The sequence below is a fragment of the Leucoraja erinacea genome, chromosome 6 (genome assembly GCF_028641065.1).
Source record: "Leucoraja erinacea ecotype New England chromosome 6, Leri_hhj_1, whole genome shotgun sequence".
Lineage (NCBI taxonomy): Eukaryota > Metazoa > Chordata > Chondrichthyes > Rajiformes > Rajidae > Leucoraja > Leucoraja erinaceus.
In genome coordinates, this window is record NC_073382.1 from 40,245,980 (window position 1) to 40,318,068 (window position 72,089).

The window sequence follows — 72,089 nt, forward strand, 5'->3', positions numbered from 1 at the left end:
TTGTTCCATAGAATAGTCACACCACCTGGTATCCTACCTCTGACTATTCCCATGCCAAGGTCAGTAGTAGACTCCCCAGCCCCATGAAAGTTGTCATTGAGAGAATTGAGTTTGTCCAAGTCTTGCTTCGCTAAGAATGTCTCTTGCATACATAGTATGTCACAGTTCTCCAGGAGGTTGTCAACAACTGAGCTGCGGGCATTATCCCCATGCGTCCTGGCCCAAACGCAGGCCACGACAGTTGTACGAAACAGCCGGGCTAGAACTTAAAATAAGGGCATTTTTTTATCTCGCCACCCACCCACATCATCAGGGGTGGGGTCAGAGGAAGGGGCTCTAAACAGCTGGAGAGATGATGCAAGCTGGGGGTGGGTCGTAGGTCTGTCCGCTCTATCCAAAATAAATGGTTGGTTAAAATGAGTGTCTACTATATTGCCATGGGCACTTGCATGGGTCCTGGATATACCTGTTTTTTTCTTGGTTACGTCAAACAATCCCTGTTCCAAATGTAGAACGATAGAGACTAGCACCGTCTCCCAACTCTTTCCCAGCTACATCGACAACTGTATCCTGCATCCGAACTTGATGATTTCATTAACTTCACCACTAACTTCCACCCTGCCCTCCAATTAACTTGAACTATCTCAAACACCTCTTCCCTTTCTTGAAATCTTTGTCTCCCTCCCAAACTATTGACTGATATCTACAACAAACCCACCAACTCTCACAGTTATCTGAACTACACTTCCTTCCATCCTACCTCGTGAAAAGACACAATACTCTACTTTCAATTTCACCAACTCCACTGCATTTGTTCCCAAGATGTGGCTTTCCATTCTAGGACATCTAGGACATCCTCTTTCTTTAGTAAATATGGTTTCCCCCTGCTGTCATAATTGGATTCCTCACCCACTTCTACTTCATGTTTAGTAGTTCTGCTTTCGCTCCTCCCAACCCCAGATGGAAGAAGGATGGAGTTCCCCTGGTCCTTACCTCTCAGCAGATTCAGCTTCTGCATCCAACCCATGATTCTCCAACATTTCTGCCATCTTCAGTATGATCCTATCACCAGTCACATTATCCCATTCCCATCATATTCCACCGTTCACAAAGAACACTCCCTCCACAACTCCTTGGTTCACGTATCCCATTCTACTCAAAATACCCACTCCCCAGGTACATTGCCCTGCAACCACAGAAAAGTTACCCTCTCTCTTCTTCTGCCCTCCTCTCTTCCAGCTCTCACCCCTCCACCCACCACAATCAGTCTGAATACGGGTCTCAACCTAAAACGTCACCTATCCATGTACTCCAGACATGCTGCCTGACCTGCACTACTCCAGCACTTTGGTTTAATGGTTCAATGGTGCTTTGTTGTCCCAAATATCTTATCAGAGAAAGGATTTCAGGCCTGAAACGTTAACTTTGTATCGCTTTCCCGGGATGGTGTTTGATCACCAGAGATTTTCCAGCATTCCTGTTTTATTTCAGATTTCCAGCATCTGCAGCTCCTCTTTCACTGAGTCTTGTTTTGTTATTGATGCCTTGAATATGATGATTCTGGCCGACTTCAGGCTAGCTTCTCTATCCTCACTGCTTATGAGTTAATGCTGAGTTAGTTCTGAACATATTCCGTGTGTCCCTCTCCTATTGATCATCCCTTAGGTCAATGTTTTCCCATCCTCACTTTTCCAATATCTGTTTTCCTATTCTGTCTTCCTTTGTTCGTTGACCATTCATCCTCTCGCTCAGCGTTTCTCAACCTTTTTACCCTTGTGGAACCCTTGAAATAATTTTCATGTCTCAGGGAACCCCTGAGTTGGGAGTTGCCGGGCCCACCACCATTTTGACACGCGTCACAACGGTGATCTCTGGCGTCACAACGCGGACCCGTCAGCCACACCTGCGTAGTTGGGGGAGGACTGCCGGACCGGGGTCGCCATTTTAACATCCAGCGTTGTGTATAGGTGAGTGCTACTGGGGAAATATTGCATTGGGGGAGGGGGACCCAACTTGGTCTAGTTCAGCGGTGTCAAACTCATTTTAGGTCAAGGGCCGGATTAGGCAAAATGCGACTTTATGCGGTCAGTTGTGCACGCGCGAACGCTCGCGCACGTGCTCCCACAGCTTTTGTTGCCTTTGTTTTTTCAACCTGCTCTCATGTGTCTCAGTCTCTGCTGCAACTACAAAGCGTTTCTGCTGCAACTACAAATGGGGAGTGCGGGGGAGAGGTAAGTTTTTTTTGCCTTCCATCGCAGCGAGGAGGAGATGCGCTGTGATGGATGTCTGTGTAAATTGTGTTGTGTCTTGGGTCTTTTTTTCTTGTGTGTATGACTGTAGAAACAACATTTCATTTGAGCCTCTATGAGGTTCAAGTGACAAGTAAATTGTATTGTGTATTGTGTATTGTGTGTTTCACTTTACGAATTTTGTTTCTTATGAAGAAGATTGCCTTGCAAGCATTACTAGGGCTGTGAACAGAGATGCTTTGCAGTCAGCTGAGCTCTCTCCTCTGCCATGCTGCTCCACAGTGTAAAGAGAACGGTATCCACTGCGCAGCCCGCACCGCTGCAATGTTTTTTTTTTCCTCACAGCATTTGAACTTAAAAATTACTCTATGGCATACTGTCATAAAAAAATTAAATTAATATTTTATGAAGATATTTATTGTAAGGAAAAGTTAATGCATACATGCAAAATTCAAGTGCCATCCATTTTAATTCTGCTGCTTTTCCTGAGTTCTCACCTGCCATGCAAGAATGGAAACAAATTGGTAAAACTGAAGTTTTGTTTTTGAATAACTGCTCTTTAAAGCAAGCAGTGTCATTTTCAAATAGTTAAATAAAGCAAGTTATAGCTTCCCTGCTTGCTTTGAGTTAATATCCGGTGATAGTTTGAAATCCAGCAGAGATGTGATGGGCCAAATGGCCTTCATTTGAGCTGTATATTTCAGGTGAATCATAGAAGACTATGTCTTTTACTCGATGTACACATTGCCAAAGATGAAATCTTGATATCCAATTACTAAAAACAATGAATTATTAGTAATTATCAGACATATTATTCTAGGCACATATTTATAATTTTTTATGTCAGTTTATAATGAAATGAATGAATTTGAAAAACTGTGATTTGTACCTATCAAAAGTTTCCCAATAATTTCACTGAATTCAAGTTTGCCAATCACTTGCCTTTAACCATAATGTTTTACAAACCTTTTCTTCAGCTGCAGACTTCCACTGGGAAAGAAGTTCTCAATTTATCAGTGTGACACATCACTGTGTGACAGGGCAGAGTGTACCAATTAAAGATGGCCAGCTGCCAGAAATGTAACTGATGAGCTCTTGTCTTCAGGCTCACCAGCTGTCAAGGTTATTTGAATGGAATCTTTATAATAAAAAAAAAACGAGATTATGAAAATATAAATATCAAATATAAAAATCAAAAAAACTTCAACACGCACTCCAAAGCAATTAATTACATTTAAAAACAACTGAATTAAATCAAATAAAATTATTCTTTACATTTCTCTCCGTGACCACTTCTACCCATTGATTTATGGTGCCTAAGAAACACAAGGTGATTTAATTCAGTTGATTTCAATGAAAATGAGGACAGCAATTCCAGAAAACAACAAATAAAAGTTAGAGAAGAGTAATGACTGCCGGTGTACAAAAAAGCTGGAGAAACTCAGCGGGTGCAGCAGCATCTATGGAGCGAAGTAATGACTGTCGACCGGCTGCTCACATCAATGGTGATCAAGTGCTTTGAGAGGTTGGTTATGATACATTTCAACTGCTGCCTTAGTAAGAACCTGGACCCACTACAATTTGCCTACTGCCACAACAGATGAACGTGCGATCTCCCTGGCTCCCCACTCTTCACTGGTCCATTTTGATAATAAGAACATTTACATCAGGTTGTTGTTCATCGACTGCAGCTCAGTGTTCAACAACATTACCCCCTCTAAATCTATCTATATTATTATAAAACTCTGATCTTGGATGTTTATGTATTTGTTTGTTTGGTTGTGTGTTTCTTTCTGTGATTCGCTTCTCGAAAACCCGACGTGCTAACGGTGACATTTTTAGATATTCTGGTAGAGATTTACCTCATGATCTTGAAGATTGGCACATATGAAAATTTGATTCATTATTTCTTGAGATTTCTTCAAATTGTTCACAAATCTGAGATCATTTTTAAATCTAACGAGTTGATGATATAACAATGGCTCTGCTCCTGTTTTTGCATGCACTGTGAGTTACGTTAGCCCCCCTCCCCAGTTCTTTGAAAGACGCAGAAAGAACGAGCAAGTGGGCTCTGTTCTGCAGATCACGAGGGCTTCCGAAGGTCCATGCGCGCTAGCGCCTTGGCTCGGCTTTCCCGAGAACTCCCGAGAGCTGCCGAGACCTTTGGTCGACGCACGACGCATATTAGCGCCTCGGCTCCCGAGAGCATCCGAGCACTTCCGGGGATGACGCATGACGCACGCAAGGGCCTCCGCTCGGCTTTCCCAATAACTCCCGAGAGCTGCTGAGAACTTTGTACTAGTGGGGCCCTGTACTAGAGCTCTCTCTCTCTCTCTCCCGGGCCTCTCGCCGATTTTCGCAGCCCGCTCGCTTGCCTGGCTCCCCTCCTCCTCTTCTCCTTCCACTGCTGCCCCCTCCTTCTCTCCCGCCCTCATCCTCTTCCCCCCTTCCCCCTCCCATCTCCCCCCTCTCCTCTTCTCTCTTCCCCCCCTCTCCCCTCCTCTCTCCTCTCTCCCCTCCTCTCTACCCCCACCTCTCTCCCCTCTACTCTCTCCCCCCCCTCTCTCTACCCCCCCTCTCTACCTCTCCCCTCTACCACCCCTCCCCCTCCCCCCCTCTCCTCTCCCCCCCTCCCCCCCTACCCCCCCCTCCACCCCCCCCTACCCCCCCCAACCCCCCACTTCCCCCAACCCCTCACACCCCCCTCCTCTCTTCCAGTCCTGTTTTGAGAGTTCTGTATTGGCAGATGGGACCATTGCAGTAATCAAAAAAATTTCATAGATTGGACAGGCAGGTGCATTGCAGGGTAGGTGAATGAATAGTTTGGAAGGTTGTGCATTTCTTCCACCATTAATGCTGGGGCTTTAGGTGTTTTTGCCATATCAAAGCATACGTGTGTGCAGTATTTTAGGTATACATGTTATTTAGTTCTCCCTAGGCAAAGTTATTGTGGGGATCACATGTTAATGATGCAGTTAGAAGGTGATATGGAATGTAGGGTCATGGGATGATGGCAGAGTTGCTGTAGTGATTGGCAATTGACGAATCCTTCATTTAGCTCATTAACCCTCTCCACGCAATAACAAGGCCTCAATATAGTAGAATGCATCAATTCATCTGGCAAAAACATACACCTTTTTCAAGCCATTTGAATGATGATTTGTTTTTAATGTGCATGCTGGAAATCTGAAAGAAAAACAGAAAATTTGCAAATACTTGGCAGGTCAGAAAGCATCCGTGGAAAGAGACTGCTAAAAGGTGACAAAGAAGGTAGGATGAGGACAGTGTTCCTGTGATAATAGGCTGTTGATGAATCCACATAATTTCACATTAACCTTTACCCTCCCTACCAACAATTGCAACAAACCAGTAATTGAAGTTCCAGTGGTTATGCTGGGGTCTAAAGTAGATGGGTCCCAACCCAAAATGTTGTCTGCCTATTTTTCTCGACAAATATTGCCTGACCCACTGAGTTCCTCAAGCACATTGTTTTTTGCTCAAACTATCTTTACCATACTGCCCCACCCAGCCCTGAATGCACATAAATGCAGATAGAGTGAGTCTCTGCTAAGTTGACGTTATTTTAGCATTCTTCCACACAACTTGAAATATTTGGTCAATAAGAGATAAAAGCATATTTCAGTATACCTTTAAAATTATTTAATAAAAATCAATGCATTTTATTTAATAATTAATTTGAGTTGGTTGTAAAGCTACCTACAGAATAAACTAAGATCAACCACCAAAATTAAAGCCAAAATTAAAACAATTATAAATGGATAGCTGGTTGATAATTAAAACAGTATTGTTCTATGGTTTCGACAAGCATGTTTAATTTTTAAACTAAAACAAACCAGAACTGTTTAACATAAGACATGAATTGTCAACAACAAACATAAAGCAGATTACTGCAAGAAACCCAGCACGTAATGTTTGATTGTTGGTTGTTCCTGTAATCAGCTTTGTTTTGCCAGTTGCCAACCCGTGTTCTATGAGCTGAGTAATGAGTAAAAGTAATGAAGCTGCTAAAACAATTATCAAGTGGAAACCAATAACAGGGAAGAATTTCCAAGGGAACCTTTGAAAGGCATCTTTGGTTCAAACAATATTGAAATCCCAGGAACATAAAAACCAAGATAAATAGGAACACTATTATGGTCGATGGGATGATGAAAATAAAAGATCAAGCCAGAAATATTGGGCGTATAACGAGACAAACAAAATCATTTGAAGTGTTAATATGCAGTAGTACAGCTTCTGCATTCGCATCCACTCATAAATATATGTAGAATCTTCTGGAGGCGGGAGTCTCTTATTGATTCAGCCTCCTATAATAAATGTAGGTACTTCAGGAGAACAGTAAATTCTGCTGGTTTGCAAACCCATCTCTTTCTCGTGCTCACATCATGATAATCTGTACAGTTTTGCCAAATGACTCTAAAGAGCAATTATTGCATATGACTAAGAATTTAATAAATCACAAAGTATATTGTCTATTCTGCATAATCAGCTTCCATGAGAAAATTATCATCCACATTTTCATTACAATTAACTTAGTTTTAATTGCAGCTGTTACTAAACAGCAGCTTACTTGAAAAATCTCTATTAAAAATAAAGATGAAGGGGGATAAGAGACTTAAACAACCACTGTCACTGTCCAGAATCACTTGCAAAATTGTTCATCATGTATGTAATTAAGATGTATTAAAGATAGATTAATGCTGGAGGAGGAATAAACAAACTACTGGAAGAACTCAGCACGTTAAACAGCATCTGCGGAAACAAAGGGATAGTAGGTGTTTCAAATTGAGACCTTGTATTGGTACACATCAAGTCTGTCCACAATTTTCTACATGCTTGCATATGAAAGGTCTTTGACCTCAAAATTTCTCTTTCTCATAAATGTTGCCTGATCTGCTGAAAGTTTGCAGAATTTTCTGTTTATTATTGTACTTTTCAAGCCTGTCGAGTTTCTTCTGATCCTTTGGGGTGCTTTCTCCCACCCTGTTTACATCACTGCTGTTTCTTTCTCTGTTTTAGCGGTCCAATGGGATCAAGAATGACCTGCATCCTATTGTAGATTCTCAAGCAATGAGACAAGTGTAGAACTGCAGACTCTTCCACAGATAGGGCAGTAGATGATGACAGGCTAGGTGCAAGGGTGTTTTGTAAAATTGTGCACTCCTTTCACTGAACTCTGTGTGCCACCATTACATGTACTTGAGGTTTTCAAACCCAAAGTTCCTTCTCCACTTTGAGCAGTGCCAAATTTCCAGGAATGTGTGCAGATGTTATCCTTCAAAGAAGCCTTGAACGTGTCCTTGAATATTTTTTCTCAGTCCATCAGCGACTTCCACAACAAAGTTCAAAATAACGAGTCTGGTATTGAGCATGTGAATGATATGGCCAACCAGTGAGAGTAAATTGGGCTTCAGTGCAAAGGATGTTAACATGACAGAGGATGTTGATGTTGGTTCACTTATTCTTTTAGTGATTTGAGGATTTAGCATAGACAACATAGGTGAATATTTTCTATGCCTTGAGATGTCTACTAGAGGTAGTTCATAAGTATATAAGAAGACATTGAACATAATTTACATCTTTAAATTGCATACGGAGGCTTTGCTAGGCCCAACTGTATTAGATGCCAGACCACCTGTGTTTTAGAAAATTTGAGCATAAGATGGTCTGAGATATGCATCCATATTTGACGATATTTGATAATCAGGTTTATGAGTCTGTGTGCATCATAACACAACAAAGACTTGAAGTATTGACAGATTATGTAGGAAGCACATTTCAGTAAGTCATCTCACTTTGGTCTTAAGCCATTATTCTTATAAATTGTGTGAAACAAATAATTATTTTTTTATATTCAGCAGTGATTTAATGTGAGTAATGACAGTTATTACACTAAGCAATTTATTCATCATCTTGCAATAATGGGTTCACAGCCACCATTAACACTTATCATCCTTCGATATCCATACAATTAATTCCCATAACTGACAAATGCTTCTCCATAGCAATTGGTAATGCATGAGGGAGGAACATGCAAACTCAAGATATAGCTTTTCCAAGTGAGGTGATTTTGCTGATATTATGAAGGGCAAATTTGCAGCCCTTAACGCTGAAAGCATGTGACATATCTGTCACATAACCACATTGCCCCGCCCACTACTGCTATCATCACCAAAATCTACTGTCGGCATTTATGGAATGGAATGGAATGCTATTTATTGTCATTCAAACCTAGGTTTGAACAAAATTACATTTACTACAGTTTTTAGATTTCAAAAAAACCCAAGACCCACACTTAACACAGTTTACACAAACATCCATCACAGTGAGTATCGAACACCTCCTCACTATGATGGAAGGCAGTCTTATCTCTTCCCTTTGTTCTTCACCCGCGGTCCAGCAGTCCAACTGCATATCTAGGCAAACTGGGGCTCCGATGTTAAAGCCCCCGGCAGACAATGGTAAGTCCTGTGGCCATTTAGCCATGCGGGGCGGTGTTAGGCCCTGGCTCCGTGTTCTCTAAACCCCGTGGTTCAAGCAGTCCAACCCGCGGTCCAGCAGACCAACTGCAGCGTCTAGGCGAACTGGGGCCCCGATGTTAGAGCCCCCGGCGGACGATGGTGAGTCCCGTGGCAGCTAACCCGCACCGGGCGATGTTAGGCCTTGCTCCGTGTCCTTTAAACCCCGCAATTCCAGCGGGAGAATTTGCCGTTGCGAGAGCTCCGAAAAGCGGTCTCCCACCAGGGACCTGGAGCTCCTGATGTTACAGTCCACCGGGTCTGCAGCCGGAGCTTCCGAAGCTCCAGAGTCAGGTCACAGCCGCGCGCCACCACAGCTCTTCCCACTCCAAAGTCGGCCAGCTCCGCAATGTCAGGTCCGCAGGCTCCGCGACTGGAGCCCTCAGGTTGGTCCCGGCCAGAGGCCGCCGCCAGCTCCACGATGTTAAGCCCAGCGACACTGGAGACCCGACAGGGAAAAAGTCGGGTTCCCTTACAGGGAAGAGACTAACGGTTTCCCCCACATCCCCCCCCCCCCCCCCCCACATATACACAGCTTAAAAAATAATAAAAACAAAGCTCAAGACATGCATTTAACAAGACAAAAATGAAAAGAAAAGACGGACGACTGTAGTCGAGCCGCTGCCGTTAGGCGCCGTCACACCATCTCCTTAATGAAGATAATTTGAAAAGTGCTCATTGATTCACTAGAAAATAATGATGTCATTCATTGTACCAATGCTTTCAAGAAATTTTAAAAATGCACCAATAAAAGTTCCAACTACTGCAAGCAGTACCAATCTGATTAATCCTCTTGCCAACTATCACATTAGTTTCCCTATACCTAAGCATTTCTGATTGCAGCCTATTGTTAACAGATGCCCATCTAGGAAAATCACACCCCTCTGCTCTGGCTTGAATAGCCAGTACTTTTCCCAGCATGGGGAATTTGAAAACAGTGGGCATAGATTTAACGTAAAGGGGGAACATTTCAAAGTGGTCTCAAAGGCAACCTTTCCACACAGAGGATGATGCTTGCTTGCAACAAGCTACTTGAAGAAGTGGTAGATGCAGGTATCATTACAATTAAAAGACACTTGGACAAAAATGTAGGATGGTAAGTTTTGGAGAGATATGGGCCAGTCACAGGCATTGGGATCAACTTAGTTAGGCAATTTGGTTGGCATGGATGAGTTTGGGCAAAGGGCAGTTGCTGTGCTGCATGTTTCAATGACGCTGAAAATGAGATGTACAGAATGTGGGATCATAGAGTCATAGAGTCACACAGAACGGAAACAAGCCTTTCGACTCAATCAATGCCAGGCAAGATGTCATATCGAGGCTAATCCCATTTGCCTGTATTTGGCTCATATTGTTCTAAACTTTTCCTATTCATGCATCTGTCCAAGTTTCTTTTATATGCTGTTATAATACCCTGTCTCAACTACCTCCTTTGGCAGCCCAGTCCATCCTCTGAGTGAAAAAGCTGCCCCTCAGGTTTGTATTAAATCTTTTTGCTCTCATCTTAAACATATTTCCTCTTGATTTTGATTACCTTACCGTGTGTAAAGGACTCCATGCATTCACTATATCTATTCGCCTCATGACCTTAAGCAGCTCTATAAGATCACCATTCATTCTCCTGCGCTTCCAGGAAATAACATCCTTGTCTGCCCAACCTTTCCTGTAGTTCAGTCCCTCAAGTCCTGATCGAAGGGATCTATCGAAGCAGCTGCCTCAAAAAGGCAGCTAACATCATCAAAGATCCACACCATCCTGGCCACACACTCGTTTCACCATTGCCATTGGGAAGAAGGTACAGGAGCCTGAAAACTGTAACGTCCAGATTCAGGAACAGCTTCTTCCCTACGTCCATCGGGCTATTAAGCACAACAACAAATATGCTCTGAACTACAACAATTATTATTATTGCACCATATTTGTTTATTTATTGAGTATGTGTGCATATGTATATACACACACTGAACTTTGTTTTTCTCCCGTTATTTACTATGTTTACATATTCTGTTGTGCTGCAGCAAGTAAGAATTTCATTGTCCTTTCTGGGACATATGACATTAAAACACTCTTGGCTCGTGACTTGACTATGGACATCTGAAATGCAGTGGCCAGAGATCATCATTTTCAGATATGAAGGTAGTTTCAATTCATTAAATTTCAAATTTTGACACGTCATTCTTTTTAATCAATCCTGCCTTTTTCACATTCTATACTTGAATTCTTCTAAAAATATTACTGGTGTGGAAAGTTTCAAAATAAGAACAGGGGGGTGGAAAAGCTTGGGAAAATTGAATGGAGAACATTCCGGAAATACAAGTTTGGAGAGCCCATAGACCTCAAGAATATTCCATTGTTGAAAACTCTGGAAATGTGAAACAAAAACAGAAAATAATGGAAACATTCAGCAGGTCCAGTACCACCTGTGGAAAGAGAAGCAGAGTCAATGTTTCAGCTCAATGACCATCATTTCTGATGAGTGGTCTGATGAAGTTCTGATGCTCTTGCGAAAGCCATTAATCCAAAATGTTGACTTCAATTCTCTCTCCATAGATGCTACCTGGCTCACTTAAGATTGTTTTTGTCCATTGCACTACATTACATTTTTGCACAAGTATTGTTTTTAAACTGCATGAGATTAGGTTTTCAGTCTCTTGCACGCAGCACAAACTATATATGGTGGAAACAGCTAGAGCATTCTGTATGTATCAGGCAGCTCATTACTGAACAGCCTGTGGCAGTAACAATCCACATCTTAATGTGCTGGTTCTCAATCAATGTCTTCACTTACAGGTCTGTCTGCTTACCAGAACTGCGGCTTTTGGGCATAGATAGTGTACAGACCCATTTCCTCATTGTTTTAATGAACTTCCAAAGTATGAAGTTTTTTCAATTGTCCTTTTGAATTGCTCCTGCAATGGTATTTATAGCTTGTCTTGGTTTTGGTCATCCAGCCAGTCAACTAAATATATAGCTGCACTAAATGAATATGATTAAGGTGAATGATAACTATTGCAATGATAGCAACTAACTGAAATAGTCTCATCAATACACTGTGGACTGTTTCATTGCCTTAGGTATGGCTTTTTGACTGAACTACAAGTGTACAGTCACATGTGGTAGCTAGAATTATCCAGTATTCTTGGATGGCATTCTACTGTCAGGTATTACATACTCAACAGCCTTGATTGAATTTGTTAATTCAATAAATCACACACAAACCAATTGTAAAAGGCATGATCCAATTGCTTCACTATGCTCCTGTTTCTGTCCAAAATTTGCAGCTTTCATTTGTTTCTAATGGCTTCAGATTAAAGTAATCTTTCAGTTTCTAGGCAAGACATATTTCATTCTCCATGGCATACAAGTATTTGTCAGTGTGTTATATGATTTTAAATCAATCTAAGCAAGGAGTATTGATTTTTATGTTCACGTATTACATTCCTTTGAGCTTATATGATATCAGCATTTCCTGCAACCTCCAGGATACTGTTCCCATTAAAGAATGTGTCCATTTGCTCAATTTACCAGCTGAATGATTCTTAAGCTTGGTCATGCCTGCCTAGGCTCCTGATAAAAGTGGTCGGTCTGGCATCTTGCCTGAATTCTATTCAACAAAAACACATCTCAACCTGCTGTACTTGAAATGAGCCATTGTTGTTGTCCCTTGCTACTGTAGTTTGCTTTGAATTGCACTCTTGTCAGAACAAGTGGAGGACAAATGAGGTTTTATGCAAGTAGTCCAGGAAAATGCTGCACAAACACGATTTTGGTGCTGCAAATTCAGCTAACACTTGCCACATGACCACCAGGTGGCACCGACGATGGCTGCCTCACCAACGGTCTGTCTTGTCTTTTTCCTTCTTTGTTGTTTCTAGTTTGTTATAAAATGCATGTTTTAGTGTACTTTTGATTTTGTATTATGGGGGGGGGGGGGGGGGGGGGGGGTGGTGGGGAAAACTTTTTTTAATCTCTTTCCTCGACGGAGATGCAACTTTTTCCGTGTCGTATCTCCGTCCGCACTGCGGCCTAGCATAGCAGAGCTGCCTGCCTCTTGCTGGGGACTGATTTTGGGATCTCCAACCGCGGGAGCCTGTGGACTTAACATCATGGAGGTTGCGATCCCTTGGTTAGGAACCGACTTCGGGAGCTCCATGCCGCAGGAGTTCGACCACCCCGATCACAGGAGCTTCGTTCACCCCGACGCGAGAGCTTCGATCACTGGCTGCGGGAGCTTCGATCGCCCCGACTGTGGATGGTTCGACTATCCCGACCGCAGGAGGTAAAGTAAGAAAGAAGATAACACTTTATTGCCTTCCATCACAGTGAGGAATGTGGAAGAGCTGCTGTGGTGGATGTTTATGTCAAATGTTATGTAGTTGTGTGTTTTATTATTTTTTTGGTATGACTGTATGGCAAATCAAATTTCTCAAATCAATATGCAAAACATATTTGGCTAATAAATTACAATTATGATTATTATGATTATGATTATGATGAGTATCATCACAACAATCACAATAAAAAACTACAGTGTAGAAACAGGACTTTCAGTCACCATGTCATTAAGTTCCAATTTATGTGATCCCATTTTATTTTCCCCACATTCCCCTTAACTCTTTCCAAATTCTATCACTCACCTGCACACTTGGGGGAATTTCAAGGATCCAATCAACCTACAAAAATATGCATCTTTGGGAAGTGAAAGGAAACCAGACTACCCAAAGCAAACCTATTTGGACACAGGGTGAATAATGACAAATCCATTCAGGCTGGCGGCACTGTAAGTAAGGATTGAACGGTGGTCACTGGGCCTGTCAGGTAGCAGCTCCATTGCGCCACAATACCACCTAATTTTTGCCACAATTTGCAACATAATCATAAATAATTTGATACCCAATATTTCAAATGAGAAGAGGTAGCGCGCATTCTATATACATTTTGAGACTCTTAAATGTTGCTGTAGACTAAATTCAACAAATTGTATATGAAATGATTATATGTTGAGATGTAGTGATCAGCATGACCCTCCATCCAATATGACAGTACTCGAGGACAAATAGTACAGCATGCTTTATGTTTAATAATCCATTATATAAATAGCCATAGTCATAGAGTTATACTGCATAGAAATGGGACCTCACTTTGTATACCACACTTTTTACTCATCACATTGGACCTCTCAAGATCAGCTGGGCAAGTGGGCTGAGGAATTGCTATTGGAGTTTAATGCAGTTAAATGCAAGTTATATTTTGGGAAGTCAAACTAGGACTCAACCTTTACAGTGAATGGTAGAGTGAATGAGGAGTTTTGTGGAGCAGAGGGAACTTGGATTACAAGTACATAGTTCCCTGAAGGTAGCAACACAGGTGGAGTGGTCAAGAAGGCATTTGGTACATAAGTCTTCATCGGTCAGGGTATTGAATATTGAAGGTAGACAACAATGGTGGAGAAACTCAGTGGGTGCAGCAGTATCTATGGAGCGAAGGAAATTGGCAATGTTTCGGGCCAAAACCCTTCTTCAGACTGATGGAGTGGGGGGTGGGGAGAAGAAAGGTAAAAGGAAGAGGAGGTGCCCGAGGGCTGAGGTAAAGCTGAGAAGGGGAGGAGACAGCAAGGGCTACCGGAATTGGGAGAATTCAATGTTTATACCACTAGGGTGCAGACTGCCCAAGCGGAATATGAGATGCTGTTCCTCCAATTTCCGGTGGAGCTCACTCTGGTCATGGAGAAGGCCCAGGACAGAGAGGTTGGATTCGGAATGGGAGGGGGAGTTGAAGTGCTGAGCCACCGGGAGGCCAGGTTGGTTAATGCGGACCGAGCGGAGGTTTTCGGCGAAACGATCGCCAAGCCTACGCTTGGTCTCACCGATGTAGATCAGCTGACATCTAGAGCAGCGGATACAATAGACGAGGTTGGAGGAGATGCAGATGAACCTCTGTCGCACCTGGAACAACTGCTTGGGTCTTTGAATGGAGTTGAGGGGGGAGGTCCAGTAAACAAAGCTGACAACTGATAGGAGGGCATCCTGTCAGAAACTGCAATCACAGCATCAGGCACCTGAGGCCAGGCAGAGCACTGCAAGGCTCAGCCCGCAGCCTCGTAATTCTTCTCTGTACCTTTTCCAGTTTAATTACATTCTTCCTATAGCAAAGTTACCAAAGCTGAACACAACACTCCAAGTGTGGCTTCACCAACATCTTGTACTGCTATAACATGACGCCCCAACTGTAAGCAACAAAAAACATTCAGGTATCTGACACTGTATTGGATAAAATGTAGAAATGTGGAAATCGCCAATGGCAATAAAAGATTTACTGAATAATCTCAAAATAGATCAAATCCTTGGATCTCTGACTTTATTGAAATAATTTGTCATTTAGTGCAAAAGGAGGTTGCATTCATCTATAAAGAAGAAACTATTCTATCACCAATTACAGAGTCCCAGCAAAGAAAACTCAGTTGGGAGAAAATGTTGGATTAATAGTTCAGCAAACTATGATTTATCAACACTTATTTCCAGGATAGATTTTTTCTAATCTCAAAAAAATTCAGAACCAACAGACAAAATAACTTCTAACTATTAAATGGGAATCTCCCTGTTTACTCAAGCTTCTAATAAGTATATGTTCAGAAGATTAAATAGATTATTTTTGGTTTTGCTTAAATAACAAGGCAAATTGTGCACTTTTAAACTAGTAAACATTTTTAATAAAATTCATTCTGAGACTTCATTCTAAGTTAATAACTTAGACTGACATTTCAATGTAAAAATCAGAGAATCTTATGAATCTGATATAATTTTTGAAGTAACCAAAAAGGTTGACGAGGACAAAGCCATTGACATTGTCTATATGGACTTCAGCAATGTATTGATAAAGTTATGTATGGTAGACTGCCCTGGAAGGTTACATCACATGAGATTCAGGGAGACTGGTTGTCTGGGCAGAGCATTGGGTTTGGCGTTATAGCAAGAGATCTTGCTTTTCTTTGGCACTAGGATGATGGTGGTCTTCTAGAAGCAAGTGGGTACTTCAGAATGGAGCATGGAGAGATTAAAGATATATATGAACATTCCACTAGTTGGTCCACACAGTTCCTAAGGATGCAGCCAGGCCAGTTGCTTTCCATGTGTTCACCCTCACGAAGGCCTATCTAATTTCTGCAACAGTGACCCTAGTAAAACGACAGACTCAAGTCTGACAGGATGGATGTCGTTGTCCTGTTATCCTTCTGTTTAAAGTGAACTTAGAATGCATTAGAGTTCATTAGGGAGGGCCTAACTATCACCAGTATTGCTGCATGACTGCTTTGCAGCCAGTTATACTATTCAGGCCTTGCCATTTTCTGCAGGTGGCTGAATGGTTATTCTGGGAGTCAACTTTGTCCCAGTATTGTCCCTTGGCTTTCCTGGTGGCATTCTACAGATGGCAGCGTGCTTTCTTTTTTTTTTTCCTTTTTTATTTTTATTAGCAGTACAGTAAATCACGTTAATACATCGCATATATCTTATTACATTATGTTGTACCACTTCATTTTTTGAGCTTTAAAAAAGATAGAAATAAAAGAAGTAAGGAAAGTAAGCAAAAATCGTGAAAGTGCAGGAAAGTGTTGGGAGAAAAGAACCCCTTAGGGAAGGAATTAGAGAAGAAGCAAAGAAAAGAAATAAGACCCTAGAAAGAAAAGAAAAAAAAGAAGAAAGGAAAATCAATCGCTCTATTGTAACACAAAACTCCGCAAAAAAGGATATACCAACCGTGTTTTTATTAAAAATTTTATTTTATACCCCCCATGGCAGCGTGCTTTCTTGTACCACTCTGGATTGTTTGCCTTATATGCAGCAGTCTTGACCTTTACCTGTGAATGTACCTTATGGTTCATCCATGGTTTCCAGTTGGGAACACTCGGATTGTTTTTTTGGGTGGAACCTCTCTACGTACTGGCTGGTGATGTCAGTCATGTCAGTGGCGTATTCATTCAGGTAATTTCCTGAATATTGACCAATCCACTGACTCAATGCAGTCATATAAATGTCATCAATTTCCACAGATCAATATTGAACAACTTTTTGTACCGGATTTTCCTGCTTCAGCTTCTTGTAGGCAGGGTGTAGAAGCACAGCTGGATGTTCAGATTTTCCGAAATATGGCCGAGGAACGGTGCAGTAGGCATTTATGGATGTGTTACAGTGATCGAGGGTGTTCTGATACCTAGTGGGACAAGAGACATGCTGATAGTATTTTGGTAGTATGCTCTTGAGGTTGGCTTGACTGAAGTCCTAGGCTACAATGACCAATGTGGCAAATGTTGTGCCTCTATTCAAGAAGTGCTGCAGGGAAAATGTTGAGAACTATAGGCCGGTGAGCTTAACATCTGTAGTTGGAAAGTTATGAGAGAGTATTCTGAGGGTCAGGTAATACAGGCATTTGGATGGGAAAGGGCTAATTAGGGATAGTCAGCATGGTTTTGTATGTGGGAGGTCGTGTCTCACATATCTGATTGAGTTTTTTGAAGACGTGCCTTAAAAAGGTCAATGAGGGCAGAGCTGTAGATGTATACATGGATTTCAGTAAGGCATTCAACAAGGTTCTGCATGGTAGGCTGCTCTGGAAGGTTAGATCACATGGGATCCAAGGAGAGATAGCTGAATGGATTGCAAATTGGCTTTATGGTAGGAAGTAGAGGGTGAAGGTGGAAGGTTGCTTCTCAGACTGGAGGCCTGTGGCTAGTGGTGTGCCCCAGGGTTCGGTGCTGGGCCCGTTACCGTTTGTCATCTACATCAATGATTTGGATGAGAACATGCAATGCATGATTAGCAAGTTAGCTGATAATACAAAAGTGGGTGGTTTTGCAGATAGTGTACATGGTTGAGAAAGATTGCAGCAGGATCTTGATTGATTGGCCAGGTGGGCTGAGGAATGGCTTCTTCTTCTTCCATGTGGCGTGCACAACCAAAAGTTGTTGGACAACTTGTTCTATTTGATCTTCCGTTTGTGCACGTCAAGATGATTGCATTGGTCGAAACAGGGCGGACCACGTGAAGGTTGCAATCTTCCACCCCGAGGAATGGATGATTGAATTTAATACAGAGAAATGTGAGGTGTTGCATTTTGGGACTCTAACAAGGGCAGGACCTACACAGTGAATGGTAGGCCTCTGGGGAGTGTTGTAGAGCAGAGTTAATCGAGGAGTGCAGGTGCATGGTTCCTTAAAGGTCAAGTTGCAGGTAGATAAGGTGGTCAAAAACACTTTTGGCACATTGGCCTTCATCACTCAGAGTATTGAGTATAGAAGTTGGGAGATCAAGTTGCAGTTGTATAAGACATCAGTGAGACCGCATTTAGAGCATTGTGTTCAGTTCTGGGCACCATGTTTTAGGAAAGATAGTGTCAAGCTTACCAGGACCTCCACGTCTGAGTACAAGGTATTGATTATAAAGAAGACCCCACTGCCTCTAACCTTGCCTGAAGGCACTGTATGGTCCATCCGATGAAGGGAGAAGCCCTCTGGCTGGATGGCACAGTCAGGTAAATCAGGGATGAGCTATGTCTCCATGAAACTGAGCACACAGCAGTCTCTCCGTTCTCTAAGGGTGGTCAGTCTGGTTTTAAGTTCAGCCAGCTTGTTCTCTCTAAAACTAAGCCTTCAATATATTTTTAACATTCTCAATAAAGGTTCATGAAAAATTGACTTGATCCAAAGTTTCAGGAGGTTTCATTAGAGGAAATAATCAGCCATGTAATGAAAATATAATTTATGTGTTCATGTGTTTTCAAATATAATTTTTGTGTTCATGGTTTATGTTTTGACTTCTGTGTTTCCTTTCATAGAAGAAACTATTCTAATTCAAATCACCTTTGATGTGCTGTGTACATTTAAAATTATGAATGCTATTTCATAATGTACAGGCGTCACACACCTCATCAACATATTGCAATGTTGTAATCAGTCATGAAATGTGAAGCAGACTTTAATTAACTTTCATGCTACAACTGCTGATTGCTAACTTTAGTGCAATACGCCATTTTAACCATTCCATTGAAATTATTGGCATAATATAGAAGATGACAGCAAAGTCATAACTTTAACACTTAGGATATAACAGTAAAGTATTTTCATGAAAATAAAAATGCTAATGTCCAAATTGATTTTATTTCCCGAAACATGTCTAAAGTACTAAGTATTTTTTGATAGCCATGAAGATATTTTCTGAATTTATAATTCAATTTAAGTGGATTCTAATCGAACATCCAAATCAAAACAGTAAAGATTTCTAACTGGTTCTGTCAGTTGATATATATTATATGGGCAAGACTGATCAAAAAAAGTGTAAGAACATCTTGCTTAGCTTCCACACTTTTTTTTTACTGGCACCAAAATCACATTCAGGATCTCTGCTGTGTGCTATTGATGGATGTTTATCCAAGGCATTACTTTCTATCAACATTTGAAGCTATTTCCAAATTCCAGTGCTATATACAATGCTGGAACAATGTTTATCCATATAAATTCTGACAATATCACTGTAAATCCCAATACAACTAGAGCTTTGAAGATTGGGCATCACCTATTTTTTCTGTTCTTTTCCTCAATGCATTTTCCAGCAAAGTGACATGAAATATTGATAAATCCTTACTGCTTTGAATGGGCAATCTAAGATAAGATAAGATAAGATACATTTATTGTCATTTGGACCCCTTGAGGTCCAAACGAAATGCCGTTTCTGCAGCCATACATACAAACACATAGACCCAAGACACAACATAATTTACATAAACATCCATCACATCGCTGTGATGGAAGGCCAAATAAACTTATTTCTCCACTGCACTCTCCCCCCCCCCCCCCCCATGTCAGAGTCAAAGTCAAAGCCCCCGGCTGGCGATGGCAATTGTCCCGCGGCCATTTAAGCCACGCCGGGTGGTGCGAGGTCGCACACCGGGTCTTGGTGTTAGAGCCCCCGGTGTGCGCTCGCATAGTCCCGCGGCCATTCCCAGCCGCGCGGGGCGGTGATGTTAGGCCCCGCTCCAGGAGCTCTTCAACCCCGCAACTCGGGCGGGGGAAGTCGCCGTTGCGAGAGCCCTGAAAAGCGGTCTCCCTCCAGGGACCCGCGGGCTCCCGGTGCCGCCGTCCACAGACCTGTCGTTGGGGCCTCCGACTCTCCGGTCGGGCCGCAGCAGCAGCAGCAGCAGCAGCAGCAGCAGCGCTCCTCCACCGCTCCAACCGTTCCGGACTCGGCCAGCCCCGCGACGGCGACGGTGAGTTGTAGCACCAGAGTCCCCGGCTTCTTCCTGTTGGAGGCCGCTCCTCGTTGCGGCCCCAACGACAACGGAAACCCGACGAGAAAAGGTCGGGTCTCCAGTGCAGGGAGAGAATTAAAAGGTTTCCCCCCCCCCCCCCCCTCCCACCCCACCCCCCCCCCCCCCCCACACACACCCCAACAAAAAATAATAAAAAAACTACATTAAAACACAGACAGAAAATAATAAAACGCGGACAGACTGCAGAGGCCGCTGCTGGCCAGAGCCGCGCCGCCCACCGGAAAAAAACTGTATGAGCAAATGGAATTGGCGCAAGGACTGCTGGTTGAGAGGAATTAAAATGACAATGATTAATTTTTAAACATATTTTAGCTTATGTTCTTAAGTATAATGTTCTTAAGTATATTCATTTTTTCATTGACAAATGTTTCAATTTTAAAAGGCTTAGAAAATATTCTTGATATTTTTCAGCAGTTCCTGAATATCTCTGAATATCAGAAAACAGAATAACAGGAACCGTACAAATCCCTCAAAATTATTCATGTAGTGCTGAATTATTCAATGCTAGATACTCAAGACTCAATGTTGCCTGAGTGGAATTTAATTACCTCAGATTATTCCATTTCATGATGTAATTTCTGCCGTGCTGAAAATAATTCCAAGATAAACTAATCTCATCTACCTACACATAATCTATTTCCTCCCAATCCCTATATATCCATGTGCCTATCCAAAAGTCTTAAACTCCACTTTCATATATGCCTCCACCACCATCCTTGGCAGCACGTTCCAAGCACCCATAAGTTGCTGTGTAACAAACTTACCCCACACACCTGCTTTAAACTATGCCCCTCTCACAAAGCTATGCCTTCTAGTCCTTAAAGTTTCCATGCTGGGAGGAAGGCTCTGATAGATCACACCTTAACTTCTGGCATTCCAGAGACACCAATCCAAGTCTGTCCAAAATCTCCCTAAACCAGGCAGCATTCTGGTAAACCTCTTCTGCCTCCATATCCTACCTGTAATGGGGCAACCAGAACTGCATGCAGTACTCCATATGTGACCTAACCAAAGTCTTATAGAGTTGTGTCATGACTTCCTGACTCTTATACTCAATGTTCTGATCAATGAAGGGAAGCATACCATATGCCCTCTTTATCACTCTATCTTCTTGTGTTGTCACTTTCAGGGAGTTATGAATTGGACCCCAAGATCACTCGGCACATCAATTCTATTATAGATTTAGCAAGCAACCTTAAACCTTCCCCATACATTCAACCTCATAGAGTACAACATTGTGCACTTGCTTGGATTAAACTCCATCTGCCATTCCTCACCATTTCTGTATCTTGTATCTATATCCCGCTGTATATTTTCACAGCTTTCCTCACTACCTGCAACTTCAGCAATTTTGGAATTGGCTGCAAACATGCCAACTAACACATGTACGTAAGTCATTTACACACATTACTAATAACAGAGGCCCCAGCACAGATCCATGTGGTCACAGACTGGTCACAGACCTCAAGTTAGAATAATGCCTTTCCACTGTAACTCTCTGAGTAAGTCATACTTGAATCCTTGCAAACAAGTCACTGTGAATCTCATGCATCTTAATCTTCTTGATTGGCTTTCCATGGGGAACTTTACCAAATGCTTTATTGCACGGTCAGGTTAATAATATCCTTCTTCACAGGCATGATCACAGATCCCTAAGTCATCCCTAACCATGAAAGGCAGATCCCCAATACTCCACCTACCCGCAATTGCCAACCACAATGCTCTCATTTATTTCACTTCTAATCACAGGGCTCCAAGTCAGCACACTCTAGCAACTACCTTCATCCGGCCCTATTTCCATTTGAGAACCCTCACCCTGACCCAAGCATCTCATCCTCATAAATCATCCTGCTCTGCACCTAGATTTTCCCTTTCCCTTTCCAGTGACTTTAGATAATATTGGGCATTTTAGATTCCTGACAAAATGCAGGATTTCTGCTTTTGCAAAGCCTGCTTGACATCCTTTGCAAGGCTGCAAAGACCATGAGGATCATGGCTCCACAGTGTCTGGGGCCTGGGAAGACGTTGAATACAGGCTGATGTCCAGATGTCCTTTAATTGATAATATCTATGAGGGTTTTGCAGAGGGAGCTAGGTCCTGCTGCAAATACATGCTCAGGATTGGTTGAGAGATGATGGGGTTATAATAATGTTGATTGGTCTCCGCGCTGTTACTCATGATTGGTCAAGGAGAGGGGCCTTGCCCAAATTATTTACTTTACCTGGTAGAATATTTATTTGCTTAATGGCACTGTTTCCCACTAAGTACTTTAGATCATAGAAACATAGAAACATAGAAATTAGGTGCAGGAGTAGGCCATTCGGCCCTTCGAGCCTGCACCGCCATTCAATATGTTCATGGCTGATCATCCAACTCAGTATCCCGTACCTGCCTTCTCTCCATAACCTCTGATCCCCTTAGCCACAAGGGCCACATCTAACTCCCTCTTAAATATAGCCAATGAACTGTGGCCTCAACTACCTTCTGTGGCAGAGAATTCCACAGATTCACCACTCTCTGTGTGAAAAATGTTTTCCTCCAGCTTTTTGTGTCCTGACGGTTCCTTTCAGTGTCGGCGAACTCCATCCCTGGTCAAGAGTGCTAAAGCTTGATTCCGTCGACCACATCTGGATTCTGGGAGTGGTGTACATAACGTCTGCCACCCCAGGGTCGAGCACCTTTTTAGTTTAAGAAAGAACTGCAGATGTTGGAAAAATCGAAGGTAGACAAAAATGCTGGAGGAACTCAGCAGGTGAGGCAGCCAAGCTGAGATCACTATCCTACCTACGTACACTAGGGACGATTTACAATTATACAGAGCTTCAATCCATCCCTATGTCCCACTGCGCACTCTATTTCTCTCCCATTGATATCTTCACAAGCCTGGAATCGCCTTAATCCAAGAAAGTTGATGGTATGAAATTTGTTAAGTGTGCCCTCCCCTAATTCCTCATTTACAGGTGCACTCTCCTAACTCCCCATGTATAGACAATAGGTGCAGTGTAGGCCATTCGGCCCTTCGAGCCAGCACCGCCATTCAATGTGATCATGGCTGATCATCCCCAATCAGTACCCCGTTCCTGCCTTCTCCCCATATCCCCTGACTCCACTATCTTTAAGAGCCCTATCTAGCTCTCTCTTGAAAGCATTCAGAGAACTGGCCTCCACGCGAATGCCGCAGACTCACAACTCTCTGTGAAAAAGTGTTTCCTCGTCTCCATTCTAAATGGCCTACCCTTTATTCTTAAACTGTGGCCCCTGGTTCTGGACTCCCCCAACATCGGGAACATGTTTCCTGCCTCTGGCGTGTCCAAACCCTTAATAATCTTACATGTTTCAATGAGAAGCCCTCTCATCCTAAATTCCCATGTACACAAGCCCAGCTGCTCCATTCTCTCAGCTGGTGCTCACCCCTAATTCCCCATTTACTGGTGCTCACCCCTAATTCCCCATTTACTGGTGCCCACCCCTAATTCCCCATTTACTGGTACCCTCCCCTAATTCCCCTTCTGATCTCAGGTGCTGTCTTTGTATGATCATGGCTGATCATCCAACTCAGTATCCCGTACCTGCCTTCTCTCCATACCCCTGATCCCCTTAGCCACAAGGGCCACATCTAACTCCCTCTTAAATATAGCCAATGAACTGGCCTCAACTACCCTCTGTGGCAGAGAGTTCCAGAGATTCACCACTGACCTGTGTGTCCTGGACCTCCTCCACTGTCAGAGTGAGATGAAACACAAATTGGGGGAACAGCATCTCATATTTCACTTGGACAGCTTACAACCCAGCAGTATGAATATTGATTTCATGAATTGTTTCCATGTCCCAGCTACAATTGTCCCACCTGCCTGTGTTTGGCCCACATCCTTCCAACCCTGTCCTATCCATGTACCTGTCCAACTGTTTCTTAAATATTCAGATAGTCCCAGCCTCAACTACCTCCTCCGGCAGCTCACTCCATACATGGAATGTATGGAAAAGTTACCTCAGATTCCAATTCAATCTTTTCCCCTTCACCTTGAACCTATGTCCTCTGGTCCTCGATTCCCCTACTCTGGGCAAAAGACTCTGTGCATCTACACCGGCCAACAATGTCCCATCTACCCTAGATCGAAACAATGTTATGTGATATTTTATGATTGGGTTAGGGAACTGTCAATTAATGTATCTTGCAACCCTTATTGGTGATTGGCTTTTAGGGATTGCCTTCCCCCATATATTTTGTGCCAAGTGTCCGTGAAGGTATAAAAGAGGGGAGAGCACATGAGAGTGTGCCAATCTTCTGGGGTAGCACTCGGGACCATGATGATCTTCTGGAGTTGTTTTATTTGCACGAGGCTGAAGGGCTTGAACGAATAGAGGCAAAGATCAGACCCGTGGTATTGGATTAGGTATCGTATAGGTAGTATGTTTGTGTTGCTTAATAAAGAGAGTTGATTACCAGTGCTTGTATTCAGTGTTTAACTGAACCAGACTCTGGGGGTAAAATTAGGACTGGAATTACATTGGTGGCTCGTCCAGAATCTCAACGGAGTGCCAAACATAAATTTGCGGTCAGGGAATTGAGTCGTTTCAGATTGCGAGAGGAAAAATTGGCACCACGGTGTGACTTTCGCATTGGTTTCCCCCGCTCCGCTGATCTCGGACAAATCAATAATTTGCGTGCTTATGTTTCGATTCCCGACGAGATTGATAAGAATAGTAGTCTGGTGAGCACTGAGGGCGTGGGTTGAAGTCACTGCCGAAGGGAAGTGGATGGTGGGAGTTAGGCTTCTTATTTCTTCTGCAGTTGTATAGGCTCTGGTGAGACTACATCTGGAGTATTGTGTACAGTTTTGGTCTCCTAATTTAAGGAATTACATCCTTGTGATTGAGGCAGTGCAGCATAGGTTCATGAGATTGATCCCTGGGATGGTGGGACTGTCATATGTCAAGAGAGAGTCAAGAGAGTCAAGAGTCAATTTAATTGTCATTTGGACCCCTGGAGGTCCAAACGAAATGCCGTTTCTGCAGCCATACATTACACACAAATAGACCCCAGACACAACATAATTACATTTAACATAAACATCCATCACATAGCTGTGATGGAAGGCCAAATAAACGTATCTCTCCACTGCACTCTCCCCCCCCTGATGTCACAGTCAAAGTCATAGCCCCCGGCTGGCGATGGCGATTGTCCCGCGGCCATTGAAGCCACGCCGGGTGGTGCGAGGTCGCACACCGGGTCTTGGTGTTAGAGCCCCCGGCGTGCGCTCGCAAAGTCCCGCGGCCATTCCAGCCGCGCGGGGCAGTGGTGTAGGCCCCGCTCCAGGAGCTCTTCAACCCCGCAACTCGGGCGGGAGAAGTCGCCGCCGCAGGAGCCCCGAAAAGCGGTCTCCCTCCAGGGATCCGCGGGCTCCCGGTGCCGTCGTCCACAGACCTGTTGTTGGAGCCTCCGACTCTCCGGTAGCAGCAGCAGCAGCAGCAGCAGCAACAGCAGCGCTCCTCCACCGCTCCACCCGCTCCGGTTTCGGCCAGCTCCGCGACGGCAACGGTGAGTCGGCACCAGGGTCCCCGGCTTTTTCCCGTTGGAGGCCGCTCCTCGTTGCGGCCTCAACGACACCTGAGACCCGACGAGAATTCGTCGGGTCTCCAGTGCAGGGAGAGATTCAAAAGTTTCCCCCCCCCCCCCCCTCCCCCCCCACTCCCACCCCACCCCCCCCCCCCCACACACACACCCCAACATAAAATAACAAAAACGACATAAAAACACAGACAAAAAATAATAAAAATGCGGACAGATGGGGAAAGATTGAAAAGACTAGGCTTGTATTCACTGGAGTTTAGAAGGATGAGGGGGATCTTAGAGAAACATATAAAATTATAAAAGGACTGGACCAGCTAGATGCAGGAACAATGTTCCCAATGTTGGGCAGGTCCAGAACCAGGGCCCCAGTCTTAGAATAAAGGGGAGGTAATTTAACACTGAGGTGAGAAAAAACTTTTTCACCCAGAGAGTTGTGAATTTATGGAATTCCCTGCCACAGAGGGCAGTGGAGGCCAAATCACTGGATGGATTTAAGAGAGAGATTTTGTTTGCGTGTTATGAGCTCATTTGCCTGTGTTTAGATTGAAGTGTTTTGAGTGTAGGAGATTTGCTGCTGAAGTGTGTTTGATTGTTCTGTTGCACCTTAGACTGAGATTGTTTGCCGACTTGAAATTGTTTACAGATTTGAAAGCTTGTGTGAATTCTGTGTGTGAGATTGGTGTGGAAGAATTTTGGGGTACCCGAGTTGAAAGGAGAGATTGATTGTGTGAGAGATTTACAGGCGCATTGAAGAACTTTTGCCCATTGTTTGTAACTAACTTGTTAAGTCTTGTGAGTGGAGTGTGAATCGTTGGATACTTTGTCCATTGTTAGTAATAATGGGAAACCAGATTGAAAGAGGTACAATGGAAGATCCCAAAAGTTCATTACAAATAGTTTGTAGTGAGTTCCCACAAAAAGCAGAAAGATTGAAATATTTTTTGGGAGCGTTGAATAAGAAATTAGGAGTTGATTTGTCGCCCGAAGGAGGGGTCGGAACACTGAAGGGAGTGAAATACATTGTGAAGATTTTTGGCAATACAGCAATAGTGATGTAGAAGAACTTATTGGGCTATGGAGACAATATTACGAAGGAGTAGAAGAACACAGAGAGGCTGCGATAATGGTGAACTGGCAGGAGGCAGCTTTGAAGCTTGGAAAAGAGTTAAAAGACGATGAAGGAAACAAACCTCTAGGTACCTTAAAGAAGGAATGCGGATGTGCTTATAAAGAACAAAGGGAATTGGAGAAAAAGAGAACTTCTGAAGGGAAACTGGCATTTAGAGACTTAGAGTTAAGGGATCGGCTGGTTGGCTTTGGCTTGGAATGGGGAGATGAAGAATATTTAGGAATTAAAATAAGTTTGCAGACTCCACCTTATTCCCCATGCACTCCCTGTACTCCACCTTCACATCCAGCACATTGTACACCTTGTGTGCATCACAGGCCTCCTCCTGTGCTTACAGCACCACCCACACCACCCACACCCTCTGCTGATCCCATAGTAGTACCTGCTCATCAGACTGCAGCACCAGCACAGGGTTCTTTGACCCCAACCACTCCACTATTGGCAGATAGTCCAGTGGCGCATGGAACAAGGAGAAAAACAAAGAAAATAGTAAGATTAAACGAGAACTTACCAGTTTGAAGTTTGATCTTTATTTTATGAGGAGTTACGATGAGGGATTATGTGAAGACTCCACCAGCACGCATGCGCGACATACTTCAAAGCACCGGTGTGGAATCACAGAAACAACACAATAATTGAAATAAACATGGTAAAGGTAAGGAGAACTAAGTTACCAGTTGATCTCTATAATTGAGGGTGGGAGCGGGGGGCATGTAATCCCTCATCGTAACTCCTCATAAAATAAAGATCAAACTTCAAACTGGTAAGTTCTTGTTTAATATTACTATTTTACTTCGAAGTCACGTGAGTGACTACGTGAAGATTTTAAAGCTCTGTGATTTCAAACCGTGTAACAGTTCATACTTCACTCGCTGCCAAAGTCATCCAAGGGAGGAAGTATGTTATCGTAATCAAACATGAATCTGTTTATAAAACAATAATGATATTTATTTGAAAACAATAACTAAGAAAATAATTCTCCCCCGGGCTTAAATTATATATTTGCAGAGTCTAAAATTCTCTCTGCAAATAAAACAGGTTCTGCTAATGGCTTGTTGTAGAACATTTGAAAAGTTCTTTCCATGGACCACCCCGCTGTTGCCAGGATGTGGTCTAATGGCACATCCATTATTTTAGCCGCCGACGTGGATGCTGCCCTGGTGGAGTGAGATGTGTAAATATCAGTATCCACTCCAGCAGCTCCCAGTACCTGTTTGAGCCATCTAGAGATGGTTTGACTCGACACCCGACCATGTGGCTTTTTGTGGCTGACACATAGTGCTTTTTCTCTCCCTCGGGAATCTTTGGTTGTATTGATGTACAGTAGAAGGTGAGTCATGACACATAAACGGGGGTCAGGTGGGTACGCCCGGAATTCCATAATAAGATCTGAAGTTCCTGGTCTGCTCTGTTTTACCAGCTCCTGAGTGGTGAATATTATTTAGTCTGGTGTTACGACCATATTGGCCAGTCTGAGTAATTAAAGGGACTGGACCCTTTGTGCTGAGAATAACGCCATCAGTATGGCCGTTTTCAGGGTTAGCTGTTCCGGAGTGAGGGATCTGGCTGGTGACCATCCCCTTAGGTATGTCAGGACAACACTGACATCCCAGATCTTGGTGTACCTAGGGGGGTTTGAATTGAAGATTCCTCTCATTAATTTGGTCACCAGCGGATGAGACCCTATGGCCTGTTGTCCTGGTGCCTGTCTTAGGTAGGCTGACAGTGCACTTCTAGCACAATTGATAGCGCTATAAATCAGACCTTCATCATGGTGAAGGCTGTCCAGGAACTCCAGTACATTTGTTATGGTGGTTGATGTGTAGGTTGTTCTCGAGCAGTATGTTTCCCATTTTCTTATACTCAAGAGGTATTGTTTCTTGGTGGAAAGTCGGTGAGATGCTGTCATCGTATCCATGGTCCTGTTTGACAATCCCAGGTCCAGCAAAGGTCTTTTTAGAATTTGTAACCCAGTAGGTTTATTCTGTCATGGCATGGGTGACTGTCGCCTGATACAAGGAGAATCAGTAGATCTGGTCCACTGGGAATGGTCATTTGTGTTACAACGACCCTGTCAAGGACCATTGGGAACCATGGCTGTGTAGGCCAGTCGGGTACTACTAAAATGCCTGAAGCAGAGTCCATCTGTATTTTGCGTAGTACCTGACTGATGAGGCAGAAGGGGGGGAAAGCATAGAAAAAATAGTTCCCCCAGTTCAGCGCGAATGCATCCATCGCCGCTGCCTCAGGGTCTGGTTCCCAAGCAACATACATCGGTATCTGGTGATTCAGTCGGGATGCAAAGAGATCGATATCTGGTGTTCCATATTGCTTTGTAATTTCAGCAAATACGTTGAGGTTATCGGTGTTATCATTGAACTCGCGTGACCTGGTGTCTGCCACTGTATTTAGCTTACCTGGTAGGTAAGTTGCCAATAGCCAAATATGTTTGTCGACACACCATTGCCAGATTGCGTTGAGCAAATTATCACATGATATCGATTGTATCCCGCCCATATGGTTAATATAGGCCACCACTGTGGTATTGTCAGTGATGATTCTCGATTAGTCCATCTACCACCTGTAGTGGATATGGTATTAGTTGCTCCCCAGCCTTGAGCACTGGCATCTGTTTGTATTGTTAACGTTGGGTTATTGATAATGATGGGACTGAAACTTTGCCAAATGTTCTCTATCCACCATTGTAACTCTGATATTGCTTCAATGGGCAATTTCATGTTTCGGTCAAAGTGACCTGCATGTTGTTTTAACGCTTGCACCTTTGCTCTTTGTAAGTTTTGATAATGCAAAGGTCCAAACTGGGTAGCTGGAAATGCTGCTACCAATTTCTCAATTACTCTTGCCACTTGTCGGATGGTTGGTCGATTGTTAACCATTAATTTGTTACAAGTTTGTGCCAATTTTGCACATTTTTCTTTTGGCAACGTTACAGACTTGTGGACTGAGTTAATTGTGAATACCAGATAGTCCATAGTTGTGGATGACGTCAACTTAAATTTATCTGGATGTATGACAAAACCCAAGGCTTCAAATAAATGTCTAGTAGCTAATACTGCTGAATTAGCTAATTCCATGGTTTAGCCTATTATCAAAATATCATCAATATATGCCATGACAATATGTTTTTGTTTTCTTAATATTGCCAAGGCTGGTTTTAATATCTTGGTAAACAGTCTTGGGGCTGATAGGTCAAATGGCAACGATTTGTACTGCCATTGTTGCCCCATCCAGGTAAAGTTTATGTATCTACGATGATCCTTATGAATAGGTACTGAATAGTATGCATCTTTTAAATCGATACTTACCATAAAGTATGCTTTGGAAATCAATTGTTTGGCTGTCAGAAATGTTTCCATTTTAAAGTGTATATACTTAACAAAAGTATTCAATGTAGTTAAGTCAATGATGATGCGACATCCACCATCTTTTAGGGTTTTGGTAAATATATTTGATACAAATTCCAAAGGTTCATGTTCAGATTTCTCTATGATACCCTTTGTATGTAACCTCACCAGTTCTGCTTGTCCCTCCCTTTTTCTTTTAGTGAGAAGGTAAACCTCCTTTGGGGTGCATGCTGAACTGGTGGCATGTTTTCTTGAATGAATTCAATTTTATATCCTCGAATACTGTTAAGTATATAACTATCAAGTGTGATAGTCCTCCATGCTTCCATAAACAGGCGTAGTCTCCCCCCTGTTAGCACAATCCCCCACCTTTTATGTACTGGTAGGAGCCAGACCCACCTACCTCCATTGTTATTGGTGGTGTATTCATTTCTTCGGTTTCTGGTTCCTTGTCTGTCGGGGTGGTGCTGTTGGGGGGTGGCGCATTTTCCATGGGCCCGCTCGGGGCACTGTCCTAAAAAAGACTTCCGGGGATGGTATGCGGGCCCCGGGCTTTCACCAGTACCATGGAGTTGACACCTACTGGTGGATGCGATGGGGTACTGCCGTCTGGGTTGCATGTTTCTGCTCGTTCCGGGTCCTGCCCTCATGAGGCCAAATGCTTTGGATTCTTCGTCCAAGTCTTTGACTTGCTTGGGCAAGTCCTTGCCAAATTGCAGGATCTGTGGTTCTGAGGTCGGTTTTCTACACAGTCCTGCAAATTTTGCATTGAGGGCAGGTCTTATTACTTCCTTACGGAGGTTGTTAATCTCGTACTGTGTGTTGCACAGTAGAGCCAGGGTGTCTTGTTGGTTAGTTGTCATGTCTACCCCGTCCATGGAACGAGCATACGAGATGATAGCCGACGCCAGGAGCTTCAATATTTTCTCCAGTTTTAATTCTTGGTTCTGATACCCTGCCCAATGTACCCACAGATTTGACTATTAACGGCAGGCACATTGAGCGAAATGCAGTTTTCAGGAGGCGTGTAGAGGTTCAACGCCTCATTGACTATCTGTTCTTGCAGTGGTTTAAAGGACAGGTAGTCAATGCTGGCCGCCAGTTTAGGCTGTAACGGCCGTCCCGCTCGCGGTGTTGCTGCGTAGTGGTTCACCACTCCCAGCAGCTCTTCCTGATCCTGTACCCCAAGCATACTCCCGGTATCTTCAGCCAGTGACCCCTGTTCTTGACCAGCCCAGTCCTGGTCGCCAACGCTCCCCTCTGCTGAGGGAGATGCGATGGCCAGTGCTTGATAGTGCACAGGAGCGGGAGTGCCTGTGCTCCCTTGGCGAGCTTGCCCCATCTCCTGGAGCAAGTCTCGCTGGAGCATTTGCTCCATGAGCCTTTCCATTCGGCTCAAATGGCCACCTTTGCCGCTCTCGGGCGGTGAGTCTTCCGCACCGGACTCGTCTGAGTATACCGGCCGGTCCGACTTCCATTTTGCCTCACCTCCAGCCTGCTGCTGTTGTTCAGGCTGTGCTAGTGGCACTGGGCTCGACTAGGAAATGCTGTCGGTGACTGTGCACCAGGTCCAGGTGCCGCCGGTCACCCCCCACTGATGGAGCCCTCCTGTTCCGTTGCAGTCAAACGGGGTACGACCTTCCTTGGTTGTTTTCCCTTGTTCATGATCCTGTGTGAATAAACCAGAACAAGGGTTCGAAAACACGATCTCAGAGTAAGTTTACTTACCTGGAAGTCCCTTTTTAAACTTGTTGCGGGAGAGCCCATACTCCCGTTCGTCGCTGTTGCACTGCGTGAGACGCTATGACATGCATGCGTGCTGGCGGGGTCTTCAAGTAGTCACTCACGTGACTCCGAAGTAAAATACCTCCCGTATTTAAAGATAAAGATAAAGTACGACCAGAGTCATTTTATGAGCCTAAACCTAGAAGGATAAGATGACCACCTAGAGAGGCAAGATATGCCTTTAGGAAAGTACGACCAGAGTCATTTATATGAGCCAGACAACCTAGAAGAAGACAAAGATGACCACCTAGAGAGGCAAGAAATATGAAATTTAGGAAAACCTGACAGAAAGCCTTCCTTTGTGGACCCCTATGTGTGTGTATCACGCTGAGGATGTAATACAACAGACATCAGAGAGGTTCTTAGCCAATTTAGGACAACAGTATCACCGGGACACTGATAGTGCAAGAGAATCAGTTTTAACATAGCAAAAGCCAAAGTTATTGCTATGAAAGGAAGAAGCAGAAGTTTTTAGAATCCTGGAACTATATATCAGTTCTAAATTTAGGGATGGGGATCCTCCACAGTACTGCGCATAAACTGTTTGCCAACTAATGTGGCTGAACCTAAAACAAATGAAATGACTGGTGGAAGTACTAGTCAAATGGCTCATGCAGTGAATATCACCTGAAGGATACCAAGAAACAGATTTCCCCATAAGGACCAAATGTGACAAAGAAGGAGGGAATAGTCTAATAGATTGGGACCAGACCAATGCTAGAATGGACTTGCGGTGGATATAGGTCACTGATGGAGTAGAACCAATTTCCCCATGACCAAACTGGAGAGTGCCCAACACGAGGACAAAATGAAGGAGGAGGTTAATGAAGATATTAGAGAGACCCAAGGGATCAGAGAGAGAAAAGAGGGAACTGGCAAAGAAATCAAGGGCAGAGAAGCCAAACACCCTTCTCTCAGACAAATCCATTCTCACAATCCTGATTAGCAAGTCTGTCTAGATCAGTGGTTCCCAACGTGGGGCGTACGCCCCACAGGGGGGCAATTTGATTTTTAAGGGGGGCAATTGAGCGCGACTGAGGAGGTCTGGGTCCAAATTCTCGATTTTTTTTTTTTTGGGGATTTTCCATCAGGTAAACATATGTAGTTTATGTTTCAGATGTTATTTTGAGTAAATACTTTTTTTTGGGTAAAAAAGGTCTTTATTGTGTAGTTATTACATAATCGCCACAATGTTCTTTTGAAGCTTGTTTAAACCAAGGTATTGGTGTTTTAAGCTTCTTCAGGTGAAACGGAGTTCATTTTTTAAATTATAAGAATTATATATCACCACATGGGGGGGGGGGGGGGGGGGGGCATCAGGATTTTAGAGGTGATTAGGTGGGGCATGGCCAAAAAAAGGTTGGGAACTACTGGTCTAGATTTAAGGGACAAGTTTGCCAGAAGCCTACTCCTGGGCCAATCAAAATAGTGTACCAAGACAAAACAGTAAAACATGCAGTCAGAATAATTATTGAAAATATCACAAGAAAAGAGTTGCTGGAAAATATCCCAGAACTATGGAGAAATAACAGCTAACACCATGTTTCCCTGAAAGCGCGTTTCAAAGTCAGCAAAATGGTAAAATCAGATGCTTGCTTTAACTGTGGTCAGCTAGGCCATTGGAGCAGGGAATATCCATCAGGAAGACAAAAGAGAAGGGACTATAACAAGAGCAAAGGTGGGGGTTACAAAGAAACTGAAAGGGGAGACAAATAACCACTCCTAAGATGACTCCTGAAGGAAAGTAAAGGAATGTAAATGTTTTGACACTGGTAACTGGACAAGAAGGAACTGCAGAGTATGTTAAAATATCCCTAGACATATGGAAACATGTTTCGGAAGTTGCTCCACACATCACAAACAAGGTGAGTTTTCCAGCAAGTGCGAAAGTCTTGGGAGCAATGGTAAAGAAAGCAATTGGTCTGGCAGATCCAAATGTATATGAAGAACAAAACTTGTCTAATCAATGTAGTATTTATAGTCCTGCCCCCCACCCCAGGAAGGGGCTTTACCTTCATTGTGGTGATTGACAGACGGGAGGACCAATCAGCTGATCTCAAGATAAACACTTTTTTTTCATCGATAGGAAAAATCCTCAGTGGAGGAGGACTGTGAGTAAGATGGCCCAAAATCATAGCAATATATGGTAGCGTTTTTTTCTAAAATCCATATACAGTGCAGACAGGAAGTGGTCAGATGAGACCTTTAGTTATATACATGTGCCTGGAGATGCAGATGTACCGTCCTTACTCCATCAATAAGAACGTGCAAGAGGGAATCTCCGACCTGACCCAATAAAGACTCAATAAAGTCATTGAATCATGGAGTACTATAGCATAGAAACAAGCTCTGCGGCCAACCTTCATGCCTATCTATACGTCCCACTTCCGTATCCCTCCATGCCTTGTTCACTCAAGTGCCTGCATCTTTTGTCAATGTCTCTTAAATGTTGTTACTGTTCCTACCTTCACCACTTCCTCTGGCAGTTTGGTCCAGATGCCACCTACTTTTTGTGTGGAAAATGTGCCCTTCAGGAGCTCTTTGAACTTAAACCTATGCCCCGAGTTTTAGACATCTTTACCATGAGAAACAGGTTCTGTCTATTTACACCTCTGCCTCTTATAGTTTTATAAATCTCAAGCATGTTGTCTCTCAGTCTCTTTCACCCCAGGGAAAACAAATCTAGCCTATGCAATCACCCATGATAATTCAAACCCGTGTGTATATGTATACATCTATGTATATATATATACACATTTGAGACAAAGACCATTAACAGTCAAGTGACCTTACATGAGTAATGCAAGTGTATCAAGAAGAAGATCTTTGTTCTCTACTCTAGTCACCACTATCCCTTCCCCATGCTTGAGACATCATAATTCCAATCCATCTCATCCCTCTTATCTCCCATTTCTCAAGGCAATAAAACTGCTAACATAACTGTGCTGAATATTGTTATCTATACATTCTCAGTCTGCCTAGTGCATCTTGAATAACCAGGACTGAACTGTTCATGTTCCCCTATTTTGATTCAGCTTTATTCAGGTTTTGTCAAATTACATTCATAGTGTACCAACAGCAGAAAGTATATTTTAAAACTAGCTTAAGCAATTAATAAGTCTATATAACTGTGACTTCCACAATTAGTAATTTTACACATTTAAATCATTCTACATAAACAGGATAGCATGGAATAACTAAAGACTGGTGTTTACGATCAATATGTTTCTAAAATCCTACTTTCTCACTAACCTACAAACCAGAATTATATCCAGCACTAATCCAGAAATGTCTTCAGGGGGACTTCTGTAAGAAATCAAGGTATACATTATTGAATTTAGAAATCATTTTAATGTAGTTTGATGTGTTTAATTGTTTTGCTTTTACATTCAATATTCTCAGTGTTTAACTTTTTGAAGATTGTAATGTTTTGATTTTTTTAAACACTCTGGACTGACAGAATTCTTCCAGCACATCCATTGTAATTTGACACCTTTAACAGTTGGCTAAAACAGGAAATATATATCATTACCTTTCACAGACTTTATCACATTTTCGTATGAACAGGGCCCCATAAAATAATATTATCTCACAGAGGGATTCTGCCAGTGCAGACCACATAAAATTGACATAAACTGTACAGGTGACACAGAGAGTAGAGCTGTGGCCTTACAGGAAACAGCTCCCTGGGTTCAATTTTGATCTCCATGTTGTTTCGGTGAAATTTGCACATTCTCCTCATGATCACATGGGATTTCCAGAAGTGTTTTGGTTTAATTGGCCACTATGTTTATGTAGGTTGAAGATTCTGGGAGAAATTGATGGGATTGCGGGGAGAATAAAATGAAAATTGTGTAGGATTAATACAAATGGATTAGAATTGACTCGATAATCCAAAGATCCTGTTTCCATGCTATATAACTACTGTGTATGATTTTCTCTGCAAGTTCCCTGAATGGAAAATCACATGGTTTCTAAACGGTCAATAGTAATTGCAAGAAGCATCAACACGGATCATAAATTATGAACCATTGAGAAACAGACATGGATATTAGATACATTATTGGCAGCAGGTAAAAAAGTATAAAGGGCCTGTCCCACCTAGGCGATTTTTTAGGCGACTGCCGGCGACTGTCACAGTCAAAACCGGCAACTGGACTCCTCTACAACAATGTCTACGACAATGTCTACGACAACCTACCACCTAGTTGGCATCAAGCTACGGCAGGCTACTGATGACCAGCGACCCATTAGGATGTCCACCTACGACCACACTTACGACAACCAAAGTCAACCTACGTCCACCTGCGACAATTCAGTTGCCGGTACCTGTCGCCGGTTGATGTAGGTTGACGTAGGTAGTCACCAGTAGAATTCACCAAAATCAGCACCGGTGACAACCTACGTCACCTGGTGACAACCTACGACAGCACCTACATCAGGAGAAGTCAAGCAACGCTCATTGGCGTCAACTCACTGTCGCTGACTGTCGCCAAAATTTTTTGAATATGTTGAAAATCCAGCGGCGACCAGATAGACAATACGACACTTTGGGCGACTGAGGAGACTACTCACGACCATACAGGTGACACCTCGGCGACCATGTGGCGACAGCCTAGTCGCCTGTCGTCACCTAAAAAATAGCCTTAGTGGGACAGGCTCTTTACTGCTGCTCCATGATAAAAACAGGAAGCAAATTGAAGCTACAAGAACTTTAGCAATATTCAAAAGCTTAATGGGATAAGAATTGCAAAAAGCTCATTTTAAATTATTAATATTTTATTCTTATTCATATCAAATATAAAAAAGCATTTTTTTAACCTTTTGACACATGAATAGTTATTAGTGGAGAGATGCAATCTTTTTTTTGCATTTTTCACCCATTCCTGGGTAAATTTAAAACTCATAGTCTGGAGTAAATGCCATTACAGCTGGAATTATGACCTGTCTTTGATTAACTTTACTTGATACCAAGAAAAGACTTAGTGGCGTCAAGCCTTGTCATGAGGCTCATAGAAGTAACTTTTCTCTGCAGATTAATTTTATGTTGTATGTATTTGTTCCTGATAAATATCCCTTTTAAAATTTGGGCACCTAAAATGAATACATTCCCATTATTTTTTTTTCTCCGTGTTTTTAAATAACTCGAGGCAAAAATCTTCTTTATAGGATTATCATAATAAAATAATTACATTTGATTCAGACCAAATTGAAAATAGCGTTGACTCTGGCTAACAGAATGATATAACAATAGCACACAAGGATGGTGTGTGTAAGGGCATATTCATATTTTAAAACGAGCTGTAAAGCTGTTCCATTGCGAGTTGCTATCAATGAAAGGAAAATTTAAAGTTATTTGAAATGCATCAAAATGTTAACGTCTCCGTGTTAACTTGCATGAGGAAACAACACTTATTCTCACAAATAATGAAACCTAATAAATTATAATATTTTCAGTAATGTGAGTTATTTCAACTAATTTCTATGCATTATTTTCAAATTTTCACTTCCATGGCAATAATACTCATCATATTTTTGAAAGTTATTCCCACCCAGATCCTTCCCGGGTTTCAATATCCAACATTATATCTCTTTTTTTTCTGAGTGGAATGGGCAATTGCTTTGAATTATTACTAACTTTGTTGTCCTTGAGGAACTAAATTGAGTTTCATCATTCAAGCCATATGAAAAGGTGAAAGCAGTGCGCAATTCACTGGAAACTATTCTAGGCTGCTTTCTCATTTATTTAGTCAACTCTTCACACTCAACCCCTTTACTTTTCTTAGGAAGGCACTTACTTCATCCCATGAAGTGGAGCAGTCCCTGAGCTGTCCTCGGCAGCATCAGATCCTGGCCCGGAATAGCCTGATACTCTCTTGAGAGCTCACTGCCATTAAAGCTCTTTGAATATAATCCGAAACACTGATGATTAAAATTACTTAAACATTTAAATAGAATTAAATTATATGATTAAACTGTTAATTTAGTTTAAATATTTTCATAAAGTTAAAATCACAAAAGTTTGGGATTAATTTAAAAAAATACAATTTAGTAAGACACTGCACTTTTCAATCAAGATCGACAACCCCATTCAAATGTCTGAGCATGTGCTATAGTTATCAGAGAGCGGGAGGCGTAAAGTAGAAAAGCCAAAAGCTACATTCAGCTCATTTGTGCTCTGGATAGATCCAGTAATGTCTGGACATGGAAATCTGAGACAAACGGAAATGTAAAGAGTTATCTCACCAGTGAATACTTAGCAGGTAAGCATGCTTTAAACCATTTCGAATTAAATGCGCATAAAGTGTTTCATATCAATTTCTTGTTTGAAGCTCCAATTAACCCTTTTACCCTAATCATTCCTCACTGGTTTGTAACTTATTTTATAATCAAATATCATGAACTTAAAAAATTCAATTCATTTGCATATGTATCTTTCTGCCACACAACTGTATTTTGGATTCCATCACTGTGGGGAAAATGTCAAATGGATATTTTGAGTGGTACAGTGCATCTCCACAAATCGATCACCACCCGTTCCGCTTTCTGGGACAGCTACATGACCACGATCCAGCGAGTTATTTTCCTAATATTTTCATAATTATGGCAGATGAGAGTTGTATAACTTAAATCAATTACATGAACAATATTATGTATCCACTTCATTTTGTTTTGCAAAGGGCTCTAATCTCTTAGCAAATTAAACTCAGGAATAATAGTGTTTGACTTTCTCATTATCAGGTAAAATGTGATCTGCTATGTCAAGCAATGAGTAAAACAACAGTTTTAATCCAACAGTCTTCATGAATAATATATTAAAAAAATCTAAACTTTGCAATATTTTGTGCATGGAAAAAATCCTATAGGGAATGAATTGTTTCACCAACATTTTCTCAGCTTCACACTTGCCATAATTTCCAATTAACAACACATTTAAATGCCAAACAGCAAGCAACTGGTGTCAATATTACTGGTATTGTTTTATTATATCTGCAATGCAAAAAAATGGCAAAAAGAAATGTTAAATATAATTTTATTCATTTAGTGCGGATGTCCATGAATTTTAATGTAGGACTCTATTTGAAGGTCAAAATTGTTTAAAAAATAAATAAAAGTTCCAATTTATGGAGGTCGGACAGGTCAGTTGCGCAACGGTAGAGTTGCTGCCTTCCAGCACCAGGGACCCAGTTCGATTCTGACGACGACTGCTATCTGTACAGAGTTTGTATGTTCTCCCTGTGACCACGTAGGTTTGCCCTGGATGCTCCAGTTTCCTTCCACACTCCAAAGACGTATATGTTTGTAGGTTAATTTGGTTTGGTGAAAATTGTAAATTGTCCTTAGTGTGTAGTGCGTAGACTTGGTGGACCGACGGGCCTGTTTCCGCACTGTATCTATAAAGTAAACTTATCTATTTAAAAAAGCTATTAAAAAACATATTCATAAAGGTATTCTAATAGTCTCCACAGAAATTCAAATCTTTGGAATTCTTTGCCACAGAAGGCTGTGGAGACCAAGTCAGTGAATATTTTTAAGGCAGAGAGATAGATTCTTGATTAGTATGAGTTTCAGAAGTTATGGGGAGAAGGCAAGAGAATGCGGTTAGGAGGGAGAGATAGATCAGCCATGATTGAATGGTGGAATAGACTTGATGGGCCGAATGCCCTAATTCTCTTCCTATCAATTATGATCCTATGATCATTTTAACGTAATCTATGTTACTAAAAGTCTGATCTTGACCACTTCCTGTTGTTCTGTATATTGATTTTAGAAAACACTCTAACTTATTATGCACACTTAGCTTGATAGTGATTTTTGGCCATCTTATGCTAGGAGAGTCCATCTCTTGCAAGCGCAGGACAAGATAAGTTTTTTGTTGTTCATCAATTTGAAAAATAAAAAAGCTTTTTTCCATAATGTTTTAAGTAAAAAAATATTTGATTCATTTTCTCTTCCGAATTCCCACGATCCATTCTACTCTAGGAGAAGGTTTTAAATATGTAAACATTTCCATTTCATTCCAGAATTTGTTGAGTGCAGAAAACAGTCAGTCTCTGCCTGACAGATGGGGGAGCGAGAAGGTTTATTTCTCTTTAGTCTGAGCTGTGTAATTACACTGGAACACATGTGTACGTTTACTATGCAAATCTTAAGTGTTTATGGTTTTTTTGATTTTTTGAGTTGCCCTTAATGTGGTTTGAAAATGAAAATGTGGTTGGTTTGAAAAAGCACGGCAAATGGTTGATGGTGGTTGGTTTGAAATGGCAAATGATTAAAAGTCTAAACTTGACAACTTCCTGTTTGTACTGTATATTGATTTTAGATTAAACGCTACCACTTACGGCTGTGATTTTTGGCCATCTTACTCAGTCTCCCTCCGCTCTTCAGGTGCAGAGGATTCGTCCCATCAATGAAAAACAAAAGTGTTATTAGTGTTTAAAAAATGTTGAGAATATCTGTCCTGTCAATCACGCAATGAAGGCCACGCCCATTCCGGTGGGAGTGATTATAAAACCCGGAAGTGTGGGTGTGGCTCAGTCTCTGCAAGATGGGGGAGGGAGTGGTCATGACTCTGTCTGAGCTGTGAATCAACTGAACACACTGAATGTCAACTGAACTGTGAGTGTGGTGTTTATGTGGTGTTATGTGGTGTTTTGGGGGGGTTTATGGTGGTTTAATGGTGGTTTCACCCTGCTTAAAATGGAATGAAACTGCATTTGAATGTGGTGGCTTTGCTCCCCGGTCTTCATGAAATGGCATGAAAGTGCACTAGTGAATTTGAGAATATCTGTCCTGCACTCTGCATGAAGCCAGTAGAAATCTGCACTTGAGTGTGGGGTGGCCCAGCACCCAGCTTGAAGTGGGAGGGGTGGTCATGACTCTGTCTGAGCTGTGAATCAACTGCACCCTGAATGCTTGAACTGTGTGTAGGTGTTTATATACTTGATGTGGTGTTTTTGGGGGGGGTTTTGGTGGCCTTGCACCCTGCTTGACGTGGTATGAAACTGCATTTGAATGTTGGCTTTGACCCTCCTTGCACCCACTTGAATTTGGTGGCTTGCACTATGCTTGTAGGTAGAAACTGCACTTGAAAGTGGTAGGGAACTTGAGTTTGGTGGCCTTGCAACCTGCTTGAAGTCGTAGGAAACTATACTTGAATTTGCTGGCCTTGCACCCTGCTTGACGTGGTAGGAAACTGCACTTGAATTTGGTGACCTTGCAACCTACTTGAAGTGGTAGGAAACTGCACCTGAAATTGGTGGCCTTGCACCCTGCTTGAAGTGGTATGAAACTGCACTTGAATTTGGTGGACTTGCACCCTGCATGAAGTGGTACGAAACTGCACTTGAGTTTGGTGGCCTTGCACCCTGCTTGAAGTGGTGGGTAACTGCACTTGAATTCGGTGGCCATGCACCCTGCTTGAAATGGTAGGAAACTGCACCTGAAATTGGTGGCCTTGCACCCTGCTTGAAGTGCTAAGAAACTGCACTTGAATTTTGTGGCCTTGCACCCTGCTTGAAAGGGTAGGAAACTGCATTTGAATTTGATGGCCTTGCACTCTGCTTGTCTACCTTTGATTTTCCAGCAACTACAGTTCCTTCTTTAACACTGAGGAGCACTGACTGGGAACATAACACCTGCAGAAATATATTTATTATTGGAAAGTTACCAGAAGTAAGGTATTAGTAAGGTATCAGAACACCTTACAGAAATATATATATGTTTGGAACCAAACATCCATGCTTCCAGTTCTGATGCTAGTCACTGACCTCCAAAGAAGCTGTAACTCCAGATCTCAGAAACAAGCTTGGTTAAATCATGCTCCAGATTTGTATAGGTGTGTCGTCTTATCCTACACAATTGAGGATTATCAAAGTGCTAGTAAATATTTTGAGGAATTGATGATCATGCACTTCAGCAAATCTACCCCCTCTAGAATATTTTTGTCAGGGAACCTACTGGTGCCTTTTGGAAGAGCTGTTAAAGAGGTAAAAACTGAAAATGATGGAAATCCCAACAGGTCAGTCAACAGCCGTGGAAAGAAACAAACTTAATGTTTCAGGTTGAAGATACTTCATCAGAACTAACTCTTCAAGAAGCTTCCACCCTGTTGAAGGAGAATTCCTGATCTAAACAGAATACTGTTTACCAGAACCTGGATTCAATCCTGACCAGGGGTGCTGTCTGTACGGAGTTTGTATGTTCTCCCTGTGACCGCGTTGTTTTCTCTGGGAGCACTGGATCCTCCCACATTCAAAAAACGTGAAGGTTTGTAGGTTAATTGACTTCTTTAAATTGTCCCTGGTGTGTAGGATAAAATTAGTGTATTAATGGGCAATGACTGTTTGGGGTGGACTCGGTGGGCCAAAGGGTCTGGTTCCATGCTGTTTCTCTATAATTAAAATTAAAGTGATCCTGACATAAATGCAAAGCGGTCTATTGATTTGGGTTGCACGGACAGAAACATTAATGCAGTTACAATGGTTATGTGATTAAGATGTTAGACATGAAATTCAGTTAGGTTCGTCTTTCAAATACAACTTGTTATATAGTGTGCTCAGTGATACATGTAAAACTTTGACATCTTTGATATGCTCTTACAAATTTATGGATAAATTAAGTATTTCGCTCTGTCCTTCAATGATCTCATGGTTATTCTGATTGTAGCCTCAACCCAGTACATCCGATAACCATTGCTCCAATGTCTAATGAAGTATCTACCTACCTATGCTTCCACCACCCTAAGCAGAAGAGAGTTCCAAAGACCAGAACCCTCTGAAAGAAAAAAAAGCACCACATTCCTGCCATAAATGATTACCCCTGGCTTTGAACTGTTCTAAATTAATCCTCAGTGGAAAACATTATTTTTTATGTAATCTATATCAATACCCCTCGGGATCTTGTATGCTTCAATTAAGTCACCTCTCATTCTATCAATATCTCTTTGTAGCTTCCTATGAAGTCCAGAACAAGGGGTCACAGTTTAAGGATAAGGGGGAAATGTTTTAGGAACGAGCTGAGGAAAACATTTTTCACACAGAGAGTGGTGAATCTCTGGAATTCCCTGCCGCAGAAGGTAGTTGAAGCCAGTTCATTGGCTATATTTAAGAGGGAGTTAGATGTGGCCCTTGTGGCTAAAGGGATCAGGGGGTATGGAGAGAAGGCAGGTACGGGATACTGAGTTGGATGATCAGCCATGATCATATTGAATGGCGGTGCAGGCTCGAAGGGCCGAATGGCCTACTCCTGCACCTATTTTCTGTTTCTATGTCATCTTTAAACCATTTTTTTCTTATCCATCATTCTCATCAGAAATGCAACCTTTTTACCTTCATCGATAACTTTTCTATCAATAATAATTATAAAACCGGGTGGTGTACGTGCACCTATCAGCAACCATGGTGCTCGTGGAGATAGTAAAGAGCTGCAGGTTCCGGAGCATAAATACCACAAATAATTTGTCCTGATTCAATCACATTGACCTTACAGCCAAGAAATCACACTACTACCTCTATTTCCTCAGAAAAATAAGGAATCAAACATGTTTACAATGACTCTTACCATTTCTTCAGATGCAACATTGAAACTATCCTATTAGGATACATCACAATTTGATTTGGCAACAGCTCTGCCCAAATTATGAGAAATCACAATTTGATTTGGCAACATTGTAGAGAAATTGTAGAGTTGTGGATACAATTCAGTCCATCATGCAAACCAGCCGTCCCCTTTGACTCCATCCACATTTAAAGAAAATTAAAAAAACTCCATACAAAAACTTAAGGGACATCCCATCAGTTTTATAAGCAACTTCTTCCCTGCAGTTGTTACAATACTGAAGAGACCTCTCATAAGCTAAGCATGTTGGTCTCGCAACCCATCCCATTAAGGCACTTGCACTTTTTTTAATCTGTACTTTCTTTGTAGGTGTAACACTATATGCTGCAATCTGGTTAGTTTCTCTTTGCACGACCTGCTATATTTATTTAGTGCTTGATTGGACTCGTGTATGGTATGCTTTGACTGGATAGTATACAAAGGTATATTTTTCACTGTATCTCTATACACATAATAATTAGTTTTAGTTTTAGAGATACAGCGTGGAAACAGACCCTTCGGCCCACCAAGTCCACATAGACCAGTGATCCATGCACATTAATACTATCCTACACACGCTAGAGACAATTTACATTTATAACAAGCCAATTAACCTACAAACCTGTACGCCTTTAGAGTGTGGGAGGAAACATAAGATCTCGGAAAAAACCCACACCGGTCATGGGAAGAACATACAAATTCCATACAGACAAGCACCCATAGTCAGGATCAAATCTGGGTCCCTGGTGCTGTAAGGCAACTACTCTACCGATGCACCACCAAGCCACCTAGCTTCAAATGCTTCAATTTGCATAATTAAGTGTCTCTTACGAGTAGGAAGGAAATGCAGATGATGGTTTACACTGAAGATAAACACAAAAAGCTGGAGTAACTCAGTGGATCAGGCAACATTTCTGGAAAAGGGGAATAGATGATGTTTCAGGACAAGACCCCTCTTCAGACAGAGACAGGGAGAGGGAAATGAGAGGGAAAGACAGGCATAACAAATGAATGAAAGGTATGCAAAAGGACAAATCAAAATCAACAACAATGATCAAAGAAAGATGGAGCCCACAATGGACCATTGTTGGCTGTGGAGAAGGTGATAACAAATTATACAAACAGTGAAACTAAGCAGGACGGCAGTGAATGTGGTACAATGACTAGTTTAAACATAAGATAATAGTGATTAAGAGAATTGCATTATTGAATGAATGGACATTGAGAGAAATGCCAAAAAATGAGCAGCTGTTCACAGTAGAATTAGGGAGGCATGAGACATGTACAGTATTTACAGAGAACACTGTAACTGAGTGACTGAGCAACTTGTCAAATACTGTAATCTTACTTATGATTAACATGTTGTGAGTTCTCTTCCAATTAACACACCAAAACATTGCATCTTAATGTAATTGTTAATTTGAACTTCTTTCAAAGTTTCGTCAATAATCTCACTGTGATATTACTTTCACTATAAATAAATCTTGTCTTTGCGCTATTTATACGCTGCATGATTTTATACTTTCCCTATTGTTATATTCTTGACATGTTCAAAGTTGTTTTTAATGAAAGGTAGCAAAGAAACTTCGGTATTAAGTGACTGGAATTAACATGAATACATTACAGTCGATGGTCAACAAGATTTTCAATTCATAATGTGTTTGAAAAGAGATGATAAATTCTCAGCAGCCTGGTGAAAGGAAAATCTTGCAAACACAATACCATTTTTAAAAAACTTTTAATTTTCAGAGAATTTACATGATTTGGAAAATGATTTGAAACTATGGAGGCAATTTGTTCCGATTGTGGCAAGAACAACCTCTACCACTCTATGAATTCATTATTTAATACTGGTGAACGTAGTACATACTCTGAGACATTCCAAAGCTTTTAGGCTATTATTTCTGGTGCTGAGTTTGTGATATATTTTCAGCAAGATAATTTAGTTTTATTTATTCAATTTATCCGTATTCAACTTAAAATATTAACTCTAGTGTACATGTGCTCAACTTTAGAGCTTTTTTATCTCTTAACAATGTAAAATTCTAGAAATAAACATCAATTGTATTCCCAGGGAAATGAAATCAATTGGAACTAAAGTTGTAATCCTCTTGATTCACAACTGCTGAAGAGAATGTGCGAGAGAAGAAGTTGTGGGGACAATAGAAATTGATGATGGGGTGTATGAGAAAAGAAGATTAAGGTGGGAATGGGGGAAATGGGTAGGAGAGAGTTGGAAGAGATTGGAAGAGAAATGAGAGGAAGTGAGGAAGAGAGAATGGGCTGGCAGTGGGGTCAGTAGGAAACAGAGAGTTGGGAGTGGAATGATGGTAGTGGGAAGAGTAGGAAAAAGAGAGTAGGGAAAGAAAAGAGATGAGGAAAACAAAATTGAGGAAGAGTAAGAAATGGGAGAGCAAAGTGAGGAATAAGGTGTGTTAGAGGAAGAGATGATTGGATGCGGTTAGAAAGTGGGAACTGGGTGAGTGGAAGAATGGATTAGCACGTGATAAGGTTAGAGAGACAGCACTCACAGAGAACAGAAGGGTATTCCGGGACAAAGCAGTGAAAGAAGGATAAGGGTAGTGGTGTGAGGGGAAGAGAGAAAGAGAGAGAAACATTGTGTACATTTCACATGGCAAGTACCCTAAAAAGGAACGTTATGTACATGATGTACTATATACATTCTTTTAGAATATTTTTCTCAACAAAATATTTAAATAATTATGCTGATCTATTTTTAAGTGTTTTCGTATTTTGACTGAGGCACTGTGGATTGCAACCAGAACTTTTCCACGAAACAAAGGTGAGTGCTAGTATGGACGTTGTGGGCCGAAGGGACTGGTTTCCAGAGGGCTAGTATGGACATTGTGGGCCAAATGGATTCTTGGGCTGGCAGCTCAGTCACTGGGCTGGCAGCCCGGGCCTGGTGGGCTGGCAGCTCAGACCTGGACAAAAAGAACAAATATGTCAGGCTGCTGTTCATTGACTGCATCTCTGAGTGAAACACAATCATACCCTCTAAATATCAGCAAACTCAGCGAACTGATCTCTGTTTGTCCCTATGTAATTGAAATCTCGACTTCCTCATCAGCAGACCATTGTACAAAGTGACCAAAATACTTGCTTCTCAATAATCAACAACTCGAGGCTCAATGACTTCACGAGAAGAGTAAGGAGACACAGTATGATGCCGAATACTCTTTTAGGAATCTATGTAACTAAGACATATACCTCTTTATTTAAACTAAATTTCCGTCCCTTACTGCATAAACTACATAAGAATATTCAATACTGGAAAACACTCCCCATTTCTATGCTTGGGAGAATTAATGCTATAAAAATGATTTTTTTACGGCAACTGCTGTACCTATTTCAATTAATTCCGATATATATCCCAAAAACCTTTTTCAAAAAAGTCGACTCCATTGTTACAAGTTTTGTCTGGGATTATAAGAATCATAGAATAAATAAAAAACATTTATGTAAGTTAAAGATAAATGGAGGTTTGGCTTTGCCAAATTTCTTATTTTATTTTTGGGCAGTCCATATTAAAAACATGAATTTCTGGCTGGAAGAAATGGATCAACAACCAGATTGGTTAATGATGGAAAAGGAAGACTGTCTACCTTTTGAAATAGGTCCGATCATATTTGCCCCCACAAAACTGCATAAAAAAAACCTATAAAGAAAACCCCATAATACATAGTGGAATACGAATTTGGAAACAAATAAAAAAAGATTTAAAATTGAATAATATACCACTATGCTTTCCCATTGTAAATAATCCTTTATTCAAATCATCCTTTATGGACAAAGGTTTCACACAATGGAAAAATTATGGAATCAAAAATATTGGACATCTTTATGGGAAAGGCAGTTTTCTTTCATTTCAAGAGTTACAACACAATTATGGACTGCACTCAAATAATTTCTTTAGATATCTACAAATTAGAGATTATGTTAAATCTAATACACAAGTCCACAGGAGTAGGGAATCAGAAATATTTGATGAATGTTTGAACAAGCATCCTAATACTGAAAAACTAATAGCTTATATTTATAACACCCTCCTAAACAACGAGGTACCAACGACCGAACCTTATAGATACAAATGGGAAAATGAAATAGGTAACCCTATAACGAAAGATATGTGGGACGATAGTTTACAACAAATACATCAATGTTTATTAAATTCCAGACATACTTTAATAAAATTCAAGGTCTTACATAGACTACACTACTCTAAAATCAAACTAAATAGAATCTTCCCACAAATCTCTCCTATTTGTGATAAATGTCTACATCTAGAGGCTAATTTAATACATACGTTGGCAAACTGTATAAAACTTAAACATTTCTGGACTGATATTTTTGAAATAACTTCAGGTTATTAATACAAAACTGGACCCAGACACAAAATTAATAATACTTGGAATATCAGAACAAAGTTTAAAACTCACAACAAACCAAAGAAATTTCCTCTACTACAGTATAATAATCGGGAAAAAAAATTAATATTAAAATTTTGGAAAGGCCCTACAACCCCCACAATTAAAATGTGGATTACGGAAATTTCGGAGACCGTATACTTAGAAAGAATTAGACTCGTCTTAATGGACAAAGAAGATCTTTTCGATAAAATCTGGGCTCCATTCATTAACTATCTGAAGGGATAGATTGGCACAGCACGAGGACCCAACTGAAACTTGAACTCAGGATCAGATGAAAAGCTATACTTTCTACGAACCCATCTCCATTGCTGTATTACAGGTAACCCAATCCACCTCTTCCGTTTTTCTGGTTTTTTTTTATTTGTAACTTTCTACCCTCTCTTTCTCTCTCTTTCTATAAAAAATAAAAACACTAGCAGCAGAAGTAATTGATAATTGAAAATTTTAATAATGTATGACTGATGTATATGAAAAGTCTTTTTACTATAATATGTAACTATACTTTATAGTATGTCTACTTTTTACTAATATAAATATTATTTTAAAAAAGAATACTCTTTTGAAAGTAAGGTAGAGAGTAGAGTTGCATCATGGCCTGGATCACTCAGCAAACACACAAGAACTAAAGAGGCTGCTGAGAATGATATACATTAGTCAATCACAGTATCTGACCTGCCCACCATCGAAGGGATCCATTGAAGGCACTGTCTCAAATAGGAAGCTAATATCATCAGAGACCCACACCACCCTGGCCAAACTCTCATCTTGTTACAACCATCGGGAATAATATATAAGAGCCTGAAAGCCATGTGCAGTAGATTCAAGAATAGCTTCTTCCCAGCAACCATCAGGCTCTTGAATAATGCACAGCACTAACCATTATCTCTGCAACAATGATCTCCTATGGGCTTTATTGTTGGTAGTACTACAGACTACTGTTTGGCACCATTATGGTTACCTGATATTACTAATTATTGATTAATTGTATTATACGTTAGTGCACATTTATTTGTGTGTTATTACATTAATGGGCTTGTTAGGCTGCAGCAAGTAGGAAGAGTAATTGTTCCATTCTGGTACACATGACAATTCATTTCCTTACTCTTGACATTCTTGTTGAAGGCATGACTGTAGAATGAATATGCAGCATGTATTTAGCTCTTCACCTGACAAGATTCTGCCAACATTCACTTTGAGTTATTTTATAGTTACTACAACTTCACAGCCCAGGGTTGTTTCATGTGGGGATTCTCAAGAAATGTTTATCTTGCCAACTCACTGCCACTGACAGTGTTTGTGTGCTAACTTCAAGGGCAGAACAGTGGCACAGCAGGAACATAGGTGCGGGACACAGATCCAGGAACATAGGTGCGATCTTGGGTGAGGAGTTTGCACATTCTCCATGTGATTGCATGAATTTCCCTCATGTTCCAGTTTCCTTCATCACAAAGTTGTGCTGGTATGCCAATTTACTGTTATGTAAATTGTTCTGCATGTAGGTAGGTGATGAGAGAGGTAGAGCACATCAGCATGAGTGAGAGAAAGGGTGACGGGAGAAAGGGGACTGCTCTGTGGATAGGTATAAACTCAATTGGCTGAATGGTCTCCTTCTATGTTGCAAGGAAGTATGATGTAAAAACATTCTGTAGATAAATGTATGTCAATTATCTTTGCAAAGATTGTGCTGATGTAGATGTGAAATAGATGGACAAGTTTGAGATTGCTCTAGCTAATTACTTTGTATTTAGAAGGTTACGATTACGTTTACACTGCAGAAGAGAGTGATTGAGTTTTGTAGAAACTGCCCAAGGTGACATTGATCTCGAAAGAATAATAAATATGTTGAATAAACTTTCAAATTGAAATTTGGAAGGGAAAACTGTAGAAACACTTGAGGCATAATGGGTTGCAGTTGTATGTGTGTTGAAACAGGGTGGAGGTGTCAGCATAAATCTGAGTGGAAAAATTCAGAAGGTTCAAGTATGATGCTTGTTCCTAGATTCCTATCTTGGTCCGGGTAACTATTTTATAGAATCACAGAATCAGAAAATTGTTACAGTATGGAATGGAGCCAATTGCCTCATTAAACACACTATAGCATTCTAATTAGTCCCATTTTATTTCCTTTTCCCATAGTCCTGCAAATTCTTTCCGTTCAAATACTTGTCCAATTTTGTTTGAAATCTATGACTAAATCCGCCCCCACTACAACCCCTGGCAGTGCATTTCGGATCCTAATGGCTCCCAACACAAAGAAGATTTTCTACGTTTCACTTTTGTTATCATTTGCCTTCATTTTATGTTGTCTGGTGCTTTGCCTTTGCACCAATCAAGACTACTTGTCTACATTTACCCTTTAAAACTTCTATCAGATTATCTTATAATTGCAGGGTGAATAACCCTGGCTTCTCCAGTCTGTCTATTGAACTCAACTCCTTTGGAGTACTGTAGTGCCATCAGAATTGAGGCTAATGTGAGAGTTTCATGGGGAATGAGGAGCAGTGGCCAGTGGCCAAAGATTGGGGCCTGACGGTATGGAGAAAGGTAATGTTTGGGAAAGGCAGTCTTCATGAAGGATTATGAGCATCAATTCTGCAATCATTTTCTCTCTCAAGCCTATATATTCGTTCTAAAGTGAGGCACTTAGAATTTGTCATAATATTCCATCTGAGGTTGTTAAATTTCATTGTGACTTCCATGCATCAATACTCAAATACTCTACTAGTAAAGTTTTGACAATTTTAATTAACAATGCACAAACACCCTCAGTTCACTCTTTTCATTCTTCATGTTAGATGTGGCCCTTGTGGCTAAGGAGTTAGGTGTGGCCCTTGTGGCTAAGGGGATCAGGGGGTATGGAGAGAAGGCAGGTACGGGATACTGAGTTGGATGATCAGCCATGATCATATTGAATGGCGGTGCAGGCTCGAAGGGCCGAATGGCCTACTCCTGCACCTAATTTCTATGTTTCTATGTTTTCATTCCAAACTGTTACACTTCCCTCTTCTCGGCATTAAATTGCATCTGCCACATATCTGCCCATTTTACCAGCTTCTTTGTAATTTTTTGAAACTATTACAATCCTCCCCATAGTCCACTATATCTTCAAGTTTGGAAATTCAAGCCCATCACTAATATAAGAAAATCAAGGGTTAATATGCATGCCTTTGAACAACCTTTTTACACTGCTCCCTAGCCTGAAAAACAATATTTGACCACAATGCTGTGTGCTATTGCTTACTTAATGTTCATGGCTTGAGCACCATTGAAAGGGTATTGTCTGGAAAATTTGTCACCCTGAATCGTGGTCATGTTGAGAGCTTTTTCATCAAGATATATAGAACAGTTGCCAAAGGCCAATGATTAAAGACTGGGCAAGGTAGTTCTTGGGAAAGGGAGCCTTGAAGAAGAATTAAACCCCCTTTTCACGGGGCGACTTGACGCAAGAGGTAACCAGAGTTTAACATCGTGGGAACCTCGTACGGTAACAGTACGGCATTCGTGGACCACCGTGGCGCTAACGGCAGGTAATCGTGTAACTTGGGTACTCGGGAGAAAATTCAAACATGTTTGAATTTGTCCAAGAGTGACTTGTACACTTGTGGTTGAGCATTGCAACATTTTGTGAACGTAGTGGCCAGTGCGATATCCGTAGTAACTCTTGCGGTTACCGTGGGAACTCCTGCGAACGGTGAACCCGGAAGTTGGATAGAGTGAATCCAGCCAATTTGCTATTTACATACAAATCTAATAAAACTAGCTAACAAGCATTTCATTAATGGCAGTGTGTCTCTTTTTGTCTGAAAGCAGTTTCTAACTGGAGGAACTCCGACTTCTTGCACATATTGAGAGAAGGTGCATCACACCAAACAACATTTGTCTAAAAAAACACAGATTATTCTTCAGCTCATTAAAGAGCTCGGGTGAAAAAAACCAATATAGTGTGTGACAACAAAGGAACATCATTTGTGCCACGTGATTAACTACACTACAGTCCACGATGTTCATTCACGATTAACGGGAAAGATCGGGAGACGGACAAGTCACTCGCAAAAATGACAGAATTGCCGAGTACCGTGGGAACTCTTTGTCTACCCCCCCGTTATATCGTGTGATATCGTGCTAGACCACGACCACTCCACTCTGGCTACATCTTGCGTCAAGTCGCCCCGTGAAAACTAGCCATTAGGATCTGGAGTTAATGACAGCAATTAGAAATGTGACAAGGGTTAAACCAAGGAGAATATGGGCAGGACTGATGGAGATAGAGGCCAACAGAAGTCACTCCTACAACAACTTAGTCTGATTTCACCCTAGTGCTTTGACAGTATTGCTGCATGGGCAAAACTATAAATATTCCTAACTGATAGGAAATTATATCAGCTGCAAAAGGGTGAATCATTCCTAGAAGTATTGATTAAAATCCTGGAGTATTACAAAGCACCCTGTAAATTACTACAGTATTATGTAATTACATTTCTTGGTCAGTTTTTTTCTTTCAGCTGTTGTCAGTGAAACAAAGAATCAAAATCCATCTTAATTAGCATCTCTTTAACTCAAAGAGCAAAAGTTATACATACAGAAAGAGTTTAAGAACTGTCAGAATAATTTGCACATGACGCGAGTGATAGTTACCTTCTTCTTTATTCACAATAGCTTGTCAGACAAAAGAGAAGAGTCAACGATAGACACAAAATGCTGGAATAACTGAGCGGGACAGGCAGCATCTCTGGAGAGAAGGAATGGGTGACATTTTGGGTCAAGACCCTTCTTCAGTCAGTCTGAACGTCTAGCGCCATCCGATTCTGAATAACCATTTTGGATAAAGACTGGCCTTTCGGATTATAAAACCTGTTTGTCATATAGTTCTGACCTGAGTTACCACAAATAAAGTAGTGGATTTGTAATTTATCTTGAGATTCTAATATCCACAGTTTTGGTTTATGTCCTTCCACTTTATGTTTCTGCTCATTTTCTGTATATCTATACTCTTCTGTTTTCTTCTCTGCTCCTTATGCCAGTCCATAAATTGGGACCACCTAACATCCTTACAATGACATTTTTCAAATGGGCATCGTATTGAATGCCGGGCTGCAGTCAAACAGCTGTCTGATGTATGTGTTCCTGATATTCAGATGGTCCAGAGCAGCATGGAATGCCTGTGGAATGACATGCCAAGACAAAGGATATTTTTAAGGCAAATATAGATAGATTCTTGATTAGTACGGGTGTCACGGGTTATGGGGAGAAGGCAGAAGAATGGGATTAGGAGGGAGAGATAGATCAGCCATGATTGAATGGTGGAGGAGACTTGATGGTCCAAATGGCCTAATTCTGCTCCTATCACCTTTGAGCTTATGACGATTTAATGCAGGGGTGGGCAACCTTGTTCTGCTTAGGGGCCAGGACCCATGTCTGTGAGCGGATGGCAGACCACATCTAAAGTCCATAGTTAATAAATGGAGGTAATAATAATACTAACTAAAGGGGCTGTCCCACTGCGGCGACCTAATTGGTGAGTTTATGGGAGTTTTAAAAAATGTCATGGTGAAGGCCTCCTTCGACTATGTAGAAGACCTCCTTCGACTATGTTGGAGACTAGCTTCAACTAGCTATGACTAGCTTTGGGAAAATTGGACACCGAATAGTGGATAGTGAAGACGACCTCCTTCGATCTCCTTCGACCTCCCTTCGACTATGATGAACACTATCTACGACTACCTTCGACTATCTTCGATTACCTTCGACTACCCTTGATTACCTACGAATAACATGCCGACCTACTTCGACTAAACCTATGAGTAAAAAAAGTATTGATGGCGACCTTTTTTTACTCGCGGGCATTTTTCAGCATGTTGCAAAATACGCCGCGACCTAGCTGAGGCCTCGAGTACACAGGGACTACTCTCGATCATGAAGGAGAGTTACAAAGACCTCCTAGCACCTCGTGTCAACCATGCTGCGAGTATGAGTCGAGGGCAAACTTGCCAGAATTCGCGGATTAGGTCGCCGCAGTGGGACAGCCCCTTGAATTAGTAAATAGTTATAATACATACTAATAATACATAAATTAGTAATAACACAGACTAATAATACATACTAACTAGTTTGACACTTGGTGTTGTTTTTCGCATTAGTTTTCACGTGTTTTTCAATTAGTTTTCTGCCGTTCCCAGATCACTCGCGTCCTTGGAACTGGCTGCAGTTCCCAGACCCCTCGCGTCCTCAGGACTAGCTGCAGTTCCCAGGTCCCATCATGCTTCCCCAGTATGTAAGCTCTTGGGTTAAACATATTACAAACTACCCATCCTCCTTATAATTTTCACAATTTCCTGCATCAAGGATACATTCTAGCTTTTGGATACCAATAATTCATGAATGAGGTCATGCTTAAACACAAAGAAGTGTAGAGTCATATCTGCAACCCAAGTTGGGTTTGTTGCCACAAACCGGATCTGCTGCAGATTAATGTCTTAGATATTTTAATGACTCCAGCCATTGCAACTGAGCACTAGTGTTTCTAAATTAATTGCAGAAGTGCTATTATTGGACAGTTTCTGATGTACAGTAACATGAAATCCATTTAATTTTCCCTATATTAACCTTATTTGTCCATGGTTTGAAATTAAATTGTATGAAGAATCCTTGGACACAAAAGTTGACTTCAAAGTTTCTATAGCTCTTCTACAAATATAAATAAAATATTTACTCTTTTAAAACAAGTACAACATGAAACAAATTTAAGTTACCTCTTCATATTTTTACAAAAATAATTACCGCTGACTAGAAAAAGCCACAAAGTGTTGACATAATTAAGCGGGTCACGCAGCATCTCTGGCGACCATGGATAGCTCTCATTTCAGGTCGGGACCCTTCTTCTGAAGAAGGATCTCAACCAGAAATGTCACCTATACATGTTCTCCAGAGATGCTGCTTGATCCTCTGTGTAACTCCAGCACTTTGTGTCTTTTTGTGTAAAGCCAACATCTGTGTTTCCATATTGCCACTGCCTATATTGGTAATATATCATAATGCAAACATTGGCCATATTCCTTTCTTTGATGTGGAAAACATGATTCAAATTTGACAATAAAAAATTCCTCCAAACTTATTTTTGAAATAATGCCACAGTGTTAATAAAACTATCACATCTACTCTGTAGAGTATTTTGGCATATGCATGTAAAAACATGATTTATTATGATTGTTTTTTCATTCACTATGTTTAATTGTAAGAAATTCACTCTTTTTTGTGCCCATCATATAGGGTTACTGCCTTATTTTCAAAGCTGTGACCACTTGCTTCTGTTCTAGATGGTGAACATTATTAATGCACATAGTTTCATAATTTGCAGCAGGTTTTATTCTTAACAGATAAAAATGAAAGTGATATGACTACTCAGTTCTTGTCAGAAAGGAAAACATTAAAATATCCTTCAAATAGAGTTTAATTTCACGCTGGTCGAATGCCTGAAGAACTGATGGAAATAATTGTAAATTGATTTAGTCCAATTTATTCCTTAATTATTAGCTTAATTTGGAATTTCTGGTCAAACTATATAAATGATGCCTATCTTATAATTCATACTGAAAATCTTTCCTGTCAGCCATCCAATAACATGCAAAGGGGAAAAACTTCTAAGGTTGGCATAGTATTTAAAGAAAATCAAAATATATTGCTATTAAATAAATCAAAACGGATCAATAGCCCTCCCTAAGCATGCCAAAAGATAAAAGACTGAATTCCACTAAAAAAAATGAAATAGAAAAATGTAAACATCACTTCGTCATTCAATAGGTTTCATGGTTGTTCACATACAGGTACCTCAACTCTACCGTCACATAATATGGCCACATACCTCAACTGGCTTTGTCCTGTCCCAATCAAAGTGCTACCAAAACAATCCCCAACATGTGCAGATTTGGTCACCATGCTATAAGAGTGGTGTGATAGCACAATGGAGATTCGGAAGGAACTTGACTGGGGTGGAGTAGTTCAGTTATGAGAAGAGCCTGGAGAAGCAAGGTCTGTTCTCACTGAAACAGAGTCGGCTAAGAAGAGACATAATTGACATATATAAAATTATGATATCTATAGATAGCTTAGATTGCAAGAAACCTTTCCTCATACCAGAGGTAGATTAAATTAGAGGATGTAGATTTAGGGTTGGGGAGAACAGATTTTGAGTTGAAATGAGGGGGTCTCTTTCATCCAGAGAGTGTCAGTACATGAAATACTTTGCCTAGGAGAATGGTTGGATCTGGGTCACTGACAGTTGACCGATTGCATCATGGCCTGGTTCTTGATGAGTATTTGAATCACCTGGGCATAGAAGTCAATGGACTAACTGCTGAGAGTTGGGATTAATATGGAAGTGTGTCCATTGGTTGGCATAGATGAGTTGAGTTGTACATGCTGTACAATTCTATGACTCTAAAATTCTATGACATGATACATAATGTTTGGAATTACTTGCAGTTCTCAGGTACCAGAGGAAGTGGTAGAAGTGATTGCAATTATGACAAGGAAAAAGTTACTCGGAAAAGTACATGGATAGGAAAAATATGGAATGATATGGGCCAGGCATAGGCAAGTGGGACAAGCTCAGTTAAGCCCCTGTCCCACTTAGGAAACCTGAACGGAAACTTCTGGAGGCTTTTATTGTAAGAAAAATAAACTTTTCTCTGCTAAAAGAAATCTGCAACTATGATTGAGCATGCCCAGGAGTGACAGAGGTCACATGCTTATGTTAATATTAACCTTTTTCTCACCCAGTTTTATTCCACCAGGGAGGTCTTGCCTTCCACAACCTGCAACCTCCGGTAACCACCTTCAACTAGCATCGCAACTGGCTTCGACTAAAAAATTACCGATTTTTAAAATGGCTACCTACTTTTAATCGAGGCCGGTGTTGAATTTTTTGAAATAATCGCCGGAACATGGAAGAGGCTGGACTACGCGTGTAAAGAAGTGCTAGCGACGCACTGTAACTTTACTTCATTTTATTCATACTGTATTTTACACAAAGAGCACTAGCTGTACGTGGTCTGTCACGGAAACTAGAGAGCGATATGTGGGTGGGGAGGTTGTAATTATACTTGTGATATGGGGAGTGGTTAGTAGTGATGAGGTAACTATATTAAAGGCACATGCATATCTCATCTACAACGCGGAAACCACTTTCGACCAATAGGGAGAGTGACAAAAACCTCCAGAAACCTCCGGGAACCGCACAGAAACCTTGGGTGGGGCACAAGATCTCCAGAGGTTTCCGCTCAGGTTTCCTAAGTGGGACAGGGGATTTAGACAACTGGTAAGCACAGACAATTGGGCCGAAGGCCCTGTTTTAAAAGCTGCATAGGTCTATAACTCTATGACTCATTATACCAAGGCAAATTCATGAAATGCCATAAATATGCAGAGTAAATTCCCTAAAGTATCTCACTCTCAGATAATACTTCAAGGCAGTTTACAAAGACTAATCACTAACTGAGTGTGAAAGCCCCAGTTCAAGGCAGAATAGCAGTCGGCAAAATAAGTCCCTTTGGACTCCAGAATTGTATTTTAGCTGTTCATATCTTCACTGAGATTTAATCAATCAATCATTCAATTAAATGCAGGCAAATGTTCCTTTGGTTTCATATTGTCCCATACCTGGGAAGTGATCTTTTAATTGTTACAGTGGAAACACTTCCATAAACTGTCATGTTGCTACAATTCCATACTTCCACTTGTAATTTCTGAATTGCGTCTCCACCTTACTGTCACAGTAGCTTGTACTGCTAATGCTGTTGAGTTCACACAAATTAAAATTCAAAGGACTGTCAGAGTGGGGAAGATAATACAGCTGATTGAAAATAATTTCGTAAATTATACAGTGAAACATTGAAATAATCCTCTGGAATCAAAAATAAATCACAAATGATAAAAATATTTTACTTCAGTAGTCCGACTAAGAATATGAAGAACACTTTTGAGTTTGGAGATATTGTGTATGTTGCTTTGCTATGCTATGTATATGGCAAAATTTAGGTTTAAACTTTTTCCAATTGAAAATAGATGGTTCCCCAAAAAAACTGAATAACACAATATATAAGAAGAACCCAATTATATATGGTACAATAAGAATTTGGAAACAAATAAAATTATCTTTAAAATTAAGAAATCTATCATTGTTAATACCAATAGCGAATAACCCTTTATTTAAACCATCTCTTATTGATAAGACATATAACCAATGGGAAAGTCTCGGAATTAGAAGGATCGGGGATATGTACGAAATGGGAAACCTACTATCATTCCAACAATTAACATTAAAATTTAAATTGAAAAACAACCAATATTTTAAATATCTTCAGATTTGCGATTTCATGAAAAAATAGATACAAGGATATCAAAAAATAACCTCTGAAGTATTGGAAGAAGCAATGAATATTGAAGCTGACTCACAAAAATTAATATCATATTTATATAATAGTATTCTAAATATAGACCTACCATCGACAGAGGTACTTAGAGAAGAGTGGGAACCGTAACTAATGATAAAAATCATGAAAGTTACATGGGAAAAATACTTGATATATATTCACAAATGTTCAATTAATGTAAGACATAATCTAATTCAATTTAAAATTGTACATAGATTATATTATTCAAAAACAAGATTGAACAAATTTTATCCAAATATATCCACCACTTGTGATAAATGTCTAGCCCAAAATGCAACTATAACACACTCCTTAGTTTCCTGCATAAAACTTTACAGATTTTGGAATGATATTTTTGAAATATTTACAAAATTATTCAAGACAAGAATGGAACCTAATACTGAAATGATTATATTTGGCGTAATGGAAGATGGGAATAAATTGAACACATCTCAAAATCTATTCTTTAACTATGGTTTAATAATAGCAAAAAAATTAATACTTAAATTTTGGAAGGGTATATCAATACCAACGCTTAAAATGTGGATTGCAAGTATGTGGGACACAGCTCATCTTGAGGAAATGCGATTCCTCCTAATGGATAAATCAGACCAATTCATAATGAGTTGGTCTCCATTCGTCGTTTTTTTTGGAATCATATGGTGCAACACAATTGTAAAAAATAACTGTTTCAGGACTGGACGAGGGTTGGTCAAGACTATAAATAATGATCTCCTTTTTTTATTTTATTTAATTTTTTATATTTTCTCTTTCTCAACTTTCTTCATTTACTCATTTTCTTTCTTCACACAATATATATTTCACATCTTTCTATCCTTTACTATCTAACTTCTTTTTCTTATTCTAATCTTTTTTCAATGTAACAAAAAAAAAAGAAGTTGTACATAAAATGTATTATGAAAATATATATTAGGCACTTTGGTGCCATATGATTGTACTTACTTCTAATAAAATAAAAAATTAAAATAAAAAAATAAAAAATAAATAAAAAATAGATGGTTAAGATTTGACTAGACATCATGAGTAAATTTAATTTTGTAGACGATGACTAACTGCCGTGTGATTTGTAAGCTCTGTTGAGAGTGAACTTAACAATTAGTCATAAAACTCTCTTTGAGATTCACTATGTTTTCTTCAGAATGGATTTGAAGTATTCAATGGTACTGTGCTCTGCTTGAGAAGTGATATGCCATTATGAATAATCGGTATATGAAGATAGTGCAATATAATTCCACCACCACATACATCATCCTCTCCTCACCCCTTTCTGGTTTCTACAGAGACCTTCTTTCCGTGACTCCCTGGTTTGCTCATCACTTCCACACCATCCCTCCCCTCAAAGTACACTTTCCACAGCAACCGTAGGAGGTGTAACACCTGTCCCTTCAATTCCTCCCTCACCACCTTCCAAAGATCTAAACAACCCTCCCAGGAGAGGCAAAGATCCACTTGAACCTCCTCCAATATTGTCTTTGCTTTCAGTGCTCTTGATTTGACTACTTCCAAGTGGGGGTGAGACCAAACTCGGACTAGGTGGCTGCACATGCACATCCACTCTGCATGGCCATCTGGAGCTCCTGGCAGCAAGTCATTTTAGTTCCTTTTCCCATTTCAACACCTATCTCTCTGTAACCTCCTCCACTGTCAGCGAGGCCAAACACAAACCAGAGGAATAGCACCTCATATTCAACCTGGGTAGTCTATAATCGACAGTATGAGCAATTAATTTATGAATTTCCGATAACGTGCTCTACTCAGTCTGTTTCTCTCTCTTTCAGATCTACCCAGATCCTCTGACAAACACCATTCTTTTCAACCCCCCCCCCCCCCAGCCTGCGGTCATCCAGTATCACTCCCCTCCCCCATCCATTCAATTTGTCCATCATCTACACACACTTCCCACTAGGTTCTCTCTTTCCAATTGTTCACATCTGCTATCCCACCTCCCTTTCCTCTCAGATTCCATCACCTGCAGCCCTTTATTGCTTCCAGCTATCACATCCCAACCTTTGTCACTATTTTAACCTATCCCTCCCCACCTGACTATCAATCCCACCCTGAACTGGATCCACATATTGCTTGCAAGCTTGAATCCCACACCTGGCTATTTTCCCTCCACGAGACCAGGTGAAGTGTCCTAACGCTGTACTTCCCATCTACTTTCAGACCACATGAAGTCTCCTGACCCAAAAAGTCAACTGTCCATTTCCCCTCACAGATGCTGCTCTTCCCATTGAGTTCCTCCGGCAAATTGTTTGTTGATCCACATTCCAGCATTTGCAGTCTCTTGAGTCCCCAATGTAACATCCCCTGATGGTTTAAGGCTATTGGATCTGGTCATTGCACATGGGATATCCTGATTCTCTACCACTGGAACTATGCAGGGGATGAGAATAAATAAATGTTTCTGTAATTCGGCCTTCTTTGAAACCCTTCCGTTGAGATTAGAAAACGTATTAATTCTCCATCTCCTACACTGATGCATTATTAAAGACAAATCCATGCCTTTTAATGCATAATTTGTGGTATGTCAGTTTTGTCAATTAGTATTCTAGCTTATTATAAATTCAGCGAGCCATCCCTCAACTCTGTACCAAAAATAAAATATTTTAGGTGTCTGGTGTTTAAAACCCCTTGGAAAAGCCACCAGCATTTGAATATTAAAAGGGATCTAATTGAGATGTGTTCCTATCATAAATATGTAATTCTGCAAAGTTACCTCTCTACACTCAAAATGTTAAAGTAGATGATCAGCAATCAAAATTGTACTTAATTACTTATTATTATCTTTGTTTGAAAAGTATAAAACATCATTGTATTATTGAGTGTCAGGTAACAATAAAGAGATTCTCCAGAAGTCCCGTTTGTGCTCAATAAACAGCCTTTGCTTCTTTCAGCTTCATGTGGTCCAGTCACAACCTTGACACGTTCTTGCCCACTCACATAACCAGCCATGAAAAGACCTATTTATTTAAAACCACTTTGATCTTCCTTTTCCGCATAGCTTTGACACATCAACAAATGTGGATTCGATAAACACAGAACCCTTTGAAATTATTGTTCCAGACAATAAATATCTGAGAAATTACTGATCCACGGCAAATCAAAATGTATTTCTTTTTTCCTGCTCTGTGTTTTCTATCCATTGATTAATCATTAATCTCCAATTATATATTACTCTCAATCACATTTGCTATGATTTTATGTGTTAATTTCACGAAGTACCTTGTCAAATGTTTTTAGAAAATTCTAAGAATGCTAAGAAGCATTAACTCCCCTAGCTATCTTCCTGGTTATGACTTAAAACATTTCTTAACATAATTTGAAAGTAGAGCTTGGATCTGTTGACTCTTCCAGTAGACTAAGATGAATATAATACCCCTTTCCCAAGTTTAGCCCCCTTGAATCAAAAGTGTGTAAAGACTAAGTCCGATATAATGACCATGAGAGGCAAGAGATTGCAGCACGGTTTCCTGTGGCAGCACATACCTGCCAACCATAAGAAGATTGATCAATGGTCCAAGCAACTACCACCTCAAAAATGGGGAATGAAGACATGAGAACAAATAGACCAATTGTGAGGAATATACCATTGGCATCCCTGGAACAGTACAGATCTTGATTATAGTCCCTGGACAGGACAGGGAGGTTCTACTGCACTTGTACAGGGTCTTGGTGAGACCACACCTGGAGTATTGCGTGCAGTTTTGGTCTCCAAATCTGAGGAAGGACATTATTGCCATAGAGGGAGTGCAGAGAAGGTTCACCAGACTGATTCCTGGGATGTCAGGACTGTCTTATGAAGAAAGACTGGATAGGCTTGGTTTATACTCTCTAGAATTTAGGAGATTGAGAGGGGATCTTATAGAAACTTTCAAAATTCTTAAGGGGTTGGACAGGCTAGATGCAGGAAGATTGTTCCCGATGTTGGGGAAGTCCAGGACAAGGGGTCACAGCTTAAGGATAAGGGGGAAATCCTTTAAAACCGAGATGAGGAGAACTTTTTTCACACAGAGAGTGGTGAATCTCTGGAACTCTCTGCCACAGACAGTAGTTGAAGCCAGTTCATTGGCTATATTTAAGAGGGAGTTAGATGTGGCCCTTGTGGCCAAGGGGATCAGAGGGTATGGAGAGAAGGCAGGTACGGGATACTGAGTTGGATGATCAGCCATGATCATATTGAATGGCGGTGCAGGCTCGAAGGGCCGAATGGCCTACTCCTGCACCTAATTTCTATGTTTGTATGTTTCTATGAGACGAGACGAGAGATACTCCATGCTGAAGATAGAAACAAGGTTCTGGAGTAACTCAGCGGGTCCAGCAACATCTCTGGAGAAAAAGGATGGGTGACGTTTCAGGGTCGGGACCCTTCATCAGACCATGCTCAAACAAGATGCTCCATCTAAGCTTTCTTTTGGTCCATATCCCTCTAAATCTTTCTGATCCATGTACCTGTCCAAGTGTCTTTTCAATATTGTTATTGTACCTGCCTCAACTACCTCCTCTGGTAGCTCATTCTACATACCCACCATCTTCTGATAGAAAAAACAGCTCCTCGGGTTCCAATTAAATCCTTCCCCTCTCACCTTAAACATATGTCCCCTGTTTCTTGATTCCTTTACACTGGGTAAAAGCCTCTATACATCATGATTTCCTTATGATTTTATACACCTTAATAAGATCACCCCTCAGCTTCCTACAAGGAATACAGTCCGAGTTTGTCCAATTACTCCCTGTAGCTCAGGCCCTCAAGTCCTGGCAATACCCTCATAAATATTTTCTGCATTCTTTCCAGCTTAATGACATCCTTCTTATAGAAGGGTGACCAATACTGACCACAATACTTCAAATACAATCTCACCAATGTGCATGTGATATTTGTAATCCATTAACAGTTGTTATTTCGTAGATGTTTTAACTGGATTCTTTCTCCAAATAAGTAGAGAAATTAGATGATGGGAGTGCCATCTGCTGGGCAATTCATGCAACTTAATTTATAGTCAGAATTCAGAAAGAAATTGTGAGAATGTTAACATTAATGACAGATTATTTAATATATATTTACCCCTTCTTCCCAACCATTCTTCACTCGAATTCTAAATAATGAATACAAATTATTACTACAATCTGCCCCTATTCTAACCTTATTATACCACACAAGCAGGGTTATCCCATGCCTGGTTTGAAAGGTTAATACATTCAGAAGACTGAGATTCATGCCATTATCTAATTAATACTCTGATTGATGGAGAATCACATGTATTTTATTTTCATAGCAGTGTACATACAATACAATATGTTCTCACATGCAATGTATAGGGTTAAGATTTTATTTTTAGTATCGATCTTTAACCAGATACTGGAATATATATTCCCTTTGTTTCCTTCCATTATTCAGTTCCACAAGTCAATATTAGCAAGATAGAAGTAGGAACATCAACCAGATAATACTGCACTAATTTAGCACCCGCTATCTAAAATGAAATAATACATCGCAGAATTTTAAAAAATGTAAAAATTACTTTTGTATATCTGGAATTGTGGATATACAAATAATCAATTTATGATTTAAGATATATTAGCCAATGACCTAACACTATTCAGAAGAATATTTGGAAATGTCCATAGCAATAACTATCAAGGAGAAGGAAACAACAAGAAAAAAGTGAAACTGCAAGTTTGCAAAAGTGATCTTGTGCTTCCAGTAACCTGTAACTTTAATTCTCTATTCTCGTTGCACTCTGATCTTTCAGCGTGTGGCAACAAATATCAACCCAAGCTTGGAAAACAGTAATTCTTCTTCCATCCAGGCACATTGAACCTTTTTGCATTCTATATTGAATGCAAAGGTTTCAGAAAGGTAATTTCTGACCATCTCGATTTTAAGATTATTAATCTATGATATTAACTGTTTTATTCATCTCCACACATACTGATCATTCGGCATTTCCAGGTTTCACCGTTAAAGGGCCTGTCCCACTTGGGCGTCATTTGTGCGTCATGTGCATTATGCGCGCATGGCGCGTGGTGAAGCATGCTGTGTAAATGATGTCGCGTAAATGACGCGCAAATAACGCCCAAGTGGGACAGGCACTTAGTTTCAGATTTTAGCAATAGTTCTGATATGCATTTTACAGCATTAACATGTCTCTATTTTTTAATCGTATTAATCTTTTACTAGGCAGAGCTGTAAACGTCAAGATTGCCTCTGGCCTCTTCCTTTCTGAGATATTTGCTTTGTCCTATTTATCCCACCTCAACCTTCTCTGCAAGTTAAAACTAACTCGTTTCCTCTCCTTCCCAATATTACCTTAATTTCGCTTTCCACAGATGCTGCATGACCTACTTAATGATTTTATTTCAGATTTCCATTCTCTTCATTCTCTTTTTGATTTCAAGACCACCATTAGTAATACAATTGAATTAATTGGCTTCACAGTTTTCAGTAAATCTGAATTTTATACTTCTAGATAGAATTAATGTCTTTTCTCCATGACAAAATAATGCCAATTTTGAAAAAATAAACTGAGAAAAATCAATGAAATATGTGAAATATGCAGAAGCACAAGCATCTGCAGAAAGCAATATCAAGGTACCAGTTAAATTGTTAGATCTACCTGCAGCGACATTTTGCCAGCTGCACAACAGAAAATGCTGCAGCCTCCGGATGTCATGCTTGGTGGCTGAGCCAAACCAGACCATGACGGAGAAGATGAGGATAGACTCTATGATGGCCGTATAGAATTGGACCATCATTGACTGTGGAATGTTGTGCTTCCTCAGCTGCTGCAGGAAGTACATCCTCTGTTTTACCTTTTTGACCGTGGAGTCGATGGTGGCCACCCATTTAAGGTCCTTGGAGATGATGGTTACCAGGAACTTAAAAGACTCCACAAATGTGACCCTGGTGTTGTTGATGGTGAGTGGGGTGAGGGGAGGGAGAGCTCTCCTAAAGTCTACAATCAATTCCACTATCTTAAGGTTGTTGCGATGGCACCAGGACGCCAGCTGTGTAACCCTCTGTATGTAGGCAGATTCCTTCCCATCCTGGAACAGTCCAATCAGGGTTGTGTCGTCCGCAAACTTGAGAAGCCTGACATTGGAGTCATTGGAGGTGCAGTCATTGGTGTAGAGAGAGAAGAGGAGATGGGAGAGTACGCGGCCTTGCGGTGCTCCTATGCTGAGGGTCTGCGGGTCCGAGATGTGCTTTCCCAGCCTCACATGCTGCTTCCTCTCTGTCAGGAAGCTGGTGATCCACCGACAGATGGGTTCAGGCACAGTCATCTTGGAAAGTTTGGAGTGTAGTAGCTCTGGCACAATGGTGTTGAATGCAGAGCTAAAATTAACAAATAAAATCCTCGCATAGGTTCACTGATGATCTAGGTGCTCTAGGATGAAGCGCAGGCCCAAGTTGACTGCGTCATCCACAGATCAATTGGCCCGAAATGCAAACTGCAGAGGGTCCAGGAAGGGGTTTGTGATATTTTTCAGCTCAAGCCTTTCAAGGGTCTTCATGACTACAAAGGTCAGTGTGACAGGCCTGTTGTCATTAACATCAGTAATCATTGTCTTTTTGGTTACAGGGACAATTGTGGAGACTTTGAAGCAGGCAGGGACAGTTTAGGTTTGCAGGGACTGTTTGAAAATGTCTGTTTAGACTGGTGCCAGTTGTTCGGCACAGACCTTGACAGTGGAGGGGGAAACATTGTCCGGTCCTGGAGATTTCCGGCTTTTCTGTCTTCTGAACATCCTCTCCACCTCCTTTATTTTTATTGTTGATGATGGAGCAGTGATGTTGTGCAGTGTTGTACTTCCGGTGGTGCAGGTGCCAGCAGCCTCCACCTTCAGCCCGGTATCTTTTTGTTTTTTTGTTTATTTAGTTATGTAAAAGTGTGTTTTTTTGTTATTTTGGTGTTTTTATGTGGGGGAAGAGGGCACGGTGCGGGGGATACCGTCCTTCAGCCGCTTCCTGATGAGGACGCGACTATTATTCGAGTCGCGTCCTCGCCCCCCCCCCCCCCCCCTCCCCCCACAGCGGCCTACCTACCTGGATTGGCGCGGCCTTTCCTGCCGGGATCGACCAGAGCTCCAGCAGCGGCGGGACAGCGCTGAAACATCGCGGGGCTGGCGATGCCTTACTGGGGGTCACCGTCTGGAGCCCGGAGTGCTGGACCTGCTGCACCGACATCTCGGAGCTGCGGTTTGCGGAGCTCCCAACGCGGGCGGCGCTGATGGACAGTGCGGGGTCCTGTGACTCTGCCCGGCTCGGCCTGCGGACTCAGGAGCTGCAGACTCCGGCAGCGGGAGACGGCTGATCAGGAGATCCGGGCCGCTGAGGAGGAGGATGTTCACCGTCGGGGTTCGGCGTCGGAGTTCCACCAGCCCGGCGTGGGGGTCTGAACATCGGGCCACCCGGGGCGGCGACTGCGGGTGCTCGGAAGGCCCCGACCACGGATGAACACGGAGGGGAGGCTGGCTGGACTATGGTGCCATCCTCACCTTGGTGCCATTTATGTTATGTTGTGTCGTAGACTTTCTGTGTTTGTGCTTTTTTTTTAAATTCAATTTCAATTTTATTTTTAATATGTTTTATTATTTATTCATTTTTTTTGTGATTTTTTTTAATGATACTGCCTGTAAGGGAAATTCATTTTGTTGTCTCAAATTGAGACAATGACAATAAATTTGAATACAATACAATACAATTCAGCTTCAGATTCAATTTTCATTGTCAGTGTACAGTACAGAGACAACGAAATGCATTGTGTGAATGCATTGCAGGGTGCGAAGTGTGATTGGAGAGGGGTGGATGGGAAAGGGTCCAATCTTTTCAGACTGGAGTCTTGCTCTAAGTAGGTGTAAAGTGGTGAGTGGGTGGAGTGGGGTGTAGAACGATCCAGTCTTTGCAGACTGAGGTCAGGCTGTGAGTGGGTGTGAAGTGTCGGTTGGGGTGGGAAAGTGTCCAGTCTTTTCAGACTGTGAGTCTTGCTTTAAGTAGGTGTGAAGTGGTTGGGGAGAAATTTAAAGGTCATGTTGATGCTTTGGCACCGACCGTGCAAGAGCTGGCTGCTCTTGAAAAGGAGGCGCAGTCGTCTTTCTTACAGTTTGGCTTTCTTCCCAACCAATTGTTCAAGCGCTTTTGATTGCAACATGTGCCTTAATTTAGTTCAATAAAGGAACTGACAAGTTACTAAAGAACCTTTAGAAGGTGTAGAAGGGTCCAATCTTTACAGACTGGGGTCAGGCTGTGTTGGTTGGGGAGGGGAGGAGGGGGTACCAGGGTTACGTTTATGCTCGTCAAACCTGCAATAGAACTCATTCAGGTCATTGGTCAGCTGACGTTTGTCCAATGAGTGGGAGGGCTTTTCTCTTGTAGCTGGTGATTTCCTGTAAGCCCTTCCAAACTGAAGAGGGGTCACTAGCTGAGAACTTGCTCCTCAACCTCTCAGAGTACCTTTCCTTGGCAGCTCTGATTCCTCTTCTCAGCTTGTACTTTGCCTGCCTGTAGAGGTCTGCATCCCCGCTTCTGTAGGCTTCCTCTTTAGACTGTCGGAGCTGTCTGAGTTTTGCAGTAAACCAGGGCTTGTCGTTGTTGAACCCAATCCGGGTCCTAGCTGGAAAGCAACTGTCCTTACAAAAGCTGACATATGATGACACAGTGTCTGTATAGTAACGCTGTATAGTCTGTATAGTATACGGTTGCTTCCCTAAACACATTCCAATATGAGGAAGCTGTAAATACTTCTGCAATTACATTTAAAATAGATTTGTACAGGTACATGCATAGAAAATATTTAGAGGGATGTGAGCCATATGCAGGAAAAGGAGATCTGCTCAAATATTTTGAGTAATGTGGGCTGAAAGACCTATTTCTGTGGTGTATGCTGTAACTCCTTAACAAAGATCAATAAACTTTTGAATCCAACATTGTGAGTCGAAAACTGGAGCCCTATTTTCTCCCTAATTACTCTTTAACCTTCACTGATTGTTTTCTTGATCCTGTCATAATGGCCTGCAGAACCTCCCTCTGAGGCTCTTAGCTCTATTTCTCACATTCCTAGGACTGCAGACTTGCTGGTTCTGTCACCCACTTCTGGCCTGCCAAGTCTCTCTGGACTCGAATAAGTACAGACTTAAACTCTCTGCCAGGTACAGCTTGCCACACACCCCCATGTGTTCTTTCCAGTCTTCTTGAGTCCTCTTTATCAGTCTATCAGATTCTTGTTTTGATCCTCATTTGGTGTCTTAATAGACTCACAGAGTGGCAACACTCTTTTAGTCCAGTGACCCAGGTAGACCCTGCTCGTGGCATCAACTTGTAGATAGAAAGAATTTAAATGGAGTCCAGTGGTAAACTCTATTTATTACAAGTTAGCCAACTTGGGAAACATCCATCCGTGGGAAGATGTTCCTCGATCCAAAGTTTTTGTTATTAGTATACCATTTGTTATTTACCTTTTCTCCCAATATCTCTACTCCATGAGGTCTGTTCATTTTGCCACTATGCTCAAGAGTCAAGAGTGTTTTATTGTCATATGTCCCAGATAGGACAATGAAATTCTTACTTGCTGCAGCACAACAGAATACGTAAACATAGTACAAAAGGAGAGAAGAAAAAAAGTTCAGTGTATGTATACACACATGCACATATAGTCAATAAATAACAAATATAGTGCAATAATAATAATAATAGTATGTTGCAGTTCAGAGCTTATTTGTTGTCGTGTTTAATAGTCTGATGGCTATAGGCAAGAAGCTGTTCCTGAACCTAGAAGTTACAGTTTTCTGGCTCCTGTACCTTCTTCCCAATGACAATGGTGAAATGAGTGTGTGGCCAGGATGGTATGGGTCTTACATAAGAGTGTATTACATAAGCTGTATCATTGTACATTCATGGTAAACATGGAACTGTACACATAATATTTTGAATGTACATTGTTCCCACCCTGGAATCTGTGTAGTGATGGTAATGAGGTTCACTTTTAGCTTGCAGCAGGTGGCTGAAACTGTTATTAAGCAACTGAACCATCCTACCAATGACTAGAGAGCATTCCTGAGCTACTATCTACCTCATCGGAGACTGTTGGACTATCTTTGATCGGACTTTATTCTGCACTAAATGTTATTCACGTTATTCCCTATCATGTCAAGTCAAGTCAAGTTTATTTGTCACATACACATACGAGATGTGCAGTGAAATGAAAGTGGCAATGCTCGCGGACTTTGTGCAAACAGACAAACAAACAAACAACCTATAATCACAATCATAAACACACACATATTCTTTTACATATTAAATATTGGAAGGAAAAACATTCAGTAAAGTTAGTCCCTGGTGAGATAGGAGTTTGCAGTCCGAATGGCCTCTGGAAAGAAACTCCTTCTCAACCTCTCCGTTCTCACAGCATGGCAACGGAGCCAGCACTTGCGGATGAGGGTGGGGTGCTCCGGTAGTTGGTTACAGTCCATAGCCCCGGCCACAGGCTTCTGGTGTCCTGCTGCTCCATCTGTGACTCCATCTTGTCCCTGTACCTCCTTTTTGCGTCCTTCACCGCCCTTCGCATTTGGTAGGACTCTACCTTGTAGACGTCCATGTTTCCTGATGCCAGGCCTGAGTTGTAGGCAGCAGTGCGAGCATTCAAGGCCACACGAACGGATCTGTCTACCCAGGGTTTTTGGTTCGGAAAGGTGCTCACCCTTACCGTGGGGACGATGTTGTCGGTTATTGTTGCGATGAAGTCCGTGACTGCTTCCGCGAACTCACTGACGTCACTGGAACCTGCTTGGAACATATTCCAGTCGACATCGCTCAGTGCATCTTGCAGCATGGCCTCTGACTGGTCGGACCATCGCTTTACGTCCCTCGTCATTACCGCTTCCCGTACTATCCGTTGTTTATACTCCGGCAACAGGAAAATGGCAGCGTGGTCAGATTTCCCTATGGGGAGGGAGTGAAACGGCCTTGTAGCCTTTCCTGAACGGTGTGTAGCAGTGGTCCAAAGTTCTCTCCCCCCTGGTGGCACACGTGATGTGTTGGTAGAAGTTCGGCATGACCTTCTTGAGATTTGATTTATTAAAATCTCCAGCCACCACCATAGCCGCATCCGGGTACTTGTTTTGATGTCGACATAGCACATCGTGTAGGGCCGATTGTGCCACATCGGTGTCTGCCTGCGGTGGGATGTAGACAGCTCCGACGATCACTGAGCCAAACTCCCAGGGAAGGTAGAATGGGCGGCATGAGATCGTCAGATGCTACAGGTTCAGCGAGCAGGAACGGGAAAGCATCTTGATATTTCCACGGTTGCACCAGTTGTTATTGGTCATGAAGCAGACTCCTCCACCCTTGGATTTCCCAGATGCTTCTGTTCTGTCAGCACGGTGGACAGCGAAGGACTCGGTTGGGCAGATTACCTGATCCGGAATCAGTGAGGTCAGCCATGTTTCAGTCAGGCAGAGGATGTTGTAGTCCCTTATGTCCCGCTGGAATCTGACCCTCGCCCTGAGGTCATCCAGCTTGTTTTCCAGGGACTGGACATTCGCCAGAAGAATGCTGGGCAGAGGGGGATGAAAGGCTTGGGCTCTCAGCCTATTCAGAATCCCCCCCTCCGCTTCCCTTGATGTTTTCTCCGGGTTTTCCTTGTAGCCGAGCTCCCATTATTGCTGCTATTGTTGCTGCAGCAGCTTCTGTGAATCTCTGCTGGCCATGCTGGATCAGTAAGTACAGAGTTTAAAAAGTCTCCGTTTTCGCTAGAGTTTAGATTTAAGAGGGTTTCCCCACCATACTTTGTTAGAACTAGGGAGTTAGAACTTAGAAATAAGTTAAAAAGGAACATGAAAGAAAATTAAAAACACACACAATTTTTTTTTTTTTTTAAACAGTTTTTTTCATGTATCTGTAAACTGTGGATGGCTCAATTGTAACCATGTATTGTCTTTCCACTGACAGGTTAGCATGCAACAAAAGCTGTAGATGGTTTATGCATGCAACCTATAATGTAGCTACCATTAACCAGGACAAGGGGTCACAGCTTAAGGATAAGGGGGAAATCCTTTAAAACCGAGATGAGAAGAACTTTTTTCAGACAGAGAGTGGTGAATCTCTGGAACTCTCTGCCACAGAGGGTAGTTGAGGCCAGTTCATTGGCTATATTTAAGAGGGAGTTAGATGTGGCCCTTTTGGCTAAGGGGATCAGGGGGTATGGAGAGAAGGCAGGTACGGGATACTGAGTTGGATGATCAGCCATGATCATATTGAATGGCGGTGCAGGCTCGAAGGGCTGAATGGCCTGCTCCTGCACCTAATTTCTATGTTTCTATGTTTCTATTAACCACGCCCAGCCATATCAGTATAACTGTGATATCCTCCCCTTGTTCTTCCCTTTTGGTTCCAGTATGCCTGAAGACTAGATGCAGTCAGTGCTGGGACGTGTGTGCCATGTGCTTTAATAAAAGACTCAGTAAAGGTCACAGTGTGTCAGACTGGACTCCTTTACATGGTGTCAGCAAGTTAAACGCGCGCCTCCTGTTTATCGGGTTTTATTTGTCCCTAGTGTAACTAGTGTTTAATTCCCTTTTGATTATGGCATCCTCATGCCGAAAACCATCTCCCCTTGTCTTTGACGCCGACATT